General features: G+C 41.3%; 1 long non-coding RNA gene across 2 annotated transcripts; it reads left to right on the plus strand.

Annotated features, from left to right (window-relative positions):
- Window positions 1–47,042: 47,042 nt before the first annotated feature.
- On the plus strand, window positions 47,043–56,440 carry LOC141113012 (uncharacterized). Of its 2 annotated transcripts, XR_012236700.1 has the most exons (5): window positions 47,070–47,113; window positions 47,199–47,250; window positions 48,248–48,351; window positions 49,773–49,859; window positions 56,288–56,440. It is a non-coding gene; the product is annotated as an uncharacterized lncRNA (long non-coding RNA). The 2 variants fall into 2 exon arrangements; XR_012236699.1 differs by lacking the exon at window positions 48,248–48,351 and having other exon boundaries at window positions 47,043–47,113.
- The last annotated feature ends 12,521 nt before the right edge of the window (window positions 56,441–68,961 follow it).

Here is a 68,961-nt window from a genome sequence, read left to right on the forward strand (position 1 = left end):
TTGACTAAAAAGCCGCGACATGGAATTACATATTTTACATTACGAAACATATTATTCATTAAGCTATGTGATCAACAAGGAGACATGGGCTGAATAATATAACACCATTAAATACATTTCATACTGCATGCCCCAAAAGCGTATAGATATATATGAAAAGAAAAACGAAAAAGTGAATATATAAAATGAAAAATATGTATGAAAAAAAATATATATATATTTAAAAAAAGAAAAGAAAAAAAAGAAAAAAAGAAAAAAATAGGAAAAAATAATTTAAAAATATATAATACACATATCTTTAAGTGTATAGAAAAATATACTAAATAGAAAATAAAATAAAAATATATATATATATCCAAGGAATATTATATGCCCAAGAATGTGTGTTGGGGGCAGCAATAAAAAATATATATATATATACAGCTGCTCACCAACCCACATAGAACAGCAATCATTGGGTAAATCCGGCCTCAAAAATCAAACCGGCATTATCATGATGGTAAGAAAAATATATAATACAAAATATATAATAAAAATGAAACAAATAAATTCATTATATGAAACCAATGTGGTATTGGGCCTCTATACAAAAAGCGAGGATGAAAAATCCATATAATAAAGGCCTGTGCAGTCAGAGTCTGAGAACTCGGTAAAAAATACCGGTATAGGATACAAAGGAAAAATGTAATACAAAAAATGTGTGAACTACAAAGGAGAATACGATAAAAAGTAAGTAATAAAAGATTGTGAATTAAGGGCTTAGATAACCACAAGCTCGGTCCAGGGATGATGTAACTAAAAACACCTGGGGGTTGTAAAAGGGTTGGTGTGGCTGATGGGGGAGACACCTAGAAGTTGGACAAGAAACAGTTTAGGTCTATCTCTACATTCAAACCCCTGGGGACAAGGCAATCTAAGCGATGTATCCATCTTGTTTCGTTCTGTGATATCAATATCCTCTTGCTACCCCCCCTTCAATGGTTGTTAATGGTGTCAATCCCATAGAAAACCAGACCAGACGGGTCCCTATGGTGAAATTCATCGAAATGTCTGGAGAGGTTGTGTTTAGGGAACCCTTTTCTAATGTTATTAATATGTTCCCTAATCCGTACACAAAGGGGTCTAGTAGTCCTGCCCACATATTGCAGCCGGCATGGACATTCGATAATATAGGTTACATGGGTGGTATTGCAGGTGACCAGCTCTCTGATCTCGTACTCTTTGCCATTCCTGGCTTTAAAAGATGTTTTTTTTTTGGGTTGTACTGACTCGGCAGGCCAGACATTTTTGACATCTATAAAATCCCTTCATATCGGAGAACAATTTCACATTCTTGGGGGGATCAATCACATTGTGGACCAGGTAATTTCTGAGAGTAGGTGCTCTCCTATAGATGAACCGAGGTTTTTTGTCAGTAATTTCCCAAGAGTTCTGTCAGATTTTAAGATCGGCCAATACTTCCGTACAATATGCTCGATAGACTTATATTGATTGTTGAACCCTGTGACAAAGGAAATATCTACCGGAGAGTTCTTCTTACTATTACCCTCTTTTGTTAACAAGGAGTTCCGGTCAAGTCCTTGTATCTCATTTCTTATTTTGACCAGAGCTTCTGGATCGTATCCTTTATCTGAAAATTTCTTGATCAGGGTATCTGTCTGATTCCGATAGTCATCGATGTTTCTGCAGTTCCTCCGTATTCTTAAGAGCTGCCCCTTGGGTATGTTCTTTTTCCATTTCGGATGGTGACAGCTCGAGGTGGGTATATACCTTTACGGTCGGTGGGTTTAAAAAAAGTCCTTGTTGACAACTCACCATCCTGTTTAAAAATCTGTAGGTCTAGGTATTCTATCGAGTCCCAATCAGTCTTGCCAGTGAAGGAAATGCCATATTCGTTTTGGTTAAGTACATCAAGGAACCTCTCAAAGGAATCAGGGTCCCCTTCCCATAGAATAATTACATCGTCAATATACCGATGGTAAAACTTTATCTCGGGTCTCCTGATGCCATATATATAGCGCTCTTCAAATAGGTCCATAAACAAGTTCGCCACACTTGGCGCATACTTGACACCCATAGCAACCCCCTTTTTCTGTACGTAAAAATCTCTTTGATACCAAAAATAGTTACTCCCCATTGCCAATTCCAAACTTTCCAAAATAAATTGTATTTGCTCGTGTTTGAGATCTGAACCTTCATGTAGGGCTTTTTCAACCCCTCTTAGCCCATCCTTCTGTGTGATGCTTGTATGCAAGGAATTGGCATCAATTGTTGCCAAAAGGCAGTGGTCAGTTCCAGTAATTGTTCTCAACTCATTAATGAGATGAGTACTGTCCCTGAGGTAGGATTTGCCCTTTACTACTAGTGGTTTCAAGAACTGATCAATATATTCTCCTAATCTCGAAAACAGAGAATCCAATCCACTAATGATAGGTCTGCCCGGTGGTTTATTCAACCGCTTGTGTATTTTGGGCAGGTAGTATATAACGGGGGTTTTTGTGGAATCCGGAATCAGGTACCTGGCTTCTTTTTTTTTCAAAATTCCTGCTTCACCACCCTTTTTCACCAATCTTTTTAAGCTCCTTAGATATTGTGGTTTGGGGTTACGTTTCAGTTTTTTATAGGTGTTTTCCACCCCCAATAAGTTCTTCATTTCCTCTTCGTATTCCTCTTTCTTCAGGATAACCAGACCACCCCCTTTGTCGGCAGGTCTTATTACCACCTCCTTTCTTTTGCCGATATCTTTGATCGTCTTCCAAATATGGGAACTCCTAGATTTCTTTGTGCCCATTTTGGCCAGGTCATTCTCTACCATCCGTTTAAATGCACCTATACATTGATCCCCCGGGACCTTGGGGTTGAAGATGGAATTGTTCCTAAGTCCAGTGTGGGCATAACCATCTTTATCTTCAATTTCCTAATAAACTTCTGTAGGTCAATATACACTTCAAATTTGTCAATCCCTTTTTCTGGTGCATATTTCAGTCCCAAATCCAATATCCTTATTTCATCCTCTGTGAAGGTTGCCTCACTTAGGTTGTAAATTCCTTGGCCTAGTATTCCCTTCTTCTTTTTCTGCTTCCCTCCTCGTTTCCCTCTAGTCTGTTTCTTTCGTAACCTCTGGGTTGGTATTCTAGCCCTCTCTCTGAGTTCGTGTTCCTTCCATTCTCTGGATTCATATACGGATGTTGTGGGGAAAATTTATGTCCATTTGTCCTCTGTGTCCTGTAGATGCCAGGCGGCGGGTCTCTTCTCTGGGGACCATAAGGGTCTCGCCATGTCCCTCTCCAACTGGGTGGGTGATATTGTACCCTCGCATTCCATCTCCCAGGAGGTCTGTCTCTTGGTCTTTCCTGCTGAAAATCCCTCTCTCCTGGGTAATCTCTCCTATTCCTGGAGTCCCACTGAGGTAGACGTTGTCTACCATGTCTAAGTGGGGAAAACCGGTTGCGGGTAGGTACATTATATCTTGGGGTACCTGGAGATCTTCCATAAGACTCATCCCTCCTATTTTCCAAATATCTAGGTGGAAAATTGGGGGTTCTGGGGATTTCTTCTCCCCTATTGGGAGTTGTATGTTCAAATCTGGTGTGGCGAGGAGTTTTCGGGTTCTGAATATCTCCCTCTGTAGTCTCATCAACAAAGTTGTCATCCGAGGATAATTCATCCAGGTCTACATTTGCTTCTCCCAACTCCATCTGCCATTTGTAAACCTTCTTATTGGTATAATCTTGGACATCCCTTTTGTATTTCTTTTGTTTCTTGGTCTGAATGTCTACATCATATTTTTTAATATGCTCTTGCAGTTCCCTCTCTTTAACTTTATAGTCATTCTGACTACTAAATGGTAGCAATAGTGCGGGCACATTCCCCCATACACATATAGATATTTGGTATATATTGAGATACTAGCATACTCACATATATTTTAGGAGCACGTTGCACTTTATTACATCACACCTGTCAGGTGTTTTGTTTGCACTTGATATACATCCATCATTGCTATACATCTGTTACACGTACATTATTATTAAGGATTTTTTTACACGTATTTTCTATTCTCTTTGCACTTGTATGTACCACCATTTATACACATATAAAATATATACAGGAATTTTGAATAAAAAAGAAGCCAGGTACCTGATTCCGGATTCCACAAAAACCCCCGTTATATACTACCTGCCCAAAATACACAAGCGGTTGAATAAACCACCGGGCAGACCTATCATTAGTGGATTGGATTCTCTGTTTTCGAGATTAGGAGAATATATTGATCAGTTCTTGAAACCACTAGTAGTAAAGGGCAAATCCTACCTCAGGGACAGTACTCAACTCATTAATGAGTTGAGAACAATTACTGGAACTGACCACTGCCTTTTGGCAACAATTGATGTCAATTCCTTGTATACAAGCATCACACAGAAGGATGGGCTAAGAGGGGTTGAAAAAGCCCTACATGAAGGTTCAGATCTCAAACACGAGCAAATACAATTTATTTTGGAAAGTTTGGAATTGGCAATGGGGAGTAACTATTTTTGGTATCAAAGAGATTTTTACGTACAGAAAAAGGGGGTTGCTATGGGTGCCAAGTATGCGCCAAGTGTGGCGAACTTGTTTATGGACCTATTTGAAGAGCGCTATATATATGGCATCAGAAGACCCGAGATAAAGTTTTACCATCGGTATATTGACGATGTAATTATTCTATGGGAAGGGGACCCTGATTCCTCTGAGAGGTTCCTTAATGGACTTAACCAAAACGAATATGGCATTTCCTTCACTGGCAAGACTGATTGGGACTCGATAGAATACCTAGACCTACAGATTTTTAAACAGGATGGTGAGTTGTCAACAAGGACTTTTTTAAACCCACCGACCGTAGCGGGTATATACCCACCTCGAGCTGTCACCATCCGAAATGGAAAAAGAACATACCCAAGGGGCAGCTCTTAAGAATACGGAGGAACTGCAGAAACATCGAGGACTATCGGAATCAGACAGATACCCTGATCAAGAAATTTTCAGATAAAGGATACGATCCAGAAGCTCTGGTCAAAATAAGAAATGAGATACAAGGACTTGACCGGAACTCCTTGTTAACAAAAGAGGGTAATAGTAAGAAGAACTCTCCGGTAGATGTTTCCTTTGTCACAGGGTTCAACAATCAATATAAGTCTATCGAGCATATTGTACGGAAGTATTGGCCAATCTTAAAATCTGACAGAACTCTTGGGAAATTACTGACAAAAAAACCTCGGTTCATCTATAGGAGAGCACCTACTCTCAGAAATTACCTGGTCCACAATGTGATTGATCCCCCCAAGAATGTGAAATTGTTCTCCGATATGAAGGGATTTTATAGATGTCAAAAATGTCTGGCCTGTCGAGTCAGTAAAAGACAACCCAAAAAAAGAACATCTTTTAAAGCCAGGAATGGCAAAGAGTACGAGATCAGAGAGCTGGTCACCTGCAATACCACCCATGTAACCTATATTATCGAATGTCCATGCCGGCTGCAATATGTGGGCAGGACTACTAGACCCCTTTGTGTACGGATTAGGGAACATATTAATAACATTAGAAAAGGGTTCCCTAAACACAACCTCTCCAGACATTTCGATGAATTTCACCATAGGGACCTATCTGGTCTGGTTTTCTATGGGATTGACACCATTAACAACCATTGAAGGGGGGTAGTAAGAGGATATTGATATCACAGAACGAAACAAGATGGATACATCGCTTAGATTGCCTTGTCCCCAGGGGTTTGAATGTAGAGATAGACCTAAACTGTTTCTTGTCCAACTTCTAGGTGTCTCCCCCATCAGCCACACCAACCCTTTTACAACCCCCAGGTGTTTTTAGTTACATCATCCCTGGACCGAGCTTGTGGTTATCTAAGCCCTTAATTCACAATCTTTTATTACTTACTTTTTATCGTATTCTCCTTTGTAGTTCACACATTTTTTGTATTACATTTTTCCTTTGTATCCTATACCGGTATTTTTTACTGAGTTCTCAGACTCTGACTGCACAGGCCTTTATTATATGGATTTTTCATCCTCGCTTTTTGTATAGAGGCCCAATACCACATTGGTTTCATATAATGAATTTATTTGTTTCATTTTTATTATATATTTTGTATTATATATTTTTCTTACCATCATGATAATGCCGGTTTGATTTTTGAGGCCGGATTTACCCAATGATTGCTGTTCTATGTGGGTTGGTGAGCAGCTGTATATATATATTTTTTTTATTGCTGCCCCCAACACACAATCTTGGGCATATAATATTCCTTGGATATATATATATATATATTTTTATTTTATTTTCTATTTAGTATATTTTTCTATACACTTAAAGATATGTGTATTATATATTTTTAAATTATTTTTTCCTATTTTTTTCTTTTTTTCTTTTTTTTCTTTTCTTTTTTTAAATATATATATATATATATTTTTTCATACATATTTTTCATTTTATATATTCACTTTTTCGTTTTTCTTTTCATATATATCTATACGCTTTTGGGGCATGCAGTATGAAATGTATTTAATGGTGTTATACTATTCAGCCCATGTCTCCTTGTTGATCACATAGCTTAATGAATAATATGTTTTGTAATGTAAAATATGTAATTCCATGTCGCGGCTTTTTAGTCAAATGGAGGCGCCCAAAGTTACCAATATCTATTATACCCACATGATGGCGCTTGACTATCAGCTAGGATACCATTAGCTCTCCATTAGATGTCATGAGGGCGGGTTAAGAGCATCTGATTGGTTTTCACGGCACCTCCATTTCCCTATTTAAACGTGTGGAGTACCAAGATGGCCGAGCCTCAGATGATGTTTTGATAACGAAACGCGTAAGGTGTGGCCTCGTGAATCGCACACGTCACCATCTCTCTGCTTGAGCTTGTGTCTGTTCCAGTTTTCAGCTGGTGGGCGGTGGAACGCATGCCACACCACGCTGCCTACAGCTGTGAGCCGGCTATTGGAGCTTTGTCAGCTCCGGTTTTTACACTGTTTTAACCACTTTTTACCATATGCGTTATGGGCTTTTAATAAAAAACTCTAATTTTTGCGGATTTACGCTATGAAGTTTTTTTCTTCCTTACCACATATGGATGTTTTTTACTGGGGACACTACTACATCTGAGAAGGATAAAATACCCCCGGCTGGAGGACTACTTCCTGGATTCGCCATCACAGGATTTTCTACATATGCCTTTTACCCCTGCAGGGGTTAGGCAGTCCGGTGAGTGTAAGCACGAGTGGGGGTGCAGTGAAGGACGGGGACAAGATCGGTTAATGCTGAAACCACGTTTTTCTTCACCAGAAGGACACACATTTAGAACTTTGATTTTGGACACTTACTTTTCTTAAGTTTTTGTTTCCCTTTTTTCCTATTTTGGACTTTTTATACACATATGCTGGGGATCTCCACTTTTATTCTTTACGTTTTTTTCTTATTGCTAGGACTGTTTGCTTGTATTACTGTTTTGATTGCCATAATTGTTTGTATATTGGATCCCTTATTTGCGGCCACATTCCCCTATACACATATAGATATTTGGTATATATTGAGATACTAGCATACTCACATATATTTTAGGAGCACGTTGCACTTTATTACATCACACCTGTCAGGTGTTTTGTTTGCACTTGATATACATCCATTTTTGCTATACATCTGTTACACGTACATTATTATTAAGGATTTTTTTACACGTATTTTCTATTCTCTTTGCACTTGTATGTACCACCATTTATACACATATAGCTGGACAGCGCCAATTCCCCTGTTTATAACCTTTTACATTTTGGATTTCACCAAGGTGATTTTCACTTATAGGGGGGCAGCAGTCTTTCCTCGTCTACAATTCCTAAGCGCGGAATTACTGTCATACAATATATATATATATATATACACAGTCTTGTGTGTGTGTATATATATATATATATATATATATATATTTATATATATATATATATATATACTCTGCATCCAGTGTAGTCTATATCTACAGTACATTCCGTGGTGTACTGTTCTAATACACTTCAGGCGGTGTACACAGTATCTAATACAGTGTGTACAGTGTCTACTACACTTCTGGTGGTGTACACAGTATAAAATACAGTGCAGCCATAGTACAGTTGCTAATACAGTGCAGGCGGTGTACACAGTATCTAATACAGTGTGTACAGTTTGTACTACACTTCTGGTGGTGTACACAGTAAACAATACAGTGCAGCCGTAGTACAGTTTCTACCACTTTTCTGGTGGTGTACACAGTATCGATTACAGTATGTACAGTTTCTACTACACTTCTGATGGTGTACACAGTACACAATACAGTGCAGCCATAGTACAGTTATTAATACAGTGCAGGCGGTGTACACAGTATCTAATACAGCGTGTACAGTTTCTACTACACTTCTGGTGGTGTACACAATACAGTGCAGCTGTAGTACAGTTTCTACTACTTTTCTGGTGGTGTACACAGTATCTAATATGCTGCGTACACACGATCGGAAAATTGGCTAGCAAAAGACTGATGAGAGCTTTTGGTCGGAAAATGCAACCGTGTGTATGCTCCATCTCAAAGATTGAGAGCAGGTTCTCAATTTTTCGGTCGGAAAAAGTTCCTATCCGAAAATGCGATCATCTGTACAAATTCCAACACGCAAAATTACTACGCATGCTCGGAAACAATTCGACGCATGCTCGGAAGCATTGAACTTCATTTTCTCGGCTCATCGTAGTGTTGTACGTCACCACGTTCTTGACGGTCAAAAGTTTTTTCAGACGGAAAATCCGCTCGTGTGTACGTGGCAATACAGTGTGTCCAGTTTCTACTACACTTCTGGTGGTGTACAAAGTACAGTGCAGCCGTAGTACAGTTGTTACGACAGTGCAGGCGGTGTACACAGTATCTAATACAGTGTATACAGTGTCTACTTCACTTCTGGTGGTATACACAGTATAAAATATAGTGCAGCCATAGTACAGTTGCTAATACAGTGCAGGCAGTGTACACAGTATCTAATTCCAAATTTTCACTCTTTTTTCACTTATATCGCAAAAAATAAAAAACCCAGTGGTAAATAAAAGGGGTTGTAAAGTCTCTTTTTTTTTTTTTCTTTAAATAACAAACATGTCGAACTTACTTCCTCCGTGTAAGGGTTTTTACACAGAGGGACCCTGATCTTCCTCTTCTGGGGTCCCTCCGTGACGATCTTGGCTCCTCCTCTTCTCGAGTCGTGTCCTGCTGCTGCTTCCGATGACACAGACAGCAGGACCTGGCCCCGCCCCCCGGCTCGCATGTCATTGGATTTTATTGACAGCAGTGGGAGCCAATTGCTCCTGCTGCTGTCAAGCTATCAATCTATCCAATGAGGACCCAAGACACCAGCTGGAGCTGGTGTGCTCATCCCCGTCGCTGGAAAAACCAAGTTTATGTAAGTAAAAGGGGGGCTCTGGGAGGGGGGCTGCAGAACAGGAGGGTTTTCACCTTTTTCAGGTTTGAAAAACCCTGAGGGTTTACAGCCCCTTTAAATACCACCAAAAGAAAGCTCTATTTGTGTGAAAAAAAATGTTAAAAAATTTGTTTGGGTACAGTGTAACATGACTGAGTAATCGGCATTCAAAATGCAAGAACACTGAAAGCTGAAAATTGGTCTGGGCAGGAAGGGGGTATAAGTGCCCTGTATTGATGTGGATAAATAATATACCTGTCGACACCCTTAACCTGCCTGTGAATTGGAACATCTGTATGCTAAATATAGCAGCTGTTATTTACAAAGAAAAACATTATATTTAAAATGCTGGTAAATGATAGCACCGGCTGATTACTTCTGCTTCTAATCAAAAAAGCTGAGGATTCCCTTCATCTATATCAGACCCTATTTTGCTTTGGTCTATTAAAGGGTAAGTTCACCTTTACAGAAAATCTGTAAGGTGAACTTACACTGGACCCCCTCCCCCCTGGTCCCGCTGTACCCGAGGTCACCCGCTAGGAGACATCAGGTCGCCGCTTGGTAAAGGTATGTACAGGAGTCATTCTAATTGGTCGGCACCATCACATGGACGGTGCCGACCAATCAGAACCTGCCTAGCCCATGCTGTCAGCGGGGGGAGATGAAAAGAGAAAGCTGCAGGGATTTCAAATCCCCAGACCAGTAAAGCGGCGACCAGATGTCTCCTAGCAGGTGATCGCTGGCCTCAGATACAGCGGGACCGGGGTGGGGGGGGGATTGGGGGTCCAGTGTAAGTTCACCTTACAGATTTTCTGTAAAGTTGAACTTACACTTTAAAGTTACTTTGTGTTACAAGAAAGAAGCTCAGATCTCTGCAGTGTATTAAAGCATACCTCCCAACTTTTTGGGATTGGAATGAGGGACACCTGTCAGCAAAAGTATGCAGGCATAGGACACACCCCTTGCCACGCCCCCTTAAAGGGGAATTGTACAAAAAAACAAGATTGGTTAAACCAACTGCTTTTTTTACCACTACTATTCTTTTATAAAAACACTTTTTGATATATAAAAAGTGCATTTTTTATCTACATCTATATAGATCAGACCAAAATGAGGGACAAATGAGGAGGAATGAGGGACAGAGGGACATTGCTCCAAATCAGGGACAGTCCTTCGAAATCAGGGACAGTTGGGAGCTATGATTAAAGTGATACTAAAGTCCCTTTTTTTTCAATTCAAATTACCAAACATGTTATACTTACCTGCTCTGTGCAGTGGTTTTGCACAGAGCAGCATGGATCTTCCTCTTCTCGGGTCCCTTGCCGGCACTCCTGGCCCCTCCCTCCTGTCGAGTGCCCCCACAGCAAGCAGCTTGCTATGGGGGCACCCCAGCTGAGCCGCTGCTCTGTGTGTCCATTGAGACATATGTTAATATTACGTTCCAATTTAACATCTATGTAATTTATATCATTGTCAAACAAGTACTTTTGGCTCCCACTACTTTCAATCACAGCCTGTGTGGAGGCAGTGGGGGGCAGGGTCGAGCAGTGCTCTGTGTGTCTTTGTCCTTCTCTGTTTCTCTATTTTTTAATAACAAACTTTTTTACTATATCATTTCTGCAGACACTTTCAAAAACATTTTTTTTACGGCTGATCGGTGGTTATCACTGATTGCTGTTGATCAATCGCTGGCTTTACGGGCTGAAAAAAAAACATAAAAAAAATAAATGCACATTTTTTTACCTGCAAAAAAAAAAAACGTTAAAGCGGGGTTCCACCCAAATTTTGAACAATATCTGTATGTATTCTCTTCCTTGCCTAGATGCTGACATGCCGTTTAAAAAAATTTAAATCGCCGTAATTACCTTTTATTTTTCTATTCTTCTTTGCACTTCCTGGTTCTCCTCCCGGAAGAGTAGGCGTGTTTCTAGCCTCTCCCAGACTCCTGGGAGCTAGTCTCAGGCTTCCCAGGATGCCACTGAGCATGTGCGGGAAGGAGCCGTGAATGCTAGGAGCACAGCATTCACCACATCCAGGAAATAAATGCTTGTGGGCTTGTGGGAAGATGGAAACCGCCTGCAGTGAATAATATAAGTTATTCTTTCCGATGAAATCTGACACAGGCGGACATATTACACACAATATGTGAGTATGTAATGCTGAGAAGAAAAGTTTGTGAATGAACTCAAAAAAAAACAAAAAACGATAGATAGGTGGACCCCCGCTTTAATTTATTGTTCATTCATTTTTTATTTTTTTAAAGTGAACTTATCCTTTCCTATTAATAATTTTTTTTTAAACACAAACAGATACATCATACTTTTTCTTTTAGATATAGTTGTCAAATTGAAAAGTGTAATTGTGAATGAATGAATGACTTTATGAATGAAACAGGATTGTTCAAATATAGAAATTGCAGTAGCCTCCCTGGCGGTTTTCCCAAGTGTGGCTCGGGGTTAAAATTCAGTACCATTAGCGGTAACCCCGAGCCACACTCGGGATCGCATTGAAGGATCCTGGGGCAGCGTTACTTACCTTGTCCCCGGGATCCTGCGATGTCACCCGCAGTGTCCGAGGGCTCCGTCCTCCTCCGAAGCCTCTCCGTGCCAGGCTCCGTTCCCTGCGAGCGGCGCGACGAACGGGGGCGGAGCCTGGCAGCAAATTCAAAAAAATTTCAAAATCATAACACATACAGTACTGTAATCTTACAGATTACAGTACTGTATGAAATGATTTCACATCCCTTTTGTCCCCAGTGCTCTGGCCCATGCCCTGCATGCAGTTTTACATGATATACACTGTTCTTTCTGCCTGGAAACTGGAGATTGTCCATAGCAACCAAAAAGTGTCCCTTTACGTCAAAAGTGGCTTTAGACCAGCTAGAAAACAGCGATAGTAAATTAGAACACTTGCAGAATTGAGCGATAGTGAATTGTGGGGAAATTTATTTTATTACTATTTTTTTTAATTTTTTTTAATTATTTATTTTTATTTATTATATTATAATTTATGTTTTTGTGTTTCAAACTTTATCATACCCGGGATATCTACTAGACTCTGGTTTGGACAGATTTAAGTGTGTTATTGTTAAGATTTACAGACCTACAATATAAAACGCCAAATTTCCATGCAAAATAATTGTACCGCTTTCAGCACCTAAAATCCGAAATAATCATACCGCCAGGGAGGTTAATGGAAACAAAATATATTTGGTCAATTATGCAAATATATTTTATATGATCAATTATTTTATTTATTAAAATGAGGAAATAGCTGCTAATTAATTGGTTGTTTAATGTACTTAGTCGAGATTGGGGTATCTCACAGAACAACAAGTTGTAGTGTCGGCTTAGTGCTGTGAATTGTCACTTGTTGATTTTAAGTTCATAGTTAATTGATTTCTGTTCAAACTCTATAAAGACCATTTGTCTTAATTAATTATACAATTTGTCAGGTGTTACACTTGACTGTGTCAAGTTTTATCCGTAACCCTTTTTTTTTTTAATTATTTTTAATAAAATGGACCATTCAGATTTTCACTATGAGTGCCCGTCTTTTTCATCCATGAGGATACCCTATAGGGAGCCACAGAGGTGTTCACTGCAACATATTCACTCGAGGTGGAGAGCCCTTGGATGGGCTGAAGTGTCCAGATACCCAGTATCTATTGAGACAAGGAGGAGGTGATCATCCCGTGAACTGCTTAGACACTCACTAAACACTTTCTACCCCTGCAGGGGTGCAGGGTTCTGGTGAGTGGGGAACTGAAGGGGAGTCACTTGTTCTATGGTACACTCATGGCCAATTTTAGGCACAAATCACTCTGGTTACAGCACAAAAGTCACTGGAAATTTTGACACTATATGCAATATTTTTGATTGGACTTCAAAATAGAAACATAATTTTTAAATGTATCAGATTCCACTTTTTAAGGAATCTGTCACTAGACTTTCATTATTAATTTTCTTTTAATTTCTTATTTTTTATTTTTATTGGAATTTTTTAAGTTTATTCTCCATTACCTTCAAGATTGTGTTTTTGTCTTTCACAAGCAATTATTAGTCACGTATGTTTAGTGTCTTCATGTGGGAGATTTCTGATTTAACTGGAAAGCACATGCAGACCAGATAAGAAAATATCACAATCTTGTATTTGTAGTTGCACATTTAATTTGAAAACGCAAATTAATCACAGGGATAAAATATCACTAAAAAAAGGAGCACAAACCAATACATAAAAACTCTTTGGTAAAGAGAACACAGAAAACACTCCTTACCCCCGCTTTTTACCTGGGATAAGCGTCCGAAATTAGTGGTTCACTTTTCAGGTGACGGATGTGAAAAACACCCTCCCTGCTTGCACACTCACCCAGAAAGAGTGATTCACTGTGGAGGATCACTCTTTGGGTGACAGGCAGCGCCACCAACACTATACTTGTAAAAAAAAAAAATTCAAGGGTGTTCCAGTTGGAGCCACCTCAAGGGAGGCAGCAGCCCAGCCCACACCTAAGCGCGAATGTAACCAGATATTCAGTTTTTGATCACCCTAGGGTGTGACTTCTTCTGCAGCTATGGATATATTTGGGTAAATGAGCAGTAGGAACATAGATTTAGGAGGGATATTTAGTCAGGAACAAATTAACATCAGACAGGACATGGATGGTCTTTTTAAACAACTAATGCCGAGTACACCCGATCGGACTTTCTGGCATACTTGGTCCGGCACACTTTCTGACGGACTTTGTCCACCAGGTGCGCCGGACTTTAAAACGGACGGACTTGCCCACACACGACCGGACTTTCCGGCGGGCTAAGTCCACCCGTCTTTCCGACGGACTTTCGCCGGAGTTACGGCGGACTTTCAGAATGAACGGACTTGCCCACACATGGACAAGTCTGTTCATTTTGAACCTGACTCAGGTGCGACGGGACAAGAAAAGGAAGTCAATCTTGCCGCTTTTATCGGCGAGATTGACACCTTGCGAGCCCCGCCGCGGGTCATACCAGGCCCTTAGGTCTAGTATGGATTCTAAAGGGAAGCCCCCCTACGCCGAAAAAACGGCGTGGGGTCCCCCCTAAAATCCATACCAGACCCGATCCGAGCACGCAGCCTGGCCAGTCAGGAAAGGGGGTGGGTCAGCTACGTCACGCTGTAATAGCGCAATATGGTAAAGGCAAAATAAATTTAGTCCCTTCTGTAGGGGAAAAATTTATTGCAGAGGAAGACCATGGAAAAATGATCTCTAGGTACTATTCGGCTCTGCTGCCATCCTCTAACCCTAGGGTGGAGAGGGTGGCGGCACAGTGGAAGATGGATATACCGTCCCTGGAGGAGGAGACTTGGATGGAGGTGTTGGATACAATGCTTTCCTCGGTAATCTCAGCTAGAGATAAAATGCTTCAGTTCAATTTTCTGCATAGAATTTACTATACACCGGAAAGACTACACAAAATAGGTAGGAGGGAACTCCCAGAATGCCCCCACTGTAATGTAGCGGTGGGGAACTTCTTCCATATGGTATGGCAATGCCTTCGGATAGTATTATATTGGAAGGCGATCCTTGTTTATATGGAGGAGAAACTTGAACTTCCGAATATATACTCCCCAGCTAGGTGTTTTCTTGGAGACCTAGAGGAGGAGGAAGACCCTTTTGAGAATAGTATTTTGTTATGCTAAGAAAGCATTGGCTCTAAAATGAAAACATTCAGATCCCCCTTCTTTACAGGACTGGTTAAAACTGGTTGATAACGCCATACCGATGTATAAACTTACATACCAGGCCAGAGGTAGTAATAAAAAGTTTGATAAAGTATGGGGAAAGTGGATTAAAAATATCTCTGGAGAAATTGCAGTGTAAAAAACTTACCATTACTGACAAGGATAGGATGATAAAAGTGTTGAGTACATGAGATGGGAAAGGACAAATGAAACGGATGAAACGTGGATAAGATGCAAAATAAGGTAGATGAAGAAAGTGACAGTGCAGCAGATGACTTGTGAAATCAAAATTTTATTGGTTATTTTCTAAGTTAATAAAGATATATTTGTGTATTAATAGAGTTACAGTTTAAATGATTGAGAACAGTCTGTAATGTAATTTATTACATTGTATGTAAACAGTACAGTATGATATGAAAATGTACATTTTGTGAATCTCAATAAATTTACCCTTTAAAAAAAAAGGAAAGGGGGTGGGGATGAGCGAGCGCCCCCCCTCCTGAACCGTACCAGGCCGCATGCCCTCAACATGGGGGGTGCCTTGGGGGAAGGGGGGCCCTGTAGGGCCCCCCCACCCCAAAGCACCTTGTCCCCATGTTGATGAGGACAAGGGCCTCTTCCCGACAACCCTGGCCGTTGGTTGTCGGGGTCTGTGGGCGGGGGGCTTATCGGAATCCGGGAGCCCCCTATAATAAGAGGGCCCCCAGATCCCAGCCCCCCACCCTATGTGAATGAGTATGGGGTACATGGTACCCTTACCCATTCACCTAGGGAAAAAGTGTCAATAAAACACACTACACAGGTTTTTAAAATAATTTATTAAACAGCTCCGGGGGGGTCTTCTTCCGGCTTCGGGGGTCCCTCCGGTTCCTCTTTTCCCGGTGTTCCAGTTCTTCGGCCGGCTCCTCCACTGTCTTCAGGCCGCTCTCTTGCCAGCGGAGGTCCGGACTTCTGGGCTTCTTGGCTTCTTGGCTTCTTGTCTTCCTCCCTCTTCTCTTCTCCAGATGTTGACACGACGCTCTCTCCAGCTGGACTGCTGTCTGAGGGCTCCGTTGTGACTTATATAGGCGGAGACCCCGCCCCCTTATGATGTCACAGTCCCTGGGCATGCTGGAACTGTGATGTTTTAGGGGGCGTGGTCACCGGGTGATGTTGATGCCCCAAGGCACCCCCCATGTTGAGGGCATGCGGCCTGGTACGGTTCAGGAGGGGGGGCGCTCGCTCGTCCCCACCCCCTTTCCTGACCGGCCGGGCTGCGTGCTTGGATCGGGGTCTGGTATGGATTTTAGGGGGGACCCCACATAGTTTTTTCGGCGTAGGGGCTTCCCTTTATAATCCATACCAGACCTAAGGGCCTGGTATGCCCCGCGCTCGCCGCAATAGGAAAATTTGTTTTTTCTATTGTAGCGAGCGCGAAATGCAATACCCTGCCCTCGCGTCGTATCTGGTCCGTTGGACCAGCATACAGACGAGCGGACTTTCCGCCAGAAACTGAGTCCGACGAAAAGATTTAAAACTTGTTTCAAATCTAGGTCCGGCGGGCCTTTGGAAAAAAGTCCGCCGGAAAAGTCCACCGGAGCCTACACACGGTCGGATTGTTCGGCGGACTCTGGTCCACCAAGTATGCCTGAAAGTCCGACCATGTGTACGCGGCATTAGACATACCATGCATGGAGAAACAACTAAAGGTGTGGTGGGACATTCTAGAGATGTACATTAGTGAAAAAATGACACCTAAGAGACTAAGGTGGGACATATACCCAAATGACAGTATTGATGACCCAACCCTTATGGGGGACTGGTATTCCTTCTTTAACAAATGTGAGAATTACCTATTAAAGAATATTGTCAAGCGAAGGCAATTTAAATTATGAGGGATAGAGACAAGCATCATGGAGATCAAAAATCTATTGTTGCCTTTTGTCATCCAAAAGGAATATAAGGAAAAAGAGAAGGAAATGCAGGAGATTATTAAAAAGTATGACATCAAAATACAGGCGAAAAAACAGAAGATGTTCAAAAGACATGTTGTGGACTATAATGCCCTGTACACACGGTCGGACCTTCCGATGGAATATGTGCAATAGGAGCTTGTTGTCGGAAATTCCGACCGTGTGTGGGGTCCATCGGACTTTTTCCATCGGAATTTCCATCACACAAAGTTTGAGAGCAGGCTATAAAATTTTCCGACAACAAAATCCGTTTGCGTAAATTCCTACCGTGTGTGGACAATTCCGATGCACAAACTGCCACGCATACTCAGAATAAATTAGGAGACGAAAGCTATTGGCTACTGCCCGGTTTATAGTCCCGACGTACATGTTTTACGTCACCGCGTTCAGAACGATCGGATTTTCTGACAACTTTGTGCGACCGTGTGTATGCAAGACAAGTTTGAGCCAACATCCGTCGGAAAAAATCCATGGATTTTGTTGTTGGAATGTCCGATCAATGTCGTGTGTACAGGGCATAAGAGTAATAAAATCTATAAATGGCAGGTAGAAACTGAAGAACTAATAGAGGAACGAGATGACATGTCAATGGAGGAGAGCTCAAGTGAAGAAATGGGGGAAATGGACTAACAAGAGGGGGGTCATATACTCCGAATAAGATTCAACCCTGACCTTGGGCAGGGATATAGAGGAACATCTAGACCAATTAATCACCAAATAGGAAGATCTGAAATGAGAGGGAATAATTACCATGAACTTCCATACCCTAGAACACCAACCACTCCAAGATATAAGAGCCCTACGAACAACAGATTCTGACTGAACACCCAGCATATAGCACAATGGCTGCAAAGGTGTCAGCGCGTTGCCTGACCATAAAACACAACAGTGATACAAAAATGGTACGCCAGGTACAGTTTACAGTTTATAACTGTTGTTAGCCTTCCAACGCTTCTTACCATGATAGCCAGCTATAGATGGGGCAAGTGGCATACCCTTTTTGCATCACTGTTGTGTTTTATGGTCAGGCAAGGCGCTGACACCTTTGCAGCCATTGTGCTATATGCTGGGTGTTCAGTCAGAACCTGTTGTTCGTAGGGCTCTGTATCTTGAAGAAGGGGTGGCTCCCATTCAGTTCACTTGCTCTCACCTATCCATCAGAATGCATGTGCCTCCACTGTGGGGACACTTATAAGTTAGTGTTAGGTACTACAGATATCAGGGTGCCTTGACGAGGCTCTGTGGCTTTCTGATTGGAGCTCACTGGCAGAAAAAAAGTAAAACTCTCCTAAACTTGTCTAAACTTTGTACAAAAAATGCTCTATAAGAGCGTTTTTTACTCCAAAGAGAACAGACGTTTTTTTTAAGCCCAGTGTGCATGGAACCTAAGAGCTTTTTTGCCTTTCATTTTATTTTGTGGCTGATTTGAGGTCAGCAGTCATTTTTAGCTGTGGTCCCATCAATAGCAATCCTTTTTTGCTGCAAGGATTTGCTTTAAAAATGGACTTGTGTTTCAGAGGGTGGGTGGTATTTGGGGATTTTCAATTATTTGGGAGTATATCTGTTTTGTTTTATGTTGATAGGGCCTTAATTTTAGGTTAAACTGGTTGTTTTCTGCAAGTACCCCCTTAAAAAAGTGGGGCTTTCTAAACTGTAAGCTGATTAAACCTGTCCTGGTGCTAGCCAGTTTTACACTGCTGTATTCCTCTGTAAGGATGAGCTTAGGTATGTTCGCAACTCCACGTGCCTGCGCCCGCCAGGAAGCTGACACTCTGCAGCACTAATCATGACAGGGAGACATTTCCCAATCCATGGCTGCACAGATCGGGAAATGTCTCACTACCTATGATTAGCGATGTGAAGTGTCAGCTTCCTGGAGGGCACGGGCACATGGAGTTGCGAACACGCCTGAGCTCATCCTTAATCCTGTGCAATAACTTGATTCCTGCAGTAAAGGCCCAACACCTGTGCTCTTTGTCTCTTTTGTTAATTTGCGACTAGCCTTGCTATTTAATTGTCCTACTCCTGGTCAAATTTAAATTGCTGTGTCATCTGCGGTTGTAAAAGTGAGGAAGGCCATTTACTCAGTTTTCTATATAATGTTGTGGAAATTAGGACATCAAGTAAGAGTCAAATCCAAAAAATCTATGAAGTGTGTTGAAAAGTTTGCTGTTAGATATTGAGACTATTCCTGTTTAATATTTCAATTAGTTTCTTGAATTTTTCCAAGAGAGCCTGCCAAGGTAATAAAACATTATCAATGGGGCAGCATGGTGACTTAGTGGTTAGCATTCCTATGAGTTCAATTCTCAGCCATGACACTACCTGCATGGAGTTTGCATGTTTTCCCTGTGCTTGTGTGGGTTTCTTCTGGGTACTTTAGTTTTCTCAAGAGACATGCTAGTAGGTAAATTGTCCCTAGTATGTGTATATATGCATGTGAGGTAGGAACCTTAAATTGTAAGCTCCCTGAAGGCAGAGACTGATGTGCATTCCAAGGCCTTCCTGAATATAAAAGTACCACTACTCCAAAAATAGCTTGACATATGGAACAACCAGTTGCGATACCCCCTAATTGTGATATACGTATTTATATATTGCTAGAGCTAAGCATTTTACAGTAGGTAATATACAAGGTTGGTTCACTCACTAGTAAGTATAAGGTCCTTTTAGCTCATTTGTAATTTTCCATCAGGAATGAGACCTCTTCCTATCCTACTCTTGTTCATTGCAATAAGTCTGTTTTTACCTTACAGATGAGTTGAACCCTGTGCACCACTTTTCCTCCAAAATGTGAACTCACTGTTCTTTAAAGCATTTGTGACATTTTTCATCCCAATGAGTGCTATCAAAGCAATCACCACTGTAGCCAGGGAGAGGAATAGCAATGGAAGCTTATACCGTATAAATATTGCAGGAGTACTATAATGGCTGTTTTGCCTGGAGCAACCGGTTAGATTTAAATTATCTTTTAATGGAGCCTAGAAAATGTAGGTTCTCTGGACAACAAAAACTCTTTTTATTAGAGTAAGAAAAATGAATACCTTTTTAAGACATTCAAATATTTACAAAAAGTAGCAAAGTTTGGAACATATGTTGAACTAGAAACTGCTTTTTTTAAGGCCAGTTTCAGACCTTTGTGGTACCCTATACAAGTGCACTAATGCCGCGTACACACGATCGGAAATTCAGCCACCAAAAGACCGATGAGAGCTTTTGGTCGGAAAATGCAACCGTGTGTATGCTCCATCGGACTTTTGCTGGCCAAATTCCCGCCAGCAAAAGATAGAGAGCAGGTTCTCAATTTTTCGGTCGGAAAAAGTTTCGATCGGAAATTCCGATCATCTGTACCAATTCCGAGGTGCAAAATTCCTACGTATGCTTGGAAACAATTCAACACATGCTTGGAAGCATTGAACTTCATTTTCTCGGCTTGTCGTAGTGTTGTACGTCACCGCGTTCTTGACAGTCAAAAGTTCAGCGAACTTTTGTGTGACCGTGTGTATGCAAGCCAAGCTTGAGCGGAATTCCATCAGAAAAGTCTTGGATGGAAAATCCGCTCAAGTGTATGCGGCATAAGGCAATGTTGTGTGTTAATTTGTATAGCAGTAAGGCTGAAAAATTATTTTGAATAGGCTTCCAACATTCCACAGTGGACCTTTAAATGGAACTGAACCTTTTTTAACACAATGCATAGATGGTTCATATCTGTACTTTGTGAAACACTAAATCACAGACCCTTTGTGATGGGTTGAGGATGTGCCTTGGGGTGCTGCCAAACTGAATATATTATAATTCCGGTCAGTCGGAAGAAAAATGACCCAGCATCAGTGACAGAAAAAATGCTCTGGTGTCAGTTGTCAGTGGATGAATAATTGCTTTGCAGTCAAGGGGGGAAAATGTTACGTCATCATTGGGAGGAAAAAAAATGCCCTGCCATTATTCACCAGTGGGAGTAAAAAATGCCCTGCTGTAATATTCGGAATATAAATCCAAGCACTGGCAAGAACCATGTTGCTTTATCAAGAGAATTATTGCACGCCCATGAGCGCTTTCTTTTTTTTTTTTTTTTTTGTATGTTTTGGGTTTTTTTGCTAACGGACTCTCTTTACATTTTCTATGACCAAGGTTGCAAAGGTTAGAACAGTAATGACTTTGTGTGGCAGTAGGAAATGTAATATAATGAAATTAGACCTGAGGCTAAAAACTGTGATGGAAAAGTATGCTGTAATTTTATTTAATTTGTGATTTTAACTGTGTGGGCTTTCACCATTCTGCAAACCACCTGTGCATACAAACATTTTACAAAACCGATGCACACATAAATCCTAAAAAAAATTCTCTATCACATCCCCCACATGTATCAGCGTTAACAAGATACTGTATTGTACTGTATTGAACTATATTGTCATTTTACTGTCCCCTCTACATTGTAAAGCGCTACGCAAACTGTTGACGCTATATAAATTCTGTATAATTCAGTATAATAATAATAAATAAATAATAATAATAATAAAAAAAACTGTAGAAGAATGTGAGAAATTATTGGTAAGCAAAGATACTATACTGGAAAGGCTGGATAGCCATCAGTTAAATAAAGCAGCACTCCAAGCATGACAAACAAAAAATTTATATTTAAAGTCATACATTTTGACTTTAAAAGTAGGAGCATTTCTAACCCCCCCCCCCAAAAAAAAAAACCCTGGAGATCTGCTTGGTTCGATTGACTGTATGGAGCTTATGAATTTTAAAACCATAGTATAAAAAAAAAATTGTTAAAGTGTCACCAGAACTAGTGTTCCCATTGGAAGATTTCCCCTCTATTACTGTTCTGGGGAAAACCCACAATTTGGGATCTTCTTTTACTTTCACTTTCGATAGTAATGGTAAAGAAGACAAATAGGGAGGGTGAATATCCCTAATGGGGGCAGGGGTAGCAATAAGACCCTGACAGGTGTTCTAATCTATCTCAGCTATAACCAAAACTAAAAAAAAGTTTTGCCTTTAGCTATATTGTAATGCTTTTATCATCTCTAAGGTGTCTGTAAACTTAGAGATAAAGCACATGGGTTCTGCTCACTCCGTGGAATAAAAGATGTCCGTATTTTGGTAAAGCAATACAATTTTAAAGTGTAGGATAGATTTTTTCTACTTTTAATCATTTTTTTTACTTTGGACTCTTTTTGATGTGCTATCAGTTCACATGGAGAAATCCAGTGCAGAAATCAGAGCAGTAATGCCGCGTACACACGATCGGGTTTTTGGCCCGCAAAAGACCGATGAGAGTTTTTTGTCTGAAAATGCGACCGTATGTATGCTACATCAGACTTTTGCTGGCCGAATTCCAGCCAGCAAAAGATTGAGAGCATGTTCTCAATTTTTCAGTAGAGAAAAGTTCCCATCTGAAAATGCGATCATCTGTGGCAATTCCGACGTGCAAAATTCCTACGCATGCTCGGAAACAATTCGACGCATGCTCGGAAGCATTGAACTTCATTTTCTCGGTTCGTCGTAGTGTTGTATGTCACCACGTTCTTGACAGTCATAAATTCAACTTTTGCGTGACCGTGTGTATGCAAGGCAAACTTGAGCGGAATCCCGTCGGAAAAGCCGTCATATCTTTTTCCGGCGAGAAGTCCAATTGTGTATACACGGCATAAGAGTAACCAGGCAAACCCCACCCACTACAGGCTGGGTGCAAGAGGCAGTTAGGGATGAGCCCGATGTTCACCCGTTCACAGAATACGAACATTATGGGGCGTTCGTGGGAAATTTGAGCGCCCATGGAATGCCCCATAATGAACGGCGAGACTGTCAATGCACTGCGAGATCATAGTACATTGACGGCTGCTGATTGGCCAAAAGGATGCACCTGACCTGCATGCTTAGGCCAATCACAGCGTGCTGTGCTGTGAGAGCCATGATTGGCCAAAGGCAGGGTGGAGTCCATGCGCCACACTATGTTAGGCTGCTTACATAGTGGCCGTACATAGTGTAATGAATGAGAGCAGCAAAATGACATTTGTAAAGGAAAAACGTAATTTAAAACTGCTCACGGCTGTAATGTATTGCCGGATCCCGGCAATATAAATAGAAATCATTGAAAGAAACGGCATTGGTTCCCCCCCCAGTCCATTACCAAACCCTGCACCAAAATTTTTTTTGAAATTGCGTGGTGCCTCCCCAAAATCCACACCAGTCCCTTCCGGTCTGGTATAGATTTTAAGGGGAACCCCGTACCAAAATGTAAAAAAAAATGGCGTGGGGATCCCCCCAAAATCAATACCAGACCCTTATCCAAGCATGAAACCTGGCAGGCTGCAGGAAAAGGGGGGATGAAAGAGTGCCCCCCCTCCTGAATCTTACCAGGGCACGTGCCCCCAACATGAGGAGGGTGTTTTTGGGTCTCCCCCAAAACACCTTGTCCCCATGTTGATGGGGACAAGGGCCTCTTCCCCACAACCCTTGACTGGTGGTTGTGGGGGTCTGTGGCGGGGGGCTTATTGGAATCTGGAGGCCCCCTTTAACAAGGGGTTACCCAGATCCCGGCCCCCCCTATGTGAATGGGTATATGGTACATTGTACCCCTACACATTCACCAAAAAAGTGTCAAAATGATAAAAATGACAGGAGACAGTTTGGGACTATGGATGAGCCGAACACCCCCCAATTCGGAATACCAGAACATACCGAACAGGCAAAAAATTTGGCAGAACACACAAACACTGCTAATGTCAATGGGACACGAACATGAATAATCAAAAGTGCTTATTTTAAAGGCTTATATGCAAGTTATTGTCATAAAAATTGTTTGGGGACCCGGGTCCTGCCCCAGGGGGCATGTGTCAACGCAAATTTTTTTTTAAAAACGACTGTTTCTTCGGTAGCAGTGATCTTTTTAATGCTTAAAGTGAAACAATAAAAATGAAATATTCCTTTAAATATCATGCCTGGGGGTGTCTATAGTACGCCTGTAAAGTGGCGCATTTTTCCAATGCTTAGAACAGTACCACAGCAAAATGACATTTCTAAAGAAAAAATTGTCATTTAAAACTGATCGCGGCTGTAATGAATTGTCAGGTCTCTGCAATATAGATAAAACTCATTGAAATAAAAAGAGCATGGGATCCCCCCCAGTCAATTACCAGGCCCTTTGGGTCTGGTATGAATATTAAGGGGAACCCCAAACCAAAATTAAAAAAAAAATTGCATGGGGGTCGCCCTAAAATCCATACCAGGCCCTTTGGATCTCATATGGAAATTAAGGAGAACCCTGCGCCAAATGTAAAAAAAAATGGCATGGGGTCCCCCCAAAATCCATACCAGACCCGAAGGAACCCTGCGCCAAAATTAAAAAAAAAAGGCGCAGGGGTCCCCACCCAAATCCATACCAGACCCTTATCTGAGCATGCAACCTGGCAGGCCACAGGAAAAGAGGGGGGACGAGAGGGCACCCCCTCCTGAACTGTACCAGGCCACATGCCCTCAACATAGGGAGGGTGCTTTGGGGTAGCCCCCAAAGCACCTTGTCCCCATGTTGATGGGGACAAGGGCCTCATCCCCACAACCTTTGCCTGGTGGTTGTGGGGGTCTGCGGGCGGGGGGCTTATCAGAATCTTGAAGCTCCCTTTAACAAGGGGACCCCCAGATCCCGGCCTTCCCCATGTGAAATGGTAACAGGGTACAAATGTATGTGTCAAAATGTTAAAAACGACAAGACACAGCTTGGGGACAAGTCCTTTATTAAAAAATTAAAAAATAAAAATGTCCCACGATGTCCATTCATCTTTTTCTATCACGCCGCGACAGACCAAAAAAGAAAAAACAATCCGCGACCGATCTGCCTCCATGGGAGGCTCCCGCTGTCTGACACTTCTTGGCTTGTGACAGTTCTTATATAACTGAGGGCGGGGCCACCCGGTGATGTAACCAGGTGACCCCGCCCCATCTGACACCACGGGGACTTCCCTATGGCTTCCCTGTGGCGTCAGAGGGGGCGGGGTCACCTGTTTACGTCACCGGGTGACCCCATCCTCTTTGATGCCACGGGGCCTCCCTATGGCTTCCCGTGGTGTCAGAGGGGGGCGGGGTCACCAGTTTACGTCACCGGGTGGCCCAGCCCTCAGTTATATAAGAACTGTCACAAGCCAAGAAGCGTCACATGGCGGGAGCCTCCCATGGAGGCGGATCGGTGATAGATTTTTTTTTTCCGGTCTGTCGCGGCGTGATAGAAGAAGATGAATGGACATCATGGGACTTTTTTTTTAAATAAAGGACTTGTCCCCAAGCTGTGTCTTGTCGTTTTTAACATTTTGACACTTTTTTTGTGAAATGGTAGGGGTACATTTGTACCCCGTTACCTTTTCATACAGGAGGGAGGCTTAGATCTGGGGGTCCCCTTGTTAAAGGGGGCTTCCAGATTCCGATAAGTCCCCCACAACCACCGGGCAAGGGTTGTGGGGATGAAGCCTTTGTCCCCATCAACAAGGTGCTTGGGGGGTGCTGGTATGGATTTTGGGGAACCCCTACGCCATTTTTTTTTTAACTTGGTGCAGGGTTCCCCTTAATTTCCATATCAGACCCGAAGGGCCTGGTATGGATTTTAGGGGGACCCCCAAGCAATTTTTTTTTTACATTTTGGTTCGAGGTTCCCCTTAATATTCATACCAGACCCAAAGGGCCTGGTAATGGACAGGGGGATCCCATGCTCTTTTTTTCAATGAGTTTTATCTATATTGCCGAGACCCGACAATTCATTACAGCCGTGATCAGTTTTAGATGACAATTTTTCCTTTAGAAATGTCATTTTGCTGTGGTACTGTTCTAAACACTGGAAAAATGCGACACTTTACAGGCATACTATAGACACCCCCCAGGCACAATATTTAAAGGAATATTTAATTGTTATGCCCCGTACACACGGTCGGATTTTCCGATGGACAATGTCCGATCGGAGCGTGTTGTCGGAAATTCCGACCGTGTGTGGGCGCCATCGGACATTTTCCATCGGATTTTCCGACACACAAAGTTGGACAGCAGGAGATAAAATTTTCCGACAACAAAATCCGATCGCATCAATTCCGACCGTGTGTGGCCTGTTCCGACGCACAAAGTGCCACGCATGCTCAGAAGAAATTCCGACACGGGACAGCTCGTTCTGGTAAACTTAGCGTTCGTAATGGATAAAGCACTTTCGTCACGCTGCAATGTTCAAAATGGTTTAATACAGCGCACTCTCTTCTTCTTTATAATGTGACAAGAATTAAGTCGTTTTGATGCTCATATTCACACACACTTCTCACAAAGTTTTTTCGTTACTATTTATCGGGATTCCCTCAATATATTTTGATTTCTCACATCTGACAACATATTTTATTTTTTTTGTTTTTTTACTTTAATGTAGAATCTTTTTTTGTGTTTCTCTTTTTATTTTTTTTTTTTTTGGTGATTTTGATTTGTACTCCCGAAAATGTTTGTGTGATTTTTGTGACAAGTTCCCACAACACCATTGATATGTTGTTCTATTTAATCTGTAGGAGATTGTTTGGTGTTGTTGTCCCTTGTTAATTTCACATTGTACTTTAGAAATGTACCTGAATTGTCACCAACAAACTGTCCTTTTTGGATGAAAACACACACAGGAGAGTAGAATTTACCGAAAAATATTTTATTAAGGGGTCACAACTATAAACAAAGAGGGAGGCAACGCTGGAGAAACTGCAGAAGTGGGCGAAGCCTTGGACTCCAAGGGCAGACATCAATTATTTAAAAGCAAAATTGGTGGCCTGAGGAGTCCATATCTAAGGGAGGGCAGTGTGGTCCAGAAGTCCCAGAGATCCGGAAAGCAGCAGATGACATCTGTGTCCCCAGGCTGTGGTCATACAAGAGACTGCATCTTCTGTCAGACCAGACTGAACCCAGGGTCATCACTCTTTGGTCTTCCTTCCACGCTTCCTTCCAGCCTTTGGCTGTGGTGGTGGAGTTGTGGCAGCAGGAGGAGGAGGAGGAGGAGGAGGATCGTCCCTCTCCATGACATCCGTCTTGTGTGTCAGTTCCCCACTCTCCCCCTTACGTAGGACTTTATAAATCAGGTCCTCAGAAATCTTGCGTTGGCCCTCCTGCATGCCCTGCAATTTGGTGGCAGCCATGCAGGCAAAGGCCTCTTCAGGACTGGGGAAGGCTCGGAGGGACGCCGAAGCCTCCTGGATCAGCCTGTACGCTGAATCCTGCACAGGACTGGGAATGGCCTTCCTGGCCCTTTTATATGGCAGGCGGAGGGGAGGGACCTGAGACTCAGTCAGGCTGCGACTGGTCCCTGGCTTCTCTTGGCTGACACTTAGCCCCGCCTCCTCCTGGCTGCCACTAATCCCCGCCTCCTCCTGGCTGACACTAATAATCCCCGCCTCCTCCTGACTGCCACATTCCACAGCCTCCTCCTGGCTGAGGTCTTCCTGTGTATGAAAAAGGGACATAGTTTTAGTATTGTTTTCATCAATCACACACAATTTTCACCTCCTGACTGCTGCAAATTCAATGTTAACAAATATAACAGACTATCCTTCTGAGCCCAGCATTTTGCATTCTTGTCCCAATTTTGGGTGCCCACTACTGTCTATTGATATGTAAAACACTTTTTTCAATCAGCAATTAGTGATCAATAATAACATCTAGTAAACATCATTTATTTATTGACCAGAAATCTGTAGAAGAATGCTATACCTGACTCAAGCTGGGCTCCTCCACTTCTTCCTGGCTGGAAGGCCCAGGTTGGACATCGGAAGCCTCAGCTGGTATGGAAGGAAGCGTGGAAGGAAGAGTAGAGAGGGATTCCCTGACTTCAGTGTGGTCTGACAGAAATCGCAGTCTCTCATAGTACCACAGCCTGGGGACATAAACGTCATCTGCTGCAGCTCCGGACCTCTGGGAATCTGTGACCTTCTTGCGCCCCCTAAGATAAGTGCTCCTCAGGCCACCAATTTTAGCTTTCAAATAGGGGATGGTTGCTGTGGGGACCACCGGCTTCACCAACTCCAGCAGTTTCTCCAGCGCTGTTTGCCTCTTCTGTTTATGGTTATAGTGGGGGTGTCTCACCTGCCACAGACAGGGCAGCTCTCTGTACTTGTCAATAAACAGGGGCAGGAAATTGTGGTCGTTGAAACCATCCATTTTCTATGCAAGACACAACACAAGACAAACCCTAATGTCAGGCCAAACTCCCCTAATCTTGTTACAATATAGGCTTCAATTTCGAAGCAGTATAGGCCCAAGTTTAGATCCTATGTATATAAACAGTGTAGCGCTAATGTTAAATCACAAACAAGTCACAAAAAGCATAGTGACCAATTTGAACCACCACAAACTAAGGGGGTGGTACCAAGAAGAACCTAGATAGATATCTATTCACCTGAAGGAAATATGTAAACCAATAAAGGGTCAAATTCTGATGGTAGTGTCTATATACCCCATAGTTAAATGAAAGGTGCAATAGGAAAAAAAGGAAAAAAAGGAAAAAATATATATATATAACCATTTAGTTCCCAACACCATATATTCTAAATGGTTCTTCAAATGTCCATAAATGTCTATTTTTGTAGAAACTGGAAATAATGAGAATCCAAGGTAGATGATGATGTCTCTAAGTCACATAGGTTGAAAACAAGTGGTGTATAATGATGGAGGCTTACCAGAACCGTTGGACTCACAGAGATGTATATCCCTTGAGTCAGAAATACTTGTATTGCCACCGGGCAGTAAGTGAAGTGTCCCGCTGGACCGATATGAAATCCGAATGCTGTATCCAAGGCTCCCAGCAGATTTCTTTCTTGTATGGCCCAATTCAGTAGTGGCTCATGAAAAGTAAAAAAGGGGGCCACATAGTGTGATACCGTTTAAAAGAAATAAAATTTTTTATGGTAGAAAACTTACATATTCCATGGTAAAAAAGCGCTTAAAATAGATTAAATGGCAGGCAGTGGAGTCTCCCGACGCGTTTCATCTCATTAGACTTCCTCTGGGGTACCTTGCCACTGCTTGCAGTGGCAAGGTACCCCAGAGGAAGTCTAATGAGATGAAACGCGTCGGGAGACTCCACTGCCTGCCATTTAATCTATTTTAAGCGCTTTTTTACCATGGAATATGTAAGTTTTCTACCATAATAAATTTTATTTCTTTTAAACGGTATCACACTATGTGGCCCCCTTTTTTACTTTTCATGAGCCACTACTGAATTGGGCCATACAAGAAAGAAATCTGCTGGGAGCCTTGGATACAGCATTCGGATTTCATATCGGTCCAGCGGGACACTTCACTTACTGCCCGGTGGCAATACAAGTATTTCTGACTCAAGGGATATACGTCTCTGTGAGTCCAACGGTTCTGGTAAGCCTCCATCATTATACACCACTTGTTTTCAACCTATGTGACGTAGAGACATCATCATCTACCTTGGATTCTCATTATTTCCAGTTTCTACAAAAATAGACATTTATGGACATTTGAAGAACCATTTAGAATATATGGTGTTGGGAACTAAATGGTTATATATATATATTTTTTCCTTTTTTTCCTTTTTTTCCTATTGCACCTTTCATTTAACTATGGGGTATATAGACACTACCATCAGAATTTGACCCTTTATTGGTTTACATATTTCATTCAGGTGAATAGATATCTATCTAGGTTCTTCTTGGTACCACCCCCTTAGTTTGTGGTGGTTCAAATTGGTCACTATGCTTTTTGTGACTTGTTTGTGATTTAACATTAGCGCTACACTGTTTATATACATACGTTTTACAAAATCTCCTTTTTTGTGTGTGAGCTGCTTTGTTAGAGCAAGCGCGGTGTTTTTTGAGTTATTTTTCCAAGTTTAGATCCTACCTTCGTTAGCACGATCGGCGTCTCCGATGCTCCTTCCTCCGCTCACAGATCGTACGTAAGACGCGCGCGTTACGATTTATACACACTGCGCATGCATATAACTCCGCCCGCCCCTGACGTTCTTTCTATTCTATTCCCCGCCCCTTTTCGTTCGGCACAGTGGAGGAAGAGCACATGGCGGATAGACAGCAGGATCGTGCTAAGTACAGCAACGAGGAGGAGGGGGAGGAAAGGCCGGAGCCTGAAACGTCCCGATCCAGAAAGAGATTAAAGGACTCAAATATGTCCTTTGGGGAGATGTTGGAGATGGTGGACATCCTGAAGAAGGCCGACTATGATGGAAAGTATGGGCCTTACCCCAACCCCAATGTCCGAAAGGCCAAGATCATGGCGAAAGTGGTCAGAAGTCTGCACCGGAAATTCGGGGTACGACGATCGAAAGATCAGCTCAGAAAGCGGTGGTCGGACCTGAAATTACGAGAACATGAGCAGTACAGAAAGATCCGGAGAGTGCTGCAAAAAAGTAAGTAGTTGTGCTGTGTTCCTATTGTTCTTGTGTTTATTACGTTCATGCTCCTCCATGTGCTTTTAGGAACTGTTGTACAGTTTAAAATGGCAACTTTCATGTTCATGGGCACATTATTCGTTCGGATCACACATTTTTTTTTCGGACTATAAAATACCATTGTTTAGCCCATATGCATTTGGCCACCACTTTGAGGCCCTATACTTGTCTTCAAAGAATTGGGTTGTGTAGATGGCTTTGTTACTAGAATGAAATGCAAACTAGATTGTGTGTAAGGAGAGGACACTCAGCAGCTGTTTTCACATCTGGACACTGGAGCACTAGTGTGGGACACCAGAACACCATTTTTATTAGGGGGGCCACACAGGTGCTCCAGTGTATACTATAGGTGTGTCTCCATCTGTGAAGCTTGTACCAAACAGGTAAAGTATTGCAGCTTGACAAAGGACACTAAAAAAGCTACATCTTGGAACTCGGCTAAAATAGACAATTGTACCTCACTTCCAAGCAATGTTTCCTATTTCTAGTTCTGCCATCAAATATCTGTGTGCTAATTATACCATTTTTGTTTTACATAGGGGAGAAAAGACTCGGAGGACACCCCTCATCTGAGGAGACCAGAGACCCCCCCCCCTCTGGAAGAAGGGGAAATCCACCCAACACAAGCTGAGCAGGAGGAAGAAGACGTGGTGGAACTAGTCACCACAACAGGTGAGTGTCTGCGACCACAGGCTCAGATAAGAGATGGATGGCGGCATTTTTTTTAGACCTAATTTATTTTGGGTTTCCTCTCTTTTTAGGTGATCGTGAGGTTGTGGATGAAGATCCTTTCACATCAGAAAGTGCCCAGATCCTGATCGGGGAGATCATGGGGTGTAATTTACAATTGGAAAACATCAAGCAAAACATCAATGATGTTATTCCAAAATATAAAAACATCATTGATGTTTTGGGGCGAGTTTAAAACCCCTCCAAATCACTTTCTTCTTTTGTGTGCTACAATGTGCGAAATGTTTTTGTGATTTTTCACAAAGCCAAATTTGGAGGATGCACACAGTGTGCCAACATGTGCTATCTGCCATCATGGGAGATCAATGGACGCGTTTTAGGGGTGCAACCCCTTCCTCAATTATAAAGTAGCGGTGAGGAAGGGCTTTCTCCCCCAAAACACGTCCCTTGATCCCCCGTGATGGCAGCTAGCACATGTTGACATTGTGAAATTTGTGTGCATCTTCCAAATTTGGCTTTTGCAGGGGTGATTTCCCCCCATCTGAACGCAATATCAAACACAGTTCCTAAATACTCATGTCTGATATTGCCTTCCAGTTCTACCAAATGTGAACTTTGTAAGATCAAGATTTGTGTCTTTCTTGTGGGTTTTACACAGGCCTGTTTTCTATAAAATGGACATTTTGATTTTGGATAATGACACCACAAAAATTGTTATACAACAAACATGTTGGCTTGTCAGAAAAACCTTTGGTAAATGCACATGTGATTGTGCAGGTATTAAAAAGATTGTTCATCAAGAATGTGTGGATTATTGTCTCAACGCTACAACACTTTTGGGGTGATGTAATTGTTGTTTTATGAGAAAATGGGGGTAATTTCCTAAGGGGAAATCCACTTTGCACTACAAGTGCAGTTTCAGTGCAGTTGCAAGTGCACTTGTAGTGAAAAGTGTCTTTGCATTTAGTAAATAACAGCCAACAGTGCTTTGTATAAGGTTACACAATCACGACATTTTCTGGACTCCACACATTTCTGTCAGGGTCAGCTCAAACAAACACAAGCAGTAAATGTCCACAAAGAAGAGCCTGGGGGGAGATGCCTGTCGAGAACTTGAGGTCCAGCAGGCTTCTCCCTGTGGCCAAATACCGCAAGGTAGCGACCAACCTCTGCTCCGGAGTGATGGCTTGCCTCATGCAGGTATCCTGCCTGCTGATATAGTGGGTCAGCGAAGCCAACAAACGGTGAAATACGGGGTCCGTCATCCTGAGAAAGTTCCTGAAATCATCAGGATTATTCTCACGGATCTCACGGAGCAAAGGCATATGACAGAACTGGTCACGCTGAAGCAACCAATTCTTGGTCCATGAACTCCTCCCCACCCTGTTCATGGACTGGACTTGTGTCAAGGTCAGGACCCCAACACCAAGCCCCCGCACAGCACGAACTGTACGAGGAGTACGCATACGAAACATGGCTAGAAAACGGTCGGCTGCTCAGAACGAAGTAACAGAACGCACTGAAGAACAGCAAGGCCTGTGAAGAGCGACCTGAAAAACAGCAACGAGCGGACAAGATCGCACAGAAAACTCCGATACGAACTGACTGCACGCACTGAAGAGCAAATACAAACCCACAAGCACAAACTGAACGGCAGAAAACGATCTGAAAGCCACGAGTCTGAAAAAGCGCGAATCGTCTCTCACGAAACTTTTACTAACACGAGATTAGCAAAAGGAGCCCAAAGGGTGCCGCGCTTGGTTCTGAACCGGCCTTTTCTAGTCTCGTCGTACGTGGTGTACGTGACCGCGTGGTTGTCGATCGGAAATTCCGACAACTTTGTGCGACCGTGTGTAGGCAAAACAAGTTTGAGCCAACATCCGTCGGAAAAAATCCTAGGATTTTGTTGTCGGAATGTCCGAACAAAGTCCGACCGTGTGTACGGGGCATTATTGTTTCACTTTAAGATCTTTCCGACCAGCGCACACAGATGTACGTCGGCAGAATGACGCTGGTAGGCAAAAGGGCGTACACGTACATTCTCTTTAAGAAGCAATGTCGCGGGCATGAGAGAATGTATGGGAGAAGGGGCGTAGAGGAGCATCATCTCAGACCTCCTGGTGAGGTGAAAATTAAAATGAATGATTTCCAGACTTGCAACAGCATCAAAGGAAACTGATATGGACTGGAATGTTGACCTGGGTCAAGGCAGTTGTTGACAGAGTAATGCTGCCCCCTTGTGGAAGACAGCAACATACTTCCTGGAGGATGTTTGGGGTAGTAACATACTTCCTGGTGATTAGGAAAGACAGCCCTGTATGGCTTACAGATTGTAGCTCATTGGACAGAGGACTACACAGGCGGGCAGAGGGTGTTTTTGTGGATTTTGTCTGTGAGTGCTTTAACCACTTCAGCCTCGGAAGGATTTGCCCCCTTAATGACCAGGCCTTTTTTTGCGATACGGCACTGCGTCGCTTTAACTGACAATTGCGTGGTCGTGCGACGCTGTACCCAAACAAAATTAACATCCTTTTTTCACACAAATAGAGCTTTCTTTTGCTGATATTTGATCACCGCGGTTTTTATTTATTGTGCTATAAACAAAAAAAGAGTGACAATTTTGAAAAAAAAGCTATATTTTTTACTTTTTGCTATAATAAATATCCCCCCAAAAAATATTAAAAAAAACTCAGTTTAGGCCGATATATATTCTTCTACATATTTTTGGTCAAAAAAATCGCAATAAGCGTATATTGATTGGTTTGCACAAAAGTTATAGCATCTACAAAATAGAGAATAGATTTATGGCATTTTTATCATTATTTTTTTTTTACTAGTAATGGCAGCGATCTGCGATTTTTAGCAGAACTGTGACATTGCGGCGGACAGATCGAACCCTTTTGACACATTTTTGGAACCATTAACATTTATACAGCAATCAGTGCTATAAGCATGCACTGATTACTGCGTAAATGTCACTGGAGGGGAAGGGGTTAACACTAGAGGGCGATCAAGGGGTTAAATTTGTTCCCTCGTGAGTGTTTTTTAACTGTATGGGAATAGGACTGACTAGGGGAGAAGCCAGATCACTGCTCCTAGCTAGTAGGAGCAGACGATTTGTCTCTCCTCTCCTGACAGAATGGGGATGTGTGTGTTTACACACACATCCTTGTTCTGGCTCTCATGCCCGCGATCACTCATGGCTGGCAGACATTGCACCCACCAGCCACGTGCATCGGGTCCCCCGCCACTGTAGCTGTTTAAAGGGCCGACGTACAGCTATGGCGATTTGCGGAAGAGAGACGACCTGCCACAGTATAATGATGGCGGCTGGTCGGCTGGTGGTTAAAATGTGAGGGCCAATGATGAAGGACCCCTCCCTCTTTCTCATTGGGCCCAGCTGAAAGACACAGAACACTGAGGAAGGACCTACGTAAGTGTAAAGGTTAGCCGGAGGCTAGCCTGTATTTGTGGGAGGAGTCTGAGAGGGCTATTTATGCCTCCTCCTCTGTCAGGCCAGGGCTCGTCTGCGTTTCTGGGTTCAGAAGGGGGTGGGGCAGTCACGTCACTTCTGGATCATTGATCACGGTCGGCTGCAACTATGATGGCGGTACCTCTCTCGGTGCTCACACTGGGGATTCCGCCTGCCACCCACCTTGTTACCTCTGGGTATATTCCCCCCCGCTTTTCCCAGTGTTTTGCGGGGGGCGATCGGCAGACCACAGTTTCTTCATTCTCCTTGGGTTGGTCCGGCCCGCGTCTCCCGGTGTTTGGGTGGGGTGTTCACCTCCCGCGTTCTCTCCCCCCGCCCGCCTCCTCTCTGTGTCTCTGTGCACATCCAGCTCCACGAGGGAGCCGCCTGCCGGGGGATGATCGGCCGCCAGCTCCTTTCTCCCCATGATCATCTGCTTCATGTGGGAGCCGCCAGCTTCTCCGGGTGTTCGTGGGGGGGGCAGGGCGATCAGCCGCCCACCAGCTACTTTTACTTGGGCAGATGCAGCATCAAGCCCACTTCCCACAGTGTTCCCATCTGCTTTCCCACCAGGGGGGGTTATCGGGCGCCCGCCAGCTCCTCTCCACGAGTGGGGGGGTAGTGATCATCCGCCTCCCCCCAGCTCCTCTCTCCCCATGGAGATTCAGCTCCACGAGGGGGGGGTAGTGATCGTCCGCCCCCCCAGCTCCTCTCTCCCCATGGAGATCCAGCTCCACGAGCGGGGGGTAGTGATTGTCCCCCCCAGCTCCTCTCTCCCCATGCAGAACCAGCCACTGGGGGGAGTGATCATCTGGAACGCAGCTGGACCGCACGCTGCGGTGAATTACTTCCTGGCTTTCGGCTTCACCCATAGTGTAGTGTTACATGCTTTTAATTTCTCCCATGTGGGGAGCTTTTTTACGGTAATAAAGTTTTAATTTAATTACTACACTATGAGGTGGCATCTCTTTTTATGAGGATTTCTTTGGGGATCCCTGTCTTGGACGTGATATAAGGAGGTGGTACAAAGAGGCTATTTGGAAACGCCTGGGAGAGAGGACATCCTATCTCAGTGACCACGGGATATCGGCCAAGAGGACGGGATTGGGATCCTGAAGTGTCTGTTACCCCTGCAGGGGCAGTGGGAGTCGGTGAGTGGGGAGCCAAAAGGGGGAGCACAGAAGTCACGGATCTTTCATCTATAAGGGCACCTCAGTCACCAAGCTCTTGGAACTTTCTTTTTTTTTTTTTTTTTTTTTTTTTTCATCTGCTAATTGCAATCTGGGACGTATCACGTGTGACAGTTTTTTGTGTTTTTTATTTTTTATTATTCCTTCAATTATGTTGAGACACATTGTGTAGATCATTTGGATACATATTTTTTGGATTTGATTGCACTGGTATACAACTTTTTTGCATATTTATATACATATAATTTTCTGCTATTTGCAGTTTGGGATGCATTACTTGTGACAGAACATTTTTTCTATCCATATAAGCTATTACACATTTTGCAGACCATTTGGGTACATAACAATTTTTTGGATTTGATTGCACTGGTATATTATATTATTTTTTATATTTTTTGCATATATATATGTTGGAATCATCATATTAGCTGCATAGTGTATCAGCAGCCACACCTAGTGGTACTTTTTGGAAATTACCTGGGCATATAGGTGTATGGTACCTAATTAGGGTCTTCTTCACGTTTCGTATCACATATATATTTTACCAGTTATGGGGGCACTTATATGATCACTTATCACTGTTTGTGTATGGTATAGTTCATATCGGTCACATTAATATCAAGTACACACTTTATAAGGAAGCGCCATACCTCTATTTAAAATTTCATATATATGTTAGTCCTCTTTGAGGGCTTAACTAAAGGTGGCAGCATACCTTTCTTTCTTTTTTCTTTTTCCTCCTCCCCCTTTTCCCCCTCCCCCCTCCCCACCCCCTTGGTCTTTTTCCTCCTCCCTCTTGTTTCCATATCTTGTCCCCCTTTTTCTGTCCTAAGCGCAGAGGTTTTGTGTTTTTTGGAGTGATCATCTGCCCCCCTGCAGCTCCTCTCTCCCCATGCACATCTTGCGCCATAGGAGCTGCTCTCCCGCTTCTCCGGGTGGTTACATGGGGGGGTGACCAGCCGGCTGCCTGCTCCTCTCCTCATGCGGCTTCACGAGGGGGCTGCCCACCCGTTTCTCCCGGTGCTCACATGGGGGGATGGGCGACCACCCACCTGCCTGCTCCTCTCTCTCCCCACAATTGGTATCGCTGCAAGCCCAGTCACTGAGGACATCAGACCTGCACACAGCAGTCATGGCAACGGCCAGTCGTGAGGTGACCGGTCGGTTATGGCTTGCAGTAGATGTGCCATGCTGGATTGTTTATCATTCATTATTATCAATTTTCATTATGGTTTCAGTCGCATGTCATTCCCAAGCTTACATAAGGGCTCATTCATTGTCAGCAGGGCTTGGCAAGACTGGGAGGATGTAATTCACATACATTGCTGATTTTACTTGGTTATTTTGTTTCTTGGTCAGTGTTTCTATCATAGCATTTCTACCCCAGGAGTTCTGTCATTGCGTTTTCTGTCATAGCGTTCTGCCCCGGCGTTTTCTGTCATAGCATTCTGCCCCGGCGTTTTCTGTCATAGCGTACTGCCCCTGGCGTTTTCTGTCATATCGTTCTGCCCCGGCGTTTTCTGTCATAGCGTTCTGGCCCGGCGTTTCTGTCATAGCGTTCTGCCCCAGCATTTCTTTCACAGCATTTTCTGCCCCAGGGTTCCTGTCATAGCGTTTCTGCCCCAGGGTTCCTTTCATAGCGTTTCCGTCATAGCGTTTTCTGCCCCCAGGGTTTCTGTTATAGCATTTTCTGCCCCAGGGTTTCTGTCATAGCGTTTTTCTGCCCCAGGGTTTCTGTCATAGCATTTTCTGCCCCAGGGTTTCTGTCTTGGTGTTCTGCCCCAGCATTTCTGTCATGGCGTTTCTCCCCCAGGGTTTCTGTCATAGCATTTTTCTGCCCCAGGGTTTCTGTCTTGGCGTTCTCCCCCAGGGTTTCTGTCTTGGCGTTCTGCCCCAGGGTCTCTGTCTTGGCGTTCTGCCCCAGCATTTCTGTCATGGCATTTCTCCCCCAGGGTTTCTGTCATAGCATTTCATTTCTGCCTCAGCATTCAGTTTTAGCATTGCTGTCATAGCGTTGCTGTCATAGCATTGCTGTCTCTGCGTTTCTGCCCCAGGATTTCTGTCATTGAATTTCTGCTTCAGTGTTTAAATCTCAGCGTTTCTGTCACAGAGTTTCTGCCTCAGGATTTCTGTCATTTAGTTTCTGCATCAGCATTTCTAAAAAAAAATCCAAATGCAGCGCTAAATTAAATTAAATAAAGTGATTATGTAATAAATAAGTCCGTAAAAATTATTTGGAAATTAGAGATGTCGTGAAGCCTCCACCAAACTTCAGTGTGCACAGAGAAAGCACACCACACCCACGTGCTGCCAAACTTCTTACCAGAACAATGTATAAAATGTATAAAACACGCAATGTGATCAAATGATGCCAAGGCTCAACATTAACTCGGAATGACACTCCATCATTCACAGCCAAAAGATGGGAAAAGCCAGATGGTCACATAACATCAGGACATCAGGGTACACATGGGAAGGCGAATGGATTGTGCAGTCACCAGCAGGGTATCCCAGTAAAGAAAGAGCAATAATAGTGAAGCCTGCAAGCCAGAGGCATGTTGTTATTAATGTACCTAAACAGTTCAGTCTTTAGGCCGACAACAGCGACACCTGTGGGAGAACAAAGATGATATTTTCTGATCAGTCAGATGATAAGTGCAGAGTCAGAAATACTTTGAGAAAGAACCCCATCTGCAAAAGCATTTCTGTCATAGCGTTTCTGTCATAGCATTGCTGTCCGTGTGTTTCTGCCCCAGGATTTCTGTCGTAGCATTCTGCCTCAGCATTCAGTCTCACCGTTTCTGTCACAGCGTTTTCTGTCACAGCGTTACTGTTCTTGCGTTTCTGCCCCAGGATTTCTGTCATAGCGTTTCTGCCTCAGCGTTCAGTCTCAGCATTTCTGTCATAGCGTTTCAGGCTCGGTGTTTCAGCCTTCACCGTTTCTCAGAGGGGCGTTGTTCAGTCACGCCATACTCCAGTAGTTGTTTTTATCTTCGTTGTTTGTCATGTCTCATCGTATCTTTGTTCAAGTTTGTACCTGGGTCAGTTAGCTAGGGCTCACATGTCAGGATCTGTCATGTCTACAGATCCATACGGGCTGAGGTTTCGTTTGTTAATGATTGTTGTCCACAATCTTCTTGCCCGTATACCATACGTCATACGATGCACGTTCATTGCCCACACCTGTACAATCACCCACCACGGTCTGTGGGTACACCAGCCCTGAGTTTTTAGTTTAATTACCTGTCTCTATGCTGCAGGTTACTCGGGCTCACTTACCATTTACACATGGGGGGGATCTGTCATCAGGTTCATTCACGCACAGTGGTCTTGACATTTCTGCTCATGTCCTCATACTTAGGTAGGCACAGAGGGGCGTTGTTGTTCTCATGTCTTGTTGTCTGTCATTTCTCTTGTTCGTGTTCAGGTTGGGCTGTATTGGCATCCATCATCCCCTTGTTGGTCCTTAAGTGGTAGTTTTGGGCAAACGTCGCCATGATTCTGGATTCCACTCTCGGCTCTGATCTCTTGTCTAGGATGTGGCCTGGAAGACTGCTCAGGGACGTCAGTGCAGTCATCTTTTCCATTCCCAGGTAGGGGGGTTTCAGTCACTTTAGGTATGTCTGTTTCATGCCATGGGACTTATTTCCCCGGGGTGGAGTCTGGCCCTCCTTCCTCGGTTCAAGATTCAGACTCGGTTGCCAGGTCACAGGCTGAAGCACGACCCGATTGAATCAGGTAGGACCAGTATTCTGTGTCTGGCATGGTTTCTCCATGTTGGCAATGCTTATTGCCATAGTGCATGGGCCTCATCCACCTACTCCATCACATCCTTCAGGTATTTAGCATTTTGAACTCCTGCCAGTTGTCCTTTAGCACTCACCCTAGCACTTCCCCATACCAATATGGGTAGGCCGGGGGGGGGGGGTTTCAGTAAGCACTTCACTGGTGTCCGGTTGAAGTTTCGATCTTCTCGGCTATCATTTTGCAGGGGCTCCTCGAGACGGCCATTGCTCCCCTTCCCCCACGCATCCTTTCATTCACAAGCAGTTCATTCTCATGTCTGAGTCGTCTCGGGCTTCAGGCTCTATCCAATCTTTCACGGGACGTTTAGTTCTGGGTAGCTTCGTAGGTTCTATAGGGGGTTCTGTCTCATCACCAAGTCAGGAGTCGGGGGGATTTTCTCCTGTCATAGTGGACACTTATCGGACATATACTGTTGCCATCCGGGCGCACGCTACTCCACTTGATGGATTGTTACCTTCCCTTCTTCACCTAAATTTGTGTCTTTTTGCCCTCTTTTCAGGCATACTGACCAGCCAGGCCAAGGTACACCTCAGGCCTTGGTGCTTAGGAGTATCACTTTCTCACTCGAAGACTCTGACTACAAGTGTAAAGGCTTGCCGGAGGCTAGCCTGTATTTGTGGGAGGAGTCTGAGAGGGCTATTTAAGCCTCCTCCTCTGTCAGGCCAGGGCTCGTCTGCATTTCCCACCCGTTTGCCCCAGTATTCATACATACTCATAATACTTTTTCTTATTCTTACATTCAGGGTATGCCCTCTTTTCAGGCATACTGACCACCCAGGCCAAGGCACACCTCAGGCCTTGGTGCTTAGGAGTATCACTTTCTCACTCGAAGACTCTGACTACAAAGTATAATTTCTGCTCTTTTATTTTATACGCTCTATATTATTCTTTTAGTTTTCAATGTTAGTGTTCTACTTTCTTTGCAAATAAATGAGACCTTTGCTTCTTTAAAGTGGTTGTACACACCACTTTTACCTACAGGTAAGCCTATAACAAGTGCCGTTTCTATAGGGCCCATGCAGCGACCATCGGCTCTTGTGATGTTACACGACTCTGGCCAGTCACAGAGTCCCTGGCTCCAGAGGGAAGAGGGGTGAAGATGGACGTGGCCAGCAGCGGGGACATCGCGGACATCGTGTTCTTCATTTGCAGGTAAGTGCTACATAATGGGCTAGTATGCAATGCATACTAGCCCATTATGCTTTTACTTTGCAGAGGAATAAAGAGGAAATAAAACCCATCAGGGTTTACTTCCTCTTTAAGTATTATGTTTATTTTTATAGCTAATATTGTTATTATATCATCGCCATTAATATTATTAGAGCTTTGATAGACTAGTTAATTATAGGAACAGACAACATAATACATATTTATAAGCTATCAGGTATTTTTTATTCCTGCGCTACCATGCGAAGAAGGGAATAGTAAAGGAAAAGCAGCTTGCACCGAATAGGGTCCAGCCTGACCCTAAGGGCAGATGTAAACTAGTCAATAAAAGTGGTGCTGCGCAGCACCACTCTTATTGACTAATACATATTTATAATTTAAATAGGGGGAATCGAAAAACCACCCACTATTTATTTCAGAGGCAATGCTTTATGTTGGTTTACTGCACAGAACTGGAAGAAATACACAAAGCACACAAAGTTTCAAGTAAGAGTATACATGCCTCTTGTGTTAAGAAAATATTTGCTAATCCCAGAGTTCAGAGTTTTAAAACACACTATAAAAGTGCAGCATATAGTTTAATGGCAGTTTTCAGCTGGTTTATACAGAAAGAGACAAACTGACTTTACAGATGGCCATACACGAAACTTTCGATAACTGTTAAGAACCTTTGTTTGATTTTCTAATAGTTAGTAGGGTCAAATCGTTGCTCGTTTTCAACCACAGTGATGAGAACATTTGAAGGAGCAGGGTGGAAATTTTCCTAGAACAAAATTTTTAACAGTGTATGTGATTTTTGTTCAAGGAACGTCATTCATTCCAAAATCAATGTTAAAGGCAAACAACATTTTTTAAGTAATTTCGAATGACTGTAGTACAGTCATCAAATGCACAACAAATTTTTGTGTGAATATTTGTATAAACGTTTATCTGAAAATTTTCTAGGGTGTGACCACTTTTAGACTGGTTAGCTAGGAGTAGGGGCAGATCTCAAAATCAATTTACACCTCTTCCCCAAAGGAAACAGCTGTTGCAAACACTTGAGCCAAACCATTTGTTTTATAGAGAAACCGGGGAGAGCACACCTTAGAATCCACAAGGTAAACACGGGACACACCCTCCTATCAAACAGTCTGCTACCGTGTCTCCATGGAGGTGCAGGCAAACATGAAGATGGAGACAGAGGAAATGCTGCAGTTCAGAAGTCCCAAGGTGTCTGCATGTCACCAGTAGTCCTTGTCCCCTAAAAAGATCAGACAACCACATTTTTCAGGGTCAATGACTTATTAGATAAGGTGGCCTCCCGCTATCTAACATTATGGACTTGCGCAAACGGTACTGGTAAATTCCTCTTGCACCTGAAACTCAGGAAAAATCAGCCTTACACAACCCCATCTGGGTTTCAAATTTATAGTAATGGCATTTAAGATAAAGAATGTGTCACTTCCTTTCAAACTGTAATAAATGACTGCTGGAAATTCTCAGTCACCTACCTGGATGAAAATGCAATGTCCATCCCAACTTGGGATGGACAAAAGTTCTGTCCTGTAACAAGTTGTGGAAAGGCTTAAGGCAGCTAATATGACAGATAAACCTTGCAGACATTGTGAAGGCAGCAGTCTCAAATCCCACCACTGCTATCAGAATGTGATGTCAGCAGTCTCAAATCCCACTGCTGCCCCCGGAATATGATGATTGCACTCTCAAGCCCCGCCCTGCACAGAGATTTTTCAGTTCTTGGGACAATAACAACAATCTAAACACCAGCAGGCTGAGAATGATCATCACTGGTGTTGGGTAACTCTGCAGTTAACTCTTTGCACACACAAACTGCAGTCGCCCCCACCTGTTTCAACAGAAACACACACCATTTACAGCATCTGCTGTAGCAATTCTGAACTTTAAGAAATGTCTCTGACAGTCATCGTCATGCCCAGACAGGAATGTAGAGAGTTTTAAATATGGTAACTTGCCTAGTAGTCGCGTACTGATGTAGTCCACACCCAGGATGTAACGCGTATGCTGGGGAAGAGCCTGGCATCTAACATCACCCTTCGGCCATCCTTTGCTACTCGATGGTAAGCCAACATAAGTGTACATGCCTACTACAGCTGGCACTGTAGTAGTGTATATGGATTTAGATGTTCTTGTGGCTTGTGCTATGTTGGTTGTACCATTCGTACAATGCGTACTAGGTTCGGTGAACACAGGAGGTTCATCGAGAAGGGTATTACCAAACATAGTGTACCACGTCATCTTGGCACTCATCACAATGAGAGTACCAGTGGTTTAAAGTTGTTTGGCATTGAATCTCAATGCAGTTACCTAAAGGTGAGAGATTTTTATAGTTATGTCTTAGAGAAACTTTTTGAATATTTACTTTGAATTCCATGAGTCCATGGGGGGCTCAATGGGGAGCTGGAGGTTAGTACCCCCAATTTTTTTCCCCCCTTCCTCATCTTTTCCCTCTCCTTTTCTCCCCCCCCCCCTTTATTACTATTCCCTTATGCTAATGTTGCATTCTGCTTCATTGAGCTGTATGCAGAATGCGGATTAAGTCCGTTGTTTTATGCGAGCTGAGCAGATAATATTTCCCCATATATACCTTTATTGATATCTATTATATTTTTTAATAGGAGCGTACATTCACTACTATTCAGCAGTTTAGCAGTTTGTTGATTATATTTTATATTTTCCATCACTACAATCATTCAAAATCAACATATGTGCATTTTTTGAGATGTATTTTTCGAAACACTGACATTGATTATATTTTTATATTTATTTTTAAATATATTTTTTCATTTTTTATATTACTGTTTTTGAAGCTATATCACCAGTATCAATTTATTAATGAATAAATAGAATAGAATAGATAAGGATAGATTTATATACATATTCATACCCTCTAGAGGTTAAAAATGTATTTCTCCAAAAAAAGAGTAATCTGCTAATAAGCATTTCAGTTAAAAGCAATCCAGCAATAAGAAATTTACCAAAAACAAAATGGTTGAATGAATTACACAATAATGTAAGATATATGAATTTGTAAATACACGTTTCTAATTCAATTTTTATTGAACGTATATATATATATATATATATATATATATATATATATATATATATTCCTCTCTATATATATATTTAAAAAAAAAAAAAAACATTTTTTAATATAGATACAATGTATGAAGTTTCTTATGATTGGTTTGTAGTTGCCATATATTGCCATATATCATTACCTGTGTATTTCAGATGTAAACCCAATGACCTGAGAACGAAGGGTTAATACCCTGGACATTTACTAATATCTATAAAAGGGTTTCTCGGATAACACAGGGCGGACCTAAGGAAGGTGGCCACGCCCTCTGAAACGCGTTATCTTGGCAACCACATAGCATCCCCTGTCAGTCTGTTCCTTCAGAAGCTCCCCCTGGATTACGTGGTGGAGGCTTCCACAGCCTCGTCCTGAACGGTCGGCACCTGGAGTCAGTGAGTAGCTTGCTCGCAGCCTATCGGCAGCTGCTTGGTGAGCCAGCACTTGTGGGGGCATTCATCTTGTGGACAATCTATCTACTCTGGCACTGTGACCCTGTTCAGGGTTTAGACGCTTATGTTTCATCTACACTTGTAAGTGTATCGATTTTATTTCTTTCGATTTCAATAAACAAGCATTATTTGCACCATGAGCATGTGCGCTCATATCTCTCTTTATATTTTCACAGCTGTCAGTCTCCCGCTGATTACAGAGCTGCAAGGAGAGTGGTGTCAGATAGACATTTGAGTTAACTCCTTCCCTTAAAGAATTCCTTGGACAGCGTGCTTTTGTTTTTTGTTTGGACTTCACATATCTTTTAGTGCAAATTCTGTGTCTTTTTGTGTATTTCTTCCATTTATGTGAGTGTATACTGCATATACATTTTTAAAGTGGAAATAAATTTACATAAAATGGAGAGCACTCCAAATTGCGAACGGAAATGGCGTATCACGTTCGGTGCGTCCGAACGTGATACGCCATTTCCGTTCGCAACATAATTTTGTTTGTCCGCTCGAACCCACATGTGGGTGATGCGGTTTTAGCTTTTTTTTGGCCTGTTTTTAGCCTGACCAATAAATTTTGGCATACTTCACGATGGGAGTTCATTCATCTTTTTCCCATACATGGCACTAATGGTCTTCAATGACCCATCTCTATCTGGGAGTTCGTTTGCATGCATCTAAGCAGTCACAGTGTTACCTGAGGTACCTGAGTTCCAGCACCTGAACCAAGCCGTGATAGTGTGGAGCTTCCTTGGCTGTTCTTGACTTCTGTCATGGGAGTCACCACAATCTGGTGAGTAGGCTGTGTGGCTGGTGTTGGTGGGGGATTACTGTTGTCTGATGCCTTGGTGAACCCCAAGAGGATTCATCCAGGAGTCCGATTTCAACATTATTTGAACACTTTCTTGAATTTTTTTAATATAATTTTTTTATTTAATTTTTTTAACTCATTTTGAATTTGGACTGTTGCTTTCACTTGTTTTGTTTTATTTTTATTTATTTTATTTTTCAATCTTTTATGTTTGATTATCCGTTGCTTTCACGTAGGTGATATTTACTCATGAGTATCACTACTGACACCATATACCAGTATTTATACTACATTTACTTTGTTTACATTAGAGTGTGTCATCTGCACTTGCACTTTACAGGGAGCGCGGTTTGCAATCAATTATTGTTTTTCACTGTATGAACACTTGGCACTTTTATTTACACATATTTATACATATTTTGAATGGATTTAATAGCACAGTTTATGTTTAAATGTGGTATTATTTTGATGTGATATTTTCCACTTCTTGCACTTTATTTTTATTATATGTGTGTTGTGCTGCACAAATATTTGATTTTAGTGTATTATACAAAGTGAGGTGAAAACACTTTGCAATGATAGAAGCAACTTGTATAATGTTATATATTTTGTATTTTGTGTATATTTATAGTTTAGAATTCACTTGTTGGTAGGGGGGTTGCGCTAATTAAGATTCATTTTTGTTGGAATACCAAACAGTATTAGCCATGCATGGTTCTGCCCCCTCTCCCCCAAACCCCATAATTTCAGCCTGGTCAGTGGGCAAAAATGTTGTCAACCTTGTAGTTGTAAGAAGGACAGCCAGATAAAAGCAGAAATGGAATTTATAATAGGCATCTGTAACGGTAGCCAAAAATAAGAGGTTTGTGCCTCTGTCAATTGGCTGCCCCAGAAATCCAGAGCATTATAGAATAGCCCACCAAAATTTCCCTCAAACCGGTAGGTTTGAGCATTCCCAAATTGAATACGCAATATTCAGGCAGAATTTCACTTTCACGAGAACATGAACAGCAACACTACTTATCCATTTATCTGATTGCCATTTGCAGACGGGAAACATTTCTTTTTTCTGTTAATATAAATTGTTTTTTGCCGTCTATATCAGTTGGGGCTTTTTAAACTCAACCCATATAACTATTTATTCACTGTTGTACTGTGTAAATATAGGAGTAAAAAAATAAATTTTATTGGCATAACATTAACTATGAGAAGGATCTTCCATACATGGAATATATTCACAAACAAATCATACTCAATTGGTATCCAGTTTTCAAATAATTTGTTTTTCTCCTGTATTTTCCTCTCTTTTCTATATGAAGGAGCAAGCGCCAGAAAGATTCACATTATCATGTAGATCTGATCAGTATTATGTTAGGAAGCTCCTGTCAAGGTCACAATTAATGATAATAGAAGGATATACAATCACATCAGGATGTGCTGTGTTAACCTAATTAGGCCTAGGGGTGTTTGGACGCTTCTGAAATTCAGTGACGTGTTTACAGTACAATTTGTACTGTATAAATACAGGTGCTCTTCTGAATAGGGCCAGGGTCTACAGATCGCTGCATGTAAAAGTGACAACTGAATACCACCAATTTTCTTACATAAAAGCTTCTGGGCTGCAGAGTACATAACTGGATATTTATGAAAGGACAAAGACACCTTCAATAAATAACTTGAACAATGGTGAGAATACTTCAAGAAAATTAGGTCAACGTCAATGATGATAATGATTATTTTCATATTCAAATTTTTCTTTTAGAGCACACAAAGGGCCATTGTCCCGTTATCTGCCATTTTCCTACTCCTCCTCATAACTGACTGTAGTGAGGGGACAAAGGTAAGCCAGTGTATGGATTTCTAATATGTTAACTGGACCTGAGGTATACTTTCTTAGGTTTATTTTTGTTTAATTCTATATGCAGGTATTAACTAGAAACTGGGGTCCCCAATCTACATTATACCTAAAAGGAAAGCGTAAGTTTGATTGTGAATTGTATATCTGTTCTGCTAAGGTTTATTGCTTTGAAGTGGAATAAGAAATTTAGTAAGGTAAAGAAAGAACATTAACAATAGCTTAGATCTACGCAAATTATATAGTATAAAATATGTTGTATGCGCAACAATCTATGTACCAGCTGCCTAGTATCTATTGATGTCTACCATAGCCCTGCTAAAAAAAAATATAATTGAAAATTAAAACTAAACAATGACCAAGCAACAAAACCTATAGATCTGTCAATTAGGCTAATTGTTTAAATAATGCTTTATTTTCTTGGTTTAATACGTTGTACCCTGGTTGGCTACTTAGAGGAAGCACAGATTGCATGGTTTGATGGTTCCCTGGTTATAACTTCTCTTCTAGGAGGATTGTACCCAGTGATTGGGCCAGTTTTGGGTGAAATACATTAGACAGAATGGGGTCCCAGCAGGGTACATGTTTTGCACCTGAACAGTAAATTTATCTGGGCTTGAAATACTTCAGGGGCAGCCACTTTCTTTTGCCTTTTAAATTGTTACTAAACCCACAACAGTGAAATTGGTCTGTAAATGCAGTAAAGCATGCTTGTTATACTCACTGTGGAACCTAAGGGGTTAATTTTCTGAATTGTGCAAAAAGGCTGTTTGATCATTGTCTTCTCTGATCCTCCCCTTCTTCCACAGTCCCCCAAAAATTTCCTGATAGAACAGAGCCTTGGGAGCAAGCTGCACATACTCAGTTTAGTTTGTATTGCTAGAAAGTTTTTTTCTTCTTGGGAGAGTGCATGTGATAAGCACATGGCCAATCAGCACTGTCCAGACAGAGGGTCAGGAGTCCTGCAGCCTCATAGGACAATCAGGGGAGAATGAAAACTCCTCCTATAAGCTTTAACCAGAGACTGATAGACGTCACAAGACTACTCTAACTGCTGATGAGAAAAGATATTTAGCAGCTTATATTTACTATTGCATTTTCATGTTCTGTGTACTGTAGGAGACCAGATATAGTAAATGCAGGGTCCTGGGTTTAGTAACACTTTAATGCACCCAGTGAAGTCAGAAGAAAGACAGAACCCCTGATCTTCATACTTGTTTCAGGTAGGTGACTCAGAAAGCATTAAAGCCTTTGGATCAGTATAACAGCCAAACAACTAGCATTTAAAAAAACAGAGTTCAGCAATTGTAGCCTGCATATTTATGTATACCTGAATCAAATATTAGGTTTGAAGGAAACTTGGCCTTAGTGAAAAATTGATTTCTAAAAATGCTGTTAATGTTTGATTTTTAAATGTGTCTATTTTGGAAATATTTTTTATCACTTCCTGTTTTGACAGGAAGTGACTGGAAATCCCCCTTATTGAAAACAAGCGCACCAAAAAACTTGATAGAGGGTCTAAACCTTCCTCTATATCTTAAGTGAAAAAAATCAGTAATTGAAAAACACCACACTGAAAACAACTGTGTGAAATCCAACAAACTGGTATAATCAGCAAGTTCTAATGTTGAATGCTCTTTTATGCAGACAGTATGCATCCTCTGTTTAATAGCTTATATTAGATCTAAACCAAAACTGGGTGATATTTAGTTTGCTAAACCACTGTGTATCATAATTATTTGCCATGTTTTATTCTTATTATTTTATTATTATATGTTAGGCTCCATGCACACTGGCTTAAAAAACATTACAGGAGCTTTGTGTTCCGCCTGTAGAAGCAACTCAATGTTATCCTATGTGTCTTTGTACATTAGGACGATTAGAGGCATATCTTGAGCTCAACGTTAGAGGCAGGAAAAAACCCTTCTGGTTCGTGTTTCTGATTCGATCTCACTGGCAGAAAAAATGTAAAACTCTTCTAAACTTGTTTAGACTTAATACAAAAAATGCTCTATATTAGCTTTTTTTACTCCCAAGAGAACAGACGTTTTTTTAAGCCAAGTGTGCATGGAGCCTTAAAGAGGTCGGCTTACTAAATGCAAATAGGTGGTTCACTTTGTAAGTTAAATTTCACTTTGCAAAGGAATTTGTCCTTAGCATTGTCAAGGTAGCAAAAATAAAAAAAGCAGTATTTTTGCTTGCACATTGAGTGGATGATGGAAGTCAGCAGACCTTTACCTCATTCACTAAGCTAAGGGAAAAATCCACTGAAAACTGAAAATTCCTTTCTAAAATGCCCATTTACTTTAATTTACCTGGAAATCAACCTCATAGTCTCCATTCAAAGTGCATGTGATAGGGCGACAATGCAGAGGAGTAACTGGCAGATAGGGGCAATGTTTTGTTACCCCGTAACAAGAAGCAGCTGTACAAGGACTTTCATTTAAGGATGTCAGATGTTATGTGAATGAATGCTATAGATAAAAATATAAAAGATTGAAATTTTGTTTTAAAATGGTATTATTACTTTACGATTATAAGAGAATTTTGTGATTGGGTTTACATCTACTTTAAGACTTCTTAGAGGTGTTCAGATTACAAGTTTTACATTTCAGACACAATAAAATGATCTGTTTCATTGTAGATGGTAAAAGAAATATGCTGGAAATGGAGACTGACTTCCCTGCCTTCGGACCAGTTTACTGGATGAACAGTGTCAGCAGTATTATAGGTATAGGAATATGTATTATTAGTACCCTATAATTATTGTTGTTACTAAACTATTTAAGGGATTAATATTTCAGAAGGTAAATAACTATACCTCCAAAACTACTACCAGAATATTGCAAATACAGAGAATCTGTCATCCCCACTCCTACCTGATTGAGGGGTGTTGGATGCTGTTATTTTCTGACACCAAGTTACATACTGGTTCCTTGACATTTAAATAACTGATACCAATAGCATGACTACCCCAAAACTCTGGGGGACAGTCTGGAGAACTTGAAGATCTACTGCCATCAAAGGTGTGGGCTAGTAATGTGATAAAAGATTCAACTACTCCAGGCAGTGGATTAAAATAACAGTACTGTCCAAGAAACACTGCTGCTAGGTCAAAGTGAACCCTGTTTACCCTGTATAGCATTTTACATAATTTTCATATTGCACAGGGTTTTCAGAAGGCCTCTGGATGGGACCATAGTTTCTTTCCTGACATTACCTGCTGTTCAGCTTCTACTGGAGCTATATATTTTTACATATGTATAATCATTTCTGCGGCTTGTGCCAAGAGAGATATATTACTTTCCGAATGATCTAGAGTCTTTATAAGTGGATTGCACCAGATATTGATGGACAGAGCTGAAATTCCCTAGTCCAGAGATTTACATACTCGTGATAAGTTACTCCCAGGCATCAGGTCATGAGCAATCAGAACATTTTATACAGCCCTGTGGTCAAATGTTCTCAAACTAGTTTCTATGATACATTTTTTTTTTTTTTTTATGGCTAAAGTGTACCTTTAACAACCTTTTTGAAATCCAACCCTTGGGTCACTTTAAAAATGCTAAATGGCAGAAATGAAAGTCAAGCACCTAAAGGTTTCTACACACGTGGTTATATAGCTTTGAGAAACCTTAGGAGGTCAGAAACATGGCACTTTCTATTATGCAAATCTTGATCAGGTTTTGTAGTTGTGAGCTCAAGTACTCTATTGGATTATGCCAATTGTATTTAATTGACCATGTAACCAACACAACCCTTTGATAATTTTTTATCCCTGTATGTTAATAAACATTTGTATCTTTTACCTTACTACATTTGTGTATTATCTCCTATTCTGGCCAAAAAGTCCCATTGGGGTTCAAACCATGTGTATCTATGTAGTTGTGAGCTTGGGCCTAATTTGCATAATAGAATGTCCCTGTGAGGGCACCATGGATGCTCTGCCAGGTATGTGAATGGAAGTTTTCTTCCTATGGTTTCTTCTCATTTAGAAATTTTAGGGTGACTACAGGGAAACTTTTTTTTATACAATATATACTAAAGTCTGGTGTACTCCTCCTTCATATTAAGACCTCAAAGACAAGCTTGAACCTGATTGATGGCTGTGAGAAACTTCTTATTATTGACACTTTAATACATCAGGCTTTCTGTATGTGGGAGACAGAAATGAACTTTCAATGGGAGTATTTGTGAATACATCTCCTCCATTATATGCTGGTAAGAAGAATGGTCTCTCCAGATCAACAGATTACTGACAAAAGAAAGTGGGATAGAATTGTTCACTGCTATGACTGGAGGAAAACATAAAGCTCTGAGCAGGTAGAAAATGTTTCCTGTATGTACTTCAAAGTTTAATTACTTGCAGGAAAGAATAAATATAATGCAGCAAGTGCTGCTGTGTGAAACAAGACAGATATATCAAAGTTGAGCAGCACTTGAAGCAATGCTACCACAAACGTCATCAAGGGAAGCTGAGAGCAATATATCGTTTACGGCTGAGAGCAATATGTCATACACTGTTGTTGTGCGAAACTTCTACTATTGCTAACTCCAGTTGTAGCTGAAAATTAAATTGGAAGCATTTTTTTACATCTGTTTAATGAGTGAAAAAAAGTGTTGATCTTGTCAGAAATTCAGAGCTGTCCTGTGTCCTCTGAATACTTTATTTTGTTATCTCTTTCTTTGTCATTTCAAAGAGCCCTCCTAGTTCTCATCTTGAAATACATAATATAATTAGCTTTCATATTCAGAGTGGGAGTGGGTGAGTAGTTTAGCAAAAGATACTGGGCAGGGCTGACACCGCTCAGCCAGCAAAAAAGCTGAGTTGTATAACTGTAAAAAGGGTAACAATGTATATCCACTTTTTGCAGCCACAGTGGGATAACAGCTACTTTATATTTGTTATATGTTCCCATTAACATAGCATAACTTAAACAAAATGCTGGTTACTTGTTTAAGTGCTATTTACTTGCTTAAAAATCAGAACATGTTTTATAATGTTTAGTATGGGGCTGTGGAGTAATGTTTAACATAATTAACCCTATCTGTATTGCGCTCGCAGTGCTCATTATCTGTTGTAAACTAGATATGAACATTGTCTGTCCTAACAGACAGGTTAAAAAATAAGAAACTGTCCCCCTGCATTGTATGTTATTGAATGATAGCTCAGGGAGTCACCATTCTGTCTAGAGACTAGGGTTGTCACCTTTTCAGGATTCACCCAGACAGTTCTGTCTAGGGACTAGGGTTGTCACCTTTTCAGGATTCACCCAGACAGTTCAGGTTTTTAATCATGTGTCTGGGTTTCAGTCCTCCTGAAACCCGGAGAGATTTTTCAGACAGGAATGTGGCTCGGAACAGGGCCCAGAAGGGTGAGGGGGAACTAAGCAGGCCACATTACTATTCTCTTAGGAGTGCCCAAAGGTGTCCCAGGTCTGTTATCCTATAGTGTTTATTAAAAAAATATATAATGCTGTAAAAAAAAAAAAAAATTCTGTACTGGCAAGATCTTGAAGGGGATACAACAAAGGGAAATATGCATGTATTACAAAGATTTACTGCACATGCTTTCATGCTTTTTTTTTTTAACTTTGCTTTGACATATGCTTTAAGGTTCCACGCCAAACTGGCCAAACCATGTCTTTATGAAACTTACTTTTTACACAGAGGCACAGTCATTGTGAACACAAAAAAGCCTCTTAAACTGTTGCCGCAAGATTGGAAATGCACAAAATGTCCTTGTGTGCTGTAGCATTAACAGTACCCTTAACTAGAAATATGAATGCAATCATTTGGAGGACTGTCCACATAACTAACAAGTGTTCACAAACGTTTGGCCATTTACATTAAGCATAATTCAGTAATCTGAGAAAACCTGGTTATGAAGCAGAAATATATTACCACCCATATCGTCTTTAGGGTGTTTGTTATCTCTCACAGCCAGAAAAATTCTAATTACCAGTACTAAGAAATTTCCCAAGCCACCAATACATTTCAAGAATCATTTAGATGTCTAGATATGATTGCTGACATAGGAAATAGAGTGAGGGGAAGTTACACAGCACAGACTCCAGTTTTACAAAATTACAATCAAACGTTCTAAAATTTAAATTTTAGCATAGTTGTGGTGTTTGCTGGACAGCATGCATAGCTCACTGATTTGCTTAATTTATGGCTTAGAGTTACTTCTTTCAAATGTGGTCTTAGTCTAGGGAAACCACTTCTATAACACTTCACTGCTGCCAGGATAAAATATTAATCTGAGAAGGAGCTGATGAAACAATATTCATTAACCCAGGGCAAATAACACTAAAGATGTCAAAAACATATATGCTCCCAACATATACAATTTTGACACAGAAAAAAGAAAGTATTTAATACTGTAAACGTTTTTCAATTTAGATGGACAACTTTTATATTGCATGCTGTAGCTTTTTTGTAAAAGGAAAGTTCAGCAATAAAGCATCTCTTAACTGGAAAAAAAAACAATGTTCTACCCAAAGACAATAATGTACAACAGTATGAGACTGATTAAAAAACTGATTTAAAAAATCTAAAGAGCATGCATGATGCAAAAACAAGGCATGCCAGCAAGTCAGAGGCATCAGCAATGGGTCTGTTCTCTTTGGAGTTGTCCTAAGGACACCATAGATAACCAGCTCATTTTCAATGTACAGCAGTATGAGACTGATTAAAAAACTAATTAAAGAAATCTAAAGAGCAGGCGTGATGCAAAAATAAGGCATGCCAGCAAGTTAAAGGCCTCAACAATGGGTCTGTTCCTCTTGGGGGAGTCCTAAGGACACCGTAGATAACCAGCTCATTTTCAACTAATGGGTACTTTAGCTTTCATTTCTCTTCCAGGAAATGTAATTCTTTATTTTTAACATCTAGGTCCACCCGATATTAATATTTTAGTTTTTTTCTTGGTACAGATGGTTTGATTTTGCTTCTGGTTGTGTTCAGATATCTGGGAGACTCCAGTGGTAATATGATGATTGTCCCCTCCGTCAAGACGATAGCCAAGATATTTTTTTATGGAGAATCTTTCAGGGAACCATACATGGGTCCGTTTTTTTCATTGGGCCAGCACATTGAACGAAAAAACCTACCTGATTCCCCATCTACATATTGAATGTAGATGTAGGAATCCCCCTTGCTGTGTCATTATATTCTGACATCTGCAGTCAGAATACACTGACCTGTGCTGCAGCCCATTGGCTTCAAGAGCTAATTGAATAGAAATTTTTCAGCAGGAGCATTCATGAGAAGCTGATCGATAGATCAACTTCTCATGAACAGGAACGGTCATTGATATATCAAAATCCAGCCAAGTCCTGCTAAACCAGCTGAATTTTGATCCATGTATGGCCAGCTTTAGGTTGACCTAAGCATTATGATGTGATCATCTAGCCATCATGGTTATAAAAAGGCAAACGTGATTCAATTTGAGGTCAGCCAACAAAATCATGGTTCCCTTTGAAAATCACCTTTAAAGTGTATGTCCACTTTTGCAGCCAAATTTGAATAACACCTATTTTTTACAACATTTTTTTATATGTCCCCATTTACATAGCACAACCTAAAAAAAAACATTTAAAAATTACCTTTTTAAAATGCTCTATTCTGGATCCTCCAGCTGGAAAAAAATCCTATGCATTTCCCTTTGCTTTTGAGGGGGCTGGGCAGCTGTATTTCTCATAATTAATCTTGTCTGTACTGTGCAGACAGATGACCATTTTGAATTTTAACTAGATTTGAACACTGTCATAACAAAGGTTTAAAGGTGTAGAGGCTGGACTTCTTGCACTATTTGTTAACGCTGAAAAACCTGGGACAAACTTACACTAACATTGTTCAAAAAACCTTGCAGTTAGCCATGACACATTGTTACATAGTTAATCTGGTTGAAAAAAGACACAAGTCCATCTAGTTCAACCAAGGAAAAAAAAATGTATACAATCCTAGGTACACAATCCTATACCCACAGTTGATCCAGAGGAAGGTAAGGAGGAGGACACCTCCTTCTAAGAAACATCTAAAAAGTAAGACTTTTTTTTTTTTTAAATGTAGGCATGCTGTGTGAATGGAAACACAAAACAAACATACAGTGGGGTTTTATCAAATGTGACTGCAAAAATAAAAATACACTTTCTTGTACTTGGACGCAAATGGAAACCAAGGGCTAATATCAGAGAAGGCAGCCTGTATTCTACCATGCAGTTGGCTATCACTAAGAAAAACTGATGCAAATGACAATTTCACTCATAAGCAATCCATTACAACCAAACAAGCTAAACCAGTGTGGCACACAGAAGGTACTTATATGTAGACATTGTGAGGGGCTAGGCTCTCAACCCAGGAAGTTTGAATGTTCTCCCTGTGCCTGCGTGGGTTTCCTCCTTGTACTCCAATTTCCTCCCACACTCCAAAGACGTGCTGGTAGGTTAATTGGCTCCTGTCTAAACTGGCCCTAGTATGTATAAGTATGAATATGAGTTACGGACCTTAGATTGAAAGCTCCTTAACCCATTCATGTTGACAGTATGCAAATATGCGGCCTCTCGGCGGGTGGGCCTTAACGCCGAGTGGCCATATATTTGCGTACCAGATTGTATATGCAGCTGTGCCAAGAGTGCACTCCTGGCATAGTTACCATCAGCTAATGGAAAGCTCCAATCACCACTTATGGTCGTGAGCTTTCCGTTAATGTGACTGCTGTGACACTCAATCATGGCGGTCACATGATCATAAACCCAGCCTGCCTCCTGGCATCTAAAAACCCCTTATAAGACCAGGAGGCACCGATGCAAAGGGCATAAGGGCAGGGACTCATGTGTATTTATAATAAATATGTAAAGCGCTGCATAAATTGATGGCGCTACATAAGTACATGACACAAATAAATAAATAATCAGAGCAGCTTGTTATTTGAGGCGCTCAAACACTGAAGATGAAAAATTACCTCATGTGTAGGCATCCAGAGGTACATGCTGTATAGTGCCAACAGCAATTTAAGGGAGTATATGTACCTGAGGTCAGCTCCTTTAAAGCAAAATTGTTTTGACTGAGAATGAAAGGGATGCAGAAATTAAATAAAAAATAATCTACATTTTTGTCTACTGTTAAACAATTTTTTTTTTTTTTGCATTTCAGGTTACCAAAAGTCAAAGCCAACATTGGAACAGTTGTTCAAGAAACTAAAGCTTTATCAATATGATTAAAAGATTTTCAAATGTATTTTTTACATTTTTGTTTTATTGTTTATCAGAGCAATAAGTCCATGCTGCATGTAATACTGGAGTAGAGGTGGAAAAATAAAAAAAACACATATGTTAGTAACTGCTGCTTAGTGTATTGTGATTTTTTTTTCTTTGCTTTCAGTTTCCATTTGATTAGCTTGATAAAACCAAAGGTTCAAAACTCGGCACTTGGGGGACTTTTTTTTACCAAAATGCACTGCATGGCCTTTAAACTATGGCCATCCGATTTAAAAGGGGGCTTTTGGTTAAGCCAGTTCCCTTACTCAGCTAATAGGGTTGGGCGCACAGAGTAGTCTGAGTGTAAGTGAATTGGAAGCTGCTGTAGAGAAAGCTTACAAACTGCAAAGGGAGATACAGTATACAGGTCAGTTAGGAAACTATACCTTCAAGTGGTAATAAACCCAAAAGCAAATATTTATTATATTGCAGTTTACCAATTCTTACCAATTTCATTTTTTAGGCTTTATTTCTTCTATTTTTAACTGGTGATCCAGCCAGCAAGTCTGTTGTTTTTGAAAAGCACAAGCTCTCCAACAGAATGTATCAGTTTACATGGATGAGACAAACCATTTAACACTGCCAGGGGGTATATAAAATAACATTGTCTGTCCTAACAGACAGGTTAAAAAATAAGAAACTGTCCCCCTGCATTGTATGTTATTGAATGATAGCTCAGGGAGTCACCATTCTGTCTAGGGACTAGGGTTGTCACCTTTTCAGGATTCACCCAGGCAGTTCAGGTTTTTAATCATGTGTCTGGGTTTCAGTCCTCCTGAAACCCGGAGAGATTTTTCAGACAGGAATGTGGCTCGGAACAGGGCCCAGAAGGGTGAGGGGGTACTAAGCAGGCCACATTACTATTCTCTTAGGAGTGCCCAAAGGTGTCCCAGGTCTGTTATCCTATAGCGTTTATTAAAAAAATATATAATGCTGTAGAAAAAAAAAATTCTGTACTTGCAGGATCTTTAAGGGGATACAACAAAGGGAAATATGCATGTATTACAAAGATTTACTGCACGTGCTTTTTTTTTTTTTTAACTTTGCTTTGACATATACTTTAAGGTTCCACACCAAACTGGCCAAACCATGTCTTTATGAAACTTACTTTTTACACAGAGGCACAGTCATTGTGAACACAAAAAAGCCTCTTAAACTGTTGCCGCAAGATTGGAAATGCACAAAATGTCCTTGTGTGCTGTAGCATTAATAGTACCCTTAACTAGAAATATCTGAATGCAATCATTTGGAGGACTGTCCACATAACTAACAAGTGTTCACAAACGTTTGGCCAGTTACATTAGGCATAATTCAGTAATTTGAAAAAAACTGGTTATGAAGCAGAAATATATTACCAACCATATCGTCTTTAGGGTGTTTGTTATCTCTCACAGCCAGAAAAATTCTAATTACCAGTACTAAGAAATTTTCCAAGCCACCAATACATTTCAAGCCTCTTTTAGATGTCTAGATATGATTGCTGACATAGGAAATAGAGTGAGGGGAAGTTACACAGCACAGACTCCAGTTTTACAAAATAACAATCAAACGTTCTAAAATTTAAATTTTAGCACAGTTGTGGTGTTTGCTGGACAGCGTGTATAGCTCACTGATTTGCTTAATTTATGGCTTAGAGTTACTTCTTTAAAATGTGGTCTTAGTCTAGGGAAACCACTTCTATAACACTTTACTGCTGCCAGGATAAAATATTAATCTGAGAAGGAGCTGATGAAACAATATTCATTAACCCAGGGCAAATAACACTAAAGATGTCAAAAACTTATATGCTCCCAACATATACGATTTTGACACAGAAAAAAGAAAGTATTTAATACTGTAAACATTTTTTAATTTAGATGGACAACTTTATATTGCATGCTGTAGCTTTTTTGTAAAAGGAAAGTTCAGAAATAAAGCATCTCTTAACTGGAAAAAAAAAACAAACAATAAATTTAGACTAATAAATGTTCTTCCCAGAGACAATAATGTACAACAGTATGAGACTGATTAAAAAACTGATTTAAAAAATCTAAAGAGCAGACATGATGCAAAAACAAGGCATGCCAGCAAGTCAGAGGCATCAGCAATGGGTCTGTTCTCCTTGGGGGAGTCCTAAGGACACCATAGATAACCAGCTCATTTTCAATGTACAGCAGTATGAGACTGATTAAAAAACTGATTAAAAAAATCGAAAGAGCAGGCATGATGCAAAAAAAAGGCATGCCAGCAAGTTAAAGGCCTGGAAACACAATGGAAACACAATGGAATGGTTTCAGTTTCCATTTGATTAGCTTGATAAAACCAAAGGTTCAAAACTCGGCACTTGGAGGACTTTTTTTTACCAAAATGCACTGCATGGCCTTTAAACTATGGCCATCCGATTTAAAAGGGGGCTTTTGGTTAAGTCAGTTCCCTTACTCAGCTAATAGGGTTGGGCGCACAGAGTAGTCTGAGTGTAAGTGAATTGGAAGCTGCTGTAGAGAAAGCTTACAAACTGCAAAGGGACACACAGTATACAGGTCAGTTAGGAAACTATACCTTCAAGTGGTAATAAACCCAAAAGCAAATATTTATTATATTGCAGTTTACCAATTCTTAGATGTGATGGCTACATTCATTTTCATTTTTTAGGCTTTATTTCTTCTATTTTTAACTGGTGATCCAGCCAGCAAGTCTGTTGTTTTTGAAAAGCACAAGCTCTCCAACAGAATGTATTAGTTTACATGGATGAGACAAACCATTTAACACTGCCAGGGGGTATATAAAATAATCAGCTTTTATTTATTCATGTGAAAACCTTTATCCCAAAAGGAAAAAAAATATTTGCTGTAACTGACTATAAAGTTTGACCTGGAATTTGGCTTCAATTTGTTAATCTATTTAAATCTGCTAATACATTTAACAATCCCCTTCCCATTCGACGGACAATGCTGCTGTCTGCTGTGCCTCCTGTTCTCATTCCAAAGCACTGTCTCACTAATACAGGAGGTGTGTTACTAGCTAAATCACCAGGTAAAAAGAGAGGGGAGAAAAGCCAAAGAAAAGAAAACTGATATTGCCACCACATCTAATGAGTGGTAAGCTGCAATACGTTACATTTTTTTGTTTTGGGTTTAATACCGCTTTAATTCTGGTTGCTAGATCTTTGGACAATTGCTGCATTTTTTTATTTTTCTCAGTGGGGCCTTTTTTTTCTACATTATATTTTGTGATTGATCTGAGGCCAGTGGCTACTGTAGATGCTGTCCCTTTCATAGCAAACTTTGTATTTTGGAGTTTGCATTTATTTTATATAGGTAGTATATTGATTTCTTACATTATGTTAATAGGGCCTTTCTTTTTTTTTTTTTTTTTTTTCTGGTTGCAAGGCATTCCTTTAAAACAGTGTGTTATTGTTTCAGGAATGGCTATTTTTTTTGTTTTTCCCTATTATTTGTGGGGTTTTAATATTTTTTTTCAAGTTGATAGGATCTTTTTTTTTTTTTTTTTTTTTTTTTTGCTCAAAGTTCAAAACTATAGTTATTGACCATCTGTTCTTGGAGGTGCTTTTTGTCGGTTGCAAAGCTGTATTGTTTGAAAAAAAAAAAAAAGTACAACTATATGCACATAAACTCGCCTGCATTATATTACTTACATTCACCACGCCTCCTATCCACATAAATAAAAGAAAAGTTGGATATACATGGTTAGACCTATTATTGTTGATTAAAACTGCACTGCTGCAGGCCAGATTTACACAGCTTTATACTCTGAAGTAACTAATTTCTTGTAGAAAAGATATAGTCTGTGCTCTTTGTCTCCAGTAAATTTGGGCCTAGTCTTATTATATAAAATTGTGCTGCTGCTAGCCAATTTTACACAACTATTTTATTTGCAGTATCTTAGTTGTAGTAACACACTTGCCTGTACTCTTTTTATCTAGTACATTTCAGCCAATTCTTCTTCATTAAAAACATCTGCAGTCTATTAATTCTTAAAGAAGAACTCCCCTTTTGTTGAGAAAAAAATTCCCTTTTTTGGGTGACCGATGTACAATGCAAGGAATTTAACAAACTTTGTTGTAGATTCCTATTTGTTTCTATCCTGAAGAAAAAGCTGTTTGATGTTGCAAAGTGAATCTGAATGGCAAGGATTTTTTCATTATTTATCAACTGATGCACTTGTAGTGTTCTAACGAGGAAAGATGCAGGATCTGCATCCAGTTATGCACTGTTCACACAGTCGGACTTTCCGACAGAAAATGTGCAATCGGAGCTTGTTGTCGGAAATTCTGACCGTGTGTGGGCTCCATCTGACTTTTTCCATCGGAATTTCCCCCACACAAAGTTTGAGAGCTGGCTATAAAATTTTCCGACAACAAAATCCGTTCGCGTAAATTCCGACCGTGTGTGGACAATTCCGACACACAAAGTGCCACGCATGCTCAGATTGAATTCCAAGACGGAACTGCTCGGTCTGATAAAATTAGCGCTCGTAATGGATATAGCACTTTCGTCATGCTGCAATGTTTTAAATTGTTTAATGCAGCGCACTCTCTTCTTCTTTATAATGCTAGAAGAATGAAGTTGTTTTGTTGCTCATATTCATACAGAGTTCTCACAAACTTCTTTCTTTATTATTTATCGTGATTTCATAAATTTTATTTTTTATATTTATTTATTTTGTATTATTTGTTGTTGTTTTTTTTTTTTTAAATCCAGATCTCCTGTTTTTTTTTGGTGCTCTCCGGAATTGCTTTGGGTGTGTTTTGTGTGTCAAGTTACCACAACACCATTATTATCTTGTCTTTTTTAATCTCAAGGAGGTTGAGTTGGTGTCCCTTATTAATTAGACATTGTATTTTTGAAATGTACCTGCCTACTCACAAACAAAGTGTCCTTTTTGAAGGAAAACACATAGGCAAGTATTAGTTCCAAAAAATACCTTTATTAAGGGGTCCTAACCAAATAAAGAGGGAGGCAATGCCGGAGAAACAGCAGAAATTGGCAAAGCCTTTGGCCCCCATGGCACACATCAACTATTTTCAGGCAAAATTGGTGGCCTGAGGGGTCCTTATCTAAGTGAGTACAATGTTGGTCACAAGTCCAAGCGATCATGAACAGCAGCAGATGACATCTATGTCCCCAGGCTGTGGTCATACAAGAGCCTGCATCTTTTGTCAGACCAGACTGAACCCAGGCCATCACTTTCTTGTCTTCCTTTTACTCTTCCTTCCAGGCTGTGGCTGTGGTGTTGGAGGTGTGGCAAGAGGAGGAGGATGATGCAACTCACACAGGTGGGTATTGGGTGTGATTTGGGACCTCAACCCCTTATTTAATGTTTTATAAATGATTTCCTCACACATGAGGCATTGGCCCTCCTCCATGTCCTGCAGTTTAGTGGCTGCCATGGAGGCAAAGGCCTCTTCACGAGTGGGGGTGGCTCTGAGGGACGCAGAAGCCTCCTGAATCAGACTGAGCGATGACTCCTCCACGTTACTCCTCTTCCTAGGTCTTTTGTTTGGAAGGCAGAGGGGAGGAACCTGGGATTCTGTGAGGCTCCTACTGGGCCCGGCCACCTCCTGGCTGCCACTTACCCCCGCCTCCTCCTGGCTGCCACTAACCCCTGCCTCCTCCTGGCTGCCACATTCCACAGTCTCCTCCTGGCTGAGGTCTTCCTGTGTATGAAAAAGGGACATAGTTTTAGTTTTATCTTCATCAATCACACACAATTTTCATCTCATGACTGTTGCAAATGGAATTTTAATAAATAGAAAAGACTACCATTCTGAGCCCAGCATTTTTCATTCTTGTCCCAATTATTTTTGGCCACTACTGTCTATTAATATGTAAACGCCTTTATTAAATCAACAATTAGTGATCAATAATAACATCTAGGAAACATCATTTATGTTTTGCCAAGAAATATGTAGAACAATGCTATACCTGACTCAAGCTGGGCTCCTCCACTTCTTCCTGGCTGGAAGTCCCAGGTTGGACATCGGAAGCCTCAGCTGGGGTGGAAGATAGGGTGGAAGGTGGAAGGAAGAGTGGAAGGTAGGGTTGAGAGGGATTCCCTGACTTCAGTCTGGTCTAACAGAAATCGCAGTCTCTCATAGTACCACAGCCTGGGGACATAAATGTCATCTGCTGCAGCTCCTGATCTCAGGGATATGTGCTCCTCAGGCCACCAATTTTGGCCTTTAAATAGGGGATGGTTGGGGTCCACCGGCTTCACCGACTCCAGCAATTTCTCCAGTGCTGCCTGCTTCTTTTGTTTATGATTATAAAACGGGTGTTTCACCTACCACAGACAGGGCAGCTCCCTGTATTTGTCTATCAACAGGGGGAAGAAGTTGTGATCATTGAAGCCATCCATTTTCTCTGCAAGACACAACACAAGACAAACCCTAATGTCAGGCTAAACTCTCCTAATCTTGTCCCAACATAGGCCTCAATCTATAAGCAGTATAGGCCCAAGTTAAAATTGTACCTTCGTTATCACGATCGGCACTTCTGATACTCCTTCCTCCGCTCACAGATTGTGCGTACGACGCACGTGTGTTAAGCTTTATATACACTGCGCATGCATGAAACTCCGCCCACCCCTGATGTTCTTTCTAGTATATTCCTTTCTCTTTCGGTGCAGTGGGGGAGAGCACATGGCGGAGAGACAACAGGTGCGTGATAATAGCAGCAACGAGGAGGAGGAAAGCCCAGAGCCAGAAACATCACGATCCCGCAGGAGATTTGAGGCATCAGATATGGCCTTTGTAGAGATGGTGGAGATGGTGGATATATTGAAGAGGGCAGACTATGACGGGAAGTATGGACCTTACCCAAACCCAAATGTCAGAAAGGCCAAGATCATGACTAAAGTTGTGAAGAGTCTGCACAGGAATTTTGGGGTATGACAATCCAAGGATCAACTGAGGAAACGGTGGTCGGACCTCAAATTAAGGGAGCACGATCAGTATAGCAGGATCAGGAGAGTGCTGCAAAAAAGTAAGTAGTTGTCCTGTGTTCCTATTCTTTCTTTTTATTACGTTTGTGCTGTTCCATGTGCTTTTCTTTACTGTTGTACAGTTTAAAATGGCACCTTTCATGATCATGGGCACATTAATCGTTCGTAGGAAACATTGTTCGTTCGGCCACTAAAATACAATGTTTTGGCCAGATGCAGTTCAATACTGTTTTTCTGGCCTACTTCTATTTAAAAAAGTCTGATGTCTAGATGGGTTTGTAACTAGAATGAAATGCAAACTAGATTCTGTGTAAGGAGAGGACACTCAGCAGCTGTTTACACATCTGGACGCTGGGGCACTAGTGTGGGACACTAGAACACCCTTTTTATTAGGGGGCCTCACACAGGTGCTCCAGTGGATACTACTAGGGGTGTCTCCATCTGTAAAACTTGCACAAAAAGGTAAGTATTCAAGCTTTACAAAGGACAAAAAAAATTCTTCAGCTTGGAACTCTGCCAAAACAGACAATTGTACCCCACTTCCATGCAATGTTTCATATTCCTATTTCTGCCATCAAATATCTGTGGGCTAAGTATACCTATTTTGGTTCACATAGGGGAGAAAAGACTCGGAGGACACCACTCATCAGAGGACACCAGGGACCCCCCACCTCAAGAAGAGGAGGAGGGAGACGTTGTAGAAATTGTCACCACAACAGGTGAGTGTCTGCAACCACAGCCTCAGGTAATAGATGGGGATGTTGTGCAAGAGGAATGTCATTTCACCAGTGAAAGTGCCCAGATCCTCATCGGGGAGATAATGGGGTGTAATATAGATTTAGAATACCTAAAGGAAAACATCAATGATGTTCAAAACAAAATGAAGAACATCATTGATGTTTTAGGGAGAATCTAAAACACCCAGAAATCCCTAAATTTCTTCAGCTTTTTTTTTATGATTAATTTTTACGTATGTTAAAAGCCAAATTTTGAAGATGCACACAGTGTGTCAACATGTGCTATCTGCCATCATGGGAGATCAATGTACGCGTTTTGTGGGTGCAACCCCTTCCTCGATAATAAAGTAAGAAAAAAGCAAAATAAAACTGCGCTAAGGAATAAATCGTGACTAAAGGAGCTGCAATTCAAAAATATATGACACACATACAACATAAATAATGGAAAAAACCTTGAATCGCGCTAGCTAATCCCTTGTGAATAATTAAATCACTTGTAAAACCTCATAAAGTGTATGGGGTAAACACAATCCCATCCATGACAAGTATTGTGAGTAAAGTGCTCAAGCAACCCCAATAATATGATCTAACAAAATTACAAAACAGAATAATGTAGACACTCAATGAATAAAGTCTCAAAACCAATAATCCAAGGTGAGAATGTAATATGCAAAGTCTCTCAAAATCATGTGAGGAAGAAAAAAAGAAGATCCACCCGTGTAGATACTGGAACCATTGATAAAGTCCACACGCAGGATGTATGGCTATTACTTAGTGAAGAAAAATATGTGATCCGCCACAAATGTAGAAGGGGTTACTTCTTACCAGATGTAAATGATCCCCCATTACAGAGGATCATAAAAGGCATAACAGCTTATGTTGGTAAGTCAGAATCCCGTGCTAAACTGCTGGGCTTCGGCTGTGCCTCAGACCGTCGGAGGGGCCAGATCCATATCGGATAGTATTATGGCTATGAGTGGAATAACAGAGAATAGAACGGGACCATAAGGGTCTGCTGTTTAGCAGTAAAATCAAGTGCTCGTATAAAAGAAGACAGTGATCTCAGCATATCCTCCCGATGCGTTTCGACTTCAAAGTCATCATCTGGGGTGGATTATTGGTTTGGATTATTGGTTATTTGGATTATTGGTTTTGAGACTTTATTCATTGAGTGTCTACATTATTCTGTTTTGTAATTTTGTTAGATCATATTATTGGGGTTGCTAGAGCACTTTACTCACAATACTTGTCACGGATGGGATTGTGTTTACCCCATACACTTTATGAGGTTTTACCAGTGATTTAATTATTCACAAGGGATTAGCTAGCGCAATTCAAGGTTTTTTCCACTCGATAATAAAGTAGCTGAGAGGAAGGGGTTGCACCCACAAAACACGTCCATTGATCCCCCATGATGGCAGCTAGCACATGATGACATTAGGCAATTTGTGTACATCTTCAAAATTTGGCTTTTACAGGGGTGACATCACCCCATCTGCTGAACGCAATATCAAACACAGTTTGTACATACTCATGTCTGATATTGCCTTCACTTTATACAACTTGAACTTTGTAAGTTCCAGAGTTGTGTATTGTTTTATGGTTTTAAACATGCCTGTTTTACCTATAAAAGGCCATTTATCATTAATGTGACCTAAAAAAATGTTATACAACAAACATGTTGGTTTGTTCAAAAACCCTTTTATAAACGCACATGTGATTGTGCTTTGATTAAAAAGTATGATAATCAACAATGTGTGGCTTCTTCTTTCAATGCTCAAAAGCATTTTTTGGAGTAAAGTTGGTGTTTTCAGTGACAATGGGGGGTTATTTACTAAAGGCAAATCCACTTTGCACTACAAGTGCAATTTCAGTGCAGTCTCAAGTGCACTTGTAGTGCAAAGTGTATTTTCCTTTAGTAAATAACACCCAACAGCGCTTTCTAATTTTACACAATTACGCCATTTTCATGACTCCCCAAATTTCGGTCATGGTGCTGAAAATTATTATTATTTTTGTCAGTAATGCATTACATACATGTATCTCTTTATTAAATAAAAATATTCTTTTATACTTCATATTAGTTTATATTTTTCTACATCTTCTACATCTGTGCAAGTGCCGGGAAAGTCCACTTAGGGGAACCTGCTGTTTTATGATACATACATTAACAACAAAAACAAGGTGTGTGTGTAACAGATCCACAACATAATAATAATAGTTAGCCGAAGAAGAGATTGTCACCTCATGTGTCAAAGAAATTTCATTTGCACTGTTGAAGAAATAGGCCAAAAAAATAACATTAATAAAGGATAACCGAGGAGACAGCTAAAAGAAAGCCAAGCGGTAAATCAAAGCAAATATTTCTTCAGTTTCAAATATATTTTTAGTTAAAAAATGTCTCAGACATTGTCTGGCATATTGATGGCCCCCCTACCCGCAAAGTATTCCATGTATCTTATACGGATCTCGCGGGCACTCTGGGGGGGCAAGCCAGGATGGCCAGTTTAAAGTGGCGCCAGGGTTGGTTCATTCAGAATTCCGGCCTCAGGCCCAACTGAGGCAGCATAGTTCAAAGAATTTCTCCTTAAAAAGTTGTGCAGAACACAGCAAGACAGGCTGATGTGATTGAGTTTATATTCTGCCATGTGTATCGGTGTAAGAAATAGGTGGAACCGGCTGGCCATTATTCCAAATGTATTCTCCACCACTCTTCTGGCTTTGGTCAGCTGGTAATTAAAAACCCTCTGGTCCGGGGTGAGGGTCCTCATAGGGAATGGCCGCATAAGATGGTCCCCCAGCGCAAACGCTTCATCCGCAATGAAGACGAATGGGAGTCCTTCCGCATTGTCTTCTGGAGGTGGCAAGCCCAAACTGCCATTCTGGGGACGCCTGTAGAACTCGGTCTGGGTGATGACACCACCATCCGACATCCGGCCATTCTTCCCTACGTCCACATACAGGAACTCGTAAATAGCCGACACCACCGCCAACATCACAATACTATTGAACCCCTTATAGTTGTAATAGTATGACCCCGAGTTGGGGGGTGGGACGATGTGGACATGTTCACTCATTGAGAGATGAATGCCTAAATAATGTGTATTACTTTGGCCAGCCCCTCATTACTTACACTGTTGGCAGCCCACTGGACAGGTAAGAAGTGTCATAATACAAAAATATAAATACACACTGTACAAATTGGAGCACAATTTTACCATTCTGCAATTACCTATCAAGATAATAATAGGATACAAAAACAGTACCATTTGAAAGTATTCAGGCAGGCCCTTGCACTACATACTTTGGGGAATTCATCCATAAATCTGACCACAAAAGAGGTAGGTATAGTGTGCATGGGTTTGGCAAGGTCAGCAGATAGAGGATTGGTATCGGTTGACTTAGCAGTTGGGGGGAGGGAGGGTTCCAGATGAGTTTGGGACCCAAAAAAAAAGCCTCTGGCACTATGCCAGAATTTAAGGACACAAATAACATTTTTACACATTTTAGGGGGTGTTTAGGGTAAATCACTACAATGGAGCTGACAAAATGCATTGTTAAGTGACTAGGCGAAGTGGATATGGGCCCAGCATAGCATGCTGGGGAGGTAAGTGAAGGCAAATATGCATGAAGGACAAAAAAAAAGTTAAAAAATTCCAGCATGCATGAGGACAAAGAGGACATTCACAGCATATTGCAATCATGGTAATTAGGGAATGATGAAAGAAATACAATACATTAGCAAACATTAAATACATATAATGAGATTTTAAAGGATAAATCTTACCTTAATATAGTCCTTCTGCAGGACCTGTATGATGGCAGAACAGGTCTCTGGAATAATGATCCCCGGAGCCTGGGGGGAGATGCCTGTCGAGAACTTGTGGTCCTGCAGGCTTCTTCCCGTCGCCAAGCACCGCAACGTGGCGACTAGTCTCTGCTCCGGAGTGATGGCTTGCCTCATGCAGGTATCCTGCCTGCTGATATAAGGAGTCAGCAAAGCCAACAAACGGTGAAAAACGGGGTCCATCATCCTGAGAATGTTCCTGAAATCATCAGGATTATTCTCACGGATCTCACGGAGCAAAGGCATGTGACAGAATTGGTCACGCTGGAGCAACCAATTCTTGGTCCATGAACTCCTCCCCACCCTGTTCATGGACTGGCTTGTGTCAAAGTAAGAACCCCAACACCAAGCCTCCGCACAGCACGAACTCTATGATGAGTACGTACACGCAACATGGCTTCAAAACGGTCGGCTGGTCAGAACAGAGTAACAGAACGCACTGAAGAACAGCAGGGCCTGTGAAGAGCTATCTGAAAATCAGTAACAAGCGGACAAGAACACACTGAATAAACCAATGGGAACTCACTGCACGCACTGAAGACCAGATACAAACCCACAAGCACAAACTGAACAGCAGAAAAACGATCTGAAAACCAGATTCTGAAAAAGCGCGAATCGTCTCTCACCAAACTTTTACTAACACGAGATTAGCAAAAAGAACCCAAAGGGTGGCGCGCTTGGTATTGAACTGCCTTTTTCTAGCCTCGTCGTACGTGGTGTACGTCACCGCGTTCTTGACGTTCGTAAATTCCGACAACTTTGTGTGACCATGTGTATGCAAGACAAGTTTGAGCCAACATCCGTCGGAAAAAATCTGATGGATTTTGTTGTCGGAATGCCCGATCAATGTCCGATCATGTGTACAGGGCATTAGACGTAATTAACTCTTTGGCAGTATCTTACCAAAAATATTTTTTTTTTGCAAAGAATGCCTAAAGTCTGATTTGTATCTTAGTGCAGACTGTGGTTAAAATCAGCGAGCCAACCACACCAGCAGGAAATGGAAATTAAATTTCTTTGGATGTACTGTACACCAACTGTGTA

This window comes from Aquarana catesbeiana, linkage group LG11 (assembly GCF_042186555.1).
Source record: "Aquarana catesbeiana isolate 2022-GZ linkage group LG11, ASM4218655v1, whole genome shotgun sequence".
NCBI classification, from domain to species: Eukaryota; Metazoa; Chordata; class Amphibia; order Anura; family Ranidae; genus Aquarana; species Aquarana catesbeiana.